Source organism: Sciurus carolinensis, unplaced genomic scaffold (genome assembly GCF_902686445.1).
Source record: "Sciurus carolinensis unplaced genomic scaffold, mSciCar1.2, whole genome shotgun sequence".
Classification (NCBI taxonomy): domain Eukaryota; kingdom Metazoa; phylum Chordata; class Mammalia; order Rodentia; family Sciuridae; genus Sciurus; species Sciurus carolinensis.
In genome coordinates, this window is record NW_025920320.1 from 11,444 (window position 1) to 73,058 (window position 61,615).

The following is a 61,615-nucleotide window of genomic DNA, read 5'->3' on the forward strand; positions in this document are numbered from 1 at the left end:
GGGGAAACATAGTCCATGGATGATCTTAGATGCTGCTATGTTTTGGAAAATTACTTTTCCTTTTAGAAATCACAAACCATTATTGGGAGGCCCAAACTCTTGAATGGTTCCAAATTGAGTTGAACTTCTAAGTGATTTTATTATCACTCCATCTGGTCATAAAATTTATGATAACTAAAGGTCTAGGTGCTGGGGATGCAGCTCAAGAGAAGAGCACTTGTCTATCATGCAGGAGGCCCTGAGTTCAAACTCCAGCACCACAAAAGAAAAAAAAAAAACTATGTCTTATTTACATAATCAAGTACAAAATGAATAATCACTTCTTCTAGCAAAAACGTGTTAGACCTGAAACAGTGGACACTATCAAAATAAAAATATTCTCTTCAGAGTGGATTGTGCAGCTAGACTATCATGAACAGTGGTGCCTCATCATAAAGCATGTTCATATTAAGCATACACCAAAACAAAAAAATCTTTACTGACTGTTGACAAGGGAAAATGAACATGGTCTAGCTTAGGAAAGGACACATTAGATGCATATAATACATCAAATCCTCTAGGACAAGCCAGGCACTTTGACACCAAGTGCTGTTACCCAAGGACTTGGCAGTCTAAGGAAGGGGGATGACATATTTGGGACTCACTTGGGCATTTAGGCAAGACCCTGTCCCAAAATAAAACATTTAAATTGCTGGGGATATATAAAGCTCAGTGCTTGCCTAGGACATGCTACAATGGTGACTTTGTTCAATTCTCATTGCTAAAACATGGGTGCAGGCCAAACATTTGATCATAGAACAGGGCAGAAGTCATTATGCCAACCTCCCAAAATGATCAAACTAATTTGCACTATGTTCAGCTCATAATATAAGATGTCAAACCCCTGCTTCTACTAATTCAAATTTCATGAACTTTTAAATATAATAAAAATTGTATGTACTTTGTTAGTAAATTCAACAAATATGAGAGGTATGCATGACTTTGATCTAAAAGTCATAGGGGCACTGGTATTATAATAAAACCTAGTCATGGCACTTTCTGTGACAATAGGCCCATTCCCTTGATGGAAAGGAATAAGAGAAAAACTTTCTGATGAATGTACTACTTTAGGAAGTCAAACAGATACACTTTCTAAGTATAAAAATTAGAAAAGAAAATGAATTTCAAAAGATTGTTTTTTTAAATATATCAGAATTACAAAAAGTAAATGCTGCCTTGTCCCTTAAATAATATAATGATTTGAGTCATGGGGAAATTTTATAGAGAGTGGTTTTAAATACCATGCCATATAAGAGCTGACATTAAATATATCATCATTCTGTTTCTATCTTCTAAAAAGGATTTGAAAATTTTTCTTAGAATAAAGTCATCTGAATTAGGAAGATTTATTGTGGCATGTGTGTTTGTATGTGTGTGTGTGTGTGTGTGTGTGTGTGTGTGTGTGTTGCTGAGATCCAAGCCAGGGTTTCTCACATGCTAAGTAAATGTTCTACCACACTAATACACACACAGTTGACCCACCCTAAGCTGCCTTCTGGTAATGTCCCATGATGCTCTGTCCTGACCCACCCCAATCCCCCAACCCACCCTGCCCTGATTGGAGGGTGGCCTGATCCAAGGGTGGCAACCTTACCAAGAGAGGGTGCATCACCTATGGCAGTCACTGCCACAGGATGGGTGAAGCACGTGGAGTCCCTGGCCTCCCCTCCATCTGTGCCCAGCCCCTGAGGTCTCCCTGTCCTGGATCCCTGACTTCCAGGGCCAGACTCCTGAGGTCGGTCTCAGATTGAGCTCCCGCTACCCAAAGACACACCAACCCTAGTCCCCGCCAAAGATGGAGGCCTTACCTGAAGGCGGCCTAACCCAAGGGAGTCAGCCTTCCCCAAGAGCAGTGTCCTGACCCAGGGCAGCGGGAGGCAGCCTTCCCCTAGGGCAGTGGCATTACTGAGGCAGCCTTACCTGAGGGTGGTTGTAGGTGGCATTACTCAGGGACAGCAGCCTTACCCAAGGGTGGTCTTCCCCAAGTACAGGGTGTCCGCCTGACCCAGAGGAAGGACTGTGAAATTCTCCAAGGGCACGGCAGTGGTCCAAATAACTCAGAGGCACATGGTGCAGGCAATGTCTCTGCCAGCTCTGAAGCAGCCAGACACTAGCACCGGACACAATGCCAAGGCCTCCAGGATGGAGTGGGTGGGTCCAGACATTCGCTGTGTGTCTGCCTATTCAACCCGGACAGCGTCTGAGAGCTGAGCATGTGCAAAAAACACCAGCGGCCTGGGAATGCCTCTGTGTGGCTCTGCCCGCTGTGCATTCACCCCGTCTGAGTCCCAAACCACATGAGATCTGCTTTGGGGACCGAAGACGCCCAGGGGGAGGAGATCCCATGAGAGCTAAGTGCTGCTTCCAGCCATCCTGTCCTTGTTTGGGCACTGGTGAGCAGGCAAAGTGACTCAGTTTGGTGAGAGTCTCTGTGGAGATCCTGGGGATGCAGACACCTCCCCATCCCCACCACGCCCCAGTGACGGGGACTCTTGGTGCCAGATGTATTAAGTTCCTGGGTCAGGGACAATGCCTTGTAGGGTGAATTTCAGGAGGCATTTTTAGAGGGTGCTTGCTAAAGGGTCTGAAGTGCTCAGGGCCTTCCCATGATGGGGTCACTTTAAAGTGTCCACTGAAGGGACAAGTGCAGCTCTGCCCACCAGGCTGGGTCCCCCTCCTCTGGTGTGGCAGTGAGGGGCCCTTGACTCTCGACCCTCGACCCTCTCTCTGGGGTGGGCACTACTAGGACCTGCCTGCCTACCCCCACACCATACAAGACCAGTGAGGGTTTATCTGGGAGCCTCCTTCACCCTGCACAGTGCCCAACAAGTGGGGGTTCATCTGTGAACCCCTCCTCCATGTCCCACTAGTACATGCTGGGTACTGTGGCCTGGTCAGATGAAACTGCTGGTGGGATTGGCAGGATTCCTGCGAGAGCCAGGGGTCATGGGAGAGCAAGAGCTCTGCATTTTGCAGATCTGATTTTAGGGGGAGTGGTGCTTCTAGAAAGCAAAGAGCCACACAGAGTGGAGGGGGTTTCACTCTGAATCATGCTGAGTCATGCCAACAGGAAGCAGATCCACCTGGTGAACTATATGGAGGATTAATTGGCCTTCATCGACTCTCTGCCTTTACACCTGAAGAGAAATGTCTCAGTGATGCAGGAGTTCAAAGTGAAAAGCCAAGAAATCCTGAAAGAACAGGATGAACATTCTGAGAAATTGAAATGAGAGACAGATGGTGCCCAAAAATTTTGAGTGCTGTGCTGCATCCAGACATCCCTGATTTGGAGCCAGGACCTGGACATTGAGAACATTCAAATCTTGAGTCAGACAGTGGAACTGGCAGAGAGTGAGACCAGACAAGTGGACAGTCATGTGGAACTCTTGGAGACACCTCAAGAGATCAAGGACACCACTGGTAACAGCTGCAAAGCTGGCCAAGAGAAGGCAAAGAACAAGACAGTTGACAGGCAGAAAAGCCAAATTACAAGGATACCCTGTGGCCACTCAACAATGTGAATCAATGATGAATGTATCTAATAATAATCATGACCATGATGATGTCACCTCAGGAACACCCAAGGAAAAGAACACAAAGACCTCAAAGAACAGGCTTCGTGACCAAAGCACAGAAGGAAGCAAACCCTGCAAACCTTCCCAGTGATGAAAATTAGCCCACATACTCTCTCTGCAATCAGGTGGTCTATGGAGAAATGATACCTTGTGGAAATAGCAAGTGCTCCCACCAGATGGTTCTACTTCTCCTACTTGGAACTCAGTCACAAGCCACAGGACAAGTGGTACTGTACCATCTGTAAGGGCAGAAATGAGAAAATGATGGGCAAAGCATTGCAGAAGTCCAAAAAAAAAAGAAATTCTATAAGAGGTAGTTTATGGACATTCTCTAGTAGAGCAGAATCAGCCCATGTGTGTATTGCATTGCTGCCTATGTTGAGGTGTATGAATTGTCAAATGTATATTTTCAAGAAATGCTATAAAAGGTGCAGTTCCCTTCTTTGGGAGGGCAGTGATTCTCTTGGCCTTTCGTTTTCACTGGTCGCATGTGTGAGATGACGTGTACTATGGATCAACATTTTAGGAACTACAAATTATAGGTTTGAATTAAACACTTTTTAGAAAAAGTGTCCACATACCTTCCTGAAGTTCTGCCCCCCATATTAATGGTAGGCAGTTCCTGAGCCTGAGCCTCTCACCTCGGGTTCCTGAATGTAAACTTTCAGCTCCCTGAGACCTTGGCCTGACTGGGGGATGAAACTTTGAACAGTCAATGAGTGCATCACACTTGACAAACTGAAGATGCTGTGCACTCTTAGAGTGCTTAAGCATCCTGCAACACAGTACCTAAAGGAAAGACTTGAGAATGAGAGAAAGAATGGCATGTTAATCAGACAGCTAGGAAAGAACTGCCAATACTGATCCTGATTGAAGACTTCCCTTACTGGTTTCCTAAGGTAAATTAGAAGTAGAACACTCTTGATAAAGAGGTTACTGGTTTTCATGGAAAATGATCATGTACACAGTGTTTAGAAAGGACACAGTAGCAAGGTAAAACTTCAAAACAAAATAAGTTAAGAACCAAATTGCAGGTAAGGCGGCCAACTGTTCAGCTCATCATCATTTCGAGTCTAAGGTATGAGTGCATGCCCAGGACTCTGAACTATGCAAATCTCTACTCATCAGACTCTGTAGTGTAGTTATGGGTCACAGATTCATGTAGTCCCATCTTTTGCTCTCTTGCCTTTGCCTGGAGCACTCCTGATCGACTTGCAGAACAGTTTTACAGGATTAGTTTTCTGCTCTTCCAAGTGGAAATTGTAGCACATGAAAATATCTTACCATAAGTAAACTAAGTACAAATACTAATCTAAGTTAGGAAGAGGGTGAAAGTCATTGAACATCTTTTTTGACTTGCCTTCCTTTCTTCACATATTTTCTTTTTCCTTTCTGCTATAGCACTTTTTCACAACTAGATTTCTAATAAATTACCATTAAACACAATTTGTTTTCTCTTTTTCCTTTTTATTGTGCTGGGGATTTAACCCAGGGTCTTTTACATGGGAGGCATGTACTCTACAACTGATCTATATCTCCAACCACTACTTTATTTTTAATAAGGCTACTAATATGTACTTTATTAGTAAAAAGTGCCAGTGTTATGAGGATAGTTGAACTGCAAATAATTAAGCTATTTATCTTCCTGGGTACACATATCTCAGGAGACCATCCACCTTCACCCTCAGACCATTTCTGATTATGTCTCCATTTAACACTTTCAGCATTAAATTCTTGTGTATGTGTATTGCTACTGTTTGTAACCCATAAAAGTGAATGCATTCCTAATGTTTCCACTCTTTCTCCTTACAGCCTGTTACAAGGTTTGCTACAATATAAATATTTTATACCCATTGTTTGCTACAATATTAATACCCATTGTTGAATGGTAATTTAAATTATTTTATCTTCTAGAATTAGAGATCTAGTTAGAGTTTAATGTCGATGGTCCATGGATAATGTATTCCTCGAGTTCTTCATCCATTGTTAGAGCAAGTCTGGTCCTAGCCATAGAGGAAACACTGGCTCTAATTCTTCATACTGGGTGAAGAATTTTATTATTAATCAGAAAATACTCCAGGTGTGCTATACATGTTTGGCACTCTTTTGACAGTACTGTGTAAGCAGAAACCTTGTTATATCATGAAAACTCTGTTAATTAACTGCATAAGCCATTCATCCAATGTTCAATGAATTTACCATCTTCAACATAAAAACTGTTGTCATCTTCCTTTGGGTTCATGCCTCCTGCAGGCATGACATTAACACTGCCATATTTTCTTCAGCCTCAAGTATTAGAGGTCTCCATGTGTTGCCACCATTGCCATAAAACACCTAGTACCTTCCTGACACCTTCTTTTTCATTTTATTTATTTATTTATTTATTTACTTATTTATTTATTTATTTATTTTTGTGGTGCTGGGGATTGAACCCAGGGCCTTGTGCTTGCAAGGCAATCACTCTACCAACTGAGCTTAATCACCAGCTTGTTATTTTTTTTTAATATTTAGTAATTTTACCACCTGTGCTATGTAATAGGTTTCTATCATGATTTGTAGAATCAAACTGAGTTTGTTTCATGTCTCTCATTTTTTCCACAGTGTCTAGCAAAAACCTGAAGTTAATATCCTACTAAATGTGCAACTGGTTTATTATGCAGTTTTCTTTGTACTGTTTCAGTTGCTACATCACTTCTAACCACTTCCCAGCCCCCAAAATAAAACAATATCAAAATGTGAAATAATTACTACTTCTTAAAGAATTATCTTCAATGTATTAATTTTTCTCTATTTGAAAACAAAAACAGCACATCAGCATTTCCTTATTAATTTAAAAAAATTAGTTTGTTGAAAAGATGATAATTGTATTAGGCTGTGAAGACCTGCATGATTCTCATAATATGTTAAAGGCAGATCCATTAGTTGAAACCACAAACTGTCAAGCATTTTATTTTCATATAAAATATATGATTCACAGATAAGAGACTGAGCAGAAAATAGGTGTGTTTTTGCAAAAATACTCCATTTCAAATATAGACAATGTCTCTAATGACTGAGGAAATTGCGCTCTTTTTTCAGGAATATACTGCAGTATTTCTTGCTCTGTGAACCTTTCTTAATGCTCTGGGTCCCAGCCTGCTGTTGTTGCATTGCTGCATATGTTTCCTGGTGACAGGTGTGTGTTTGTGTGTCTTGTGTGTTTGTGGATGTGACTGAGAAGATGACAGAAGCAGTCCTCTCCCCACAGGAAGACTGCCCTGAACTTTGTTCATTATGGCAGCTGTACTGGGTCTTGACTGTTAGTAGGTGTTCTTTGTTTTTTTTTTTTTTCTTCTGAAACTGCTCAACCAAAATACCAAGTGATAGCAGACTTCTGTAGTTTCCAAGTATTTTGTAACTGTATTATCTGAAACTCGCTAACACTTTCAGAAAAGGTGACAATGTTTATGTAATATTATTTTACAAAAAGTCTTTAGAAATAGCAACCTGGACTCTAAGTGAATATCACCCTTGCAAGACACATAACAAGTGCAAATATACACACTTTGCTGCAGTGTACCACTTCCTGCACAAACAGTATTAACTGCAAAATACTGAAGAGCAAAAAAGTTTAATCCAAATGTTGTTTTTAGCTGCTTAAATTCAGTAACTATTGGAATCTAAGGGATTGTATTACAATTGAAAATAAATTATGTCAATATACTTTCCTAAAATCATTTAATCTTAAGTGAATATTTCAGAAATTTCTGCCATGTTTAATGTTAAAAATAAAAATTGGTCTTGGGAGATAGCTCAGTTGGTACAGTGCTTGCCTCACAAGCACAAGGCCCTGGGTTCAATCCCCAGCACTGCAGAAAATAAATTAAACAAATAAATAAATAAATAAAATGTGTTCGTACAGTTTATATTTAATTGGATAAATATAACTCAAATAACTTTAAGCCAGAGTATATTTGCATATGTGATAAATATACATAATGCAGTCCCTCCTTATTACTTCATCTGACAATACATTATCAAAGACATTTACATGCTTGTTTTCAGTCTTGTTTCTCAGTATGTGAGAATTTACTTTAAAATACCTTGCCTGATAAAGGATGTTAGCCACTGCTGATGCCTACATCTGCTTTTTCCTCTTCAGCTGGCTAAGTCATTTTAATAAAAAAAGTGTACAGATAATCCCTTTGCTCACTGGAGAAGTCACAAGTTCCTGATTGTATGTTAAAGTGGTATTAAATTAGACAAATTATATTTAAAGTGTACAGAATTCATTCTTTTAAAAATTTATTTTTTAAATAGTCTAAGAACTGGAAGGACATGAAGAAGAGAAAGAAAATTTAAAGCCATCAATACCACTTATTCTTCATTTAGTCAAATTCACATAGGCTAAATTAACCAGTTCTTTTTCTTCTTCTTCTTTTCTTTGTTTTTGATAGTGCTGGAGATAGGACCCAGGGCTTCACCCTTGCTACATGAGCACCCTACCCCTGGACTACATCCCCAGGGTATTTTTAATTTTGAAACAGGGTCCACTAATTTACCTAGCTGATCTCAAACTTGTTATGGCCAATCCTTTGTATTCTTTCATGTCACCTGCTTGTATTATCTTGTTATTGCTGCTCTGACTGCTGTGTTCACATTTAATTTTTGTCAACATTTCTGTCCAAATAGTTGAGAGAAGTTTATCAGTAGCACAAAACCTAGCACAGTCACCTGCTGGTGGTGGTCACTCAGTTAAAAAGTAGTGGGTTGAAATTTCCACAATATGTAAACATTCAGGCAAAGAAGGAAAAAGTGTAGTTGATTGAGTCATTAAACAAATGTGTATTACATTGTAGGATGTACTGGGCATGAGGAGAAACAGCAGGTAGAGAGTCTGAAAAGACCCATGTCTTGGAAACCATGTTTTAATAAGCTATATGCAAGATGTAATTAAGAAGTACTAGTAAAAAAATTTGAATTCATTTGCTTAGCCCCTTATGCTTTACAGAGAGGTTATTAACTGCACCTTGAAAGTTATATAAGATTTAATGTTGATAGACTGTCTTAAAATAAATAACAAAAATATCAACAAATTAAGCTTTTTATAGAACAATAACCATTTCTAATGTAATGCCTATAATAAAGAAAATGACTCTGACTAAAATTATGATTACTCTTCTATGGTTTTAAACCTATAAAGATATTATTTATTATAAACTAAATTTATCAAAACCATAGTAAGTAGGTTGGGATGTGACTCAGGGTTAGAGTGCTTACCTAGCATGTGCAGGCCCTGGTTTCAATTCCTAGAACAACTGAATATGTGTATATATATATATATATATATATATATATATATATATATGCTTTTTATTTATATACATTTTAATTTTTGTTTTCTTTATTACTAGGGTATGAACATAGGGCACTTTTCCACCAAGCTATATCCCCATCCCTATTTGTTTTTTACTGAGTCAGAGTCTCACTAACTTGCCCCCACTGACCTTGAACATGTAATCCTCATGCCTCAGTTTTCCTATTTGCTAGGATTACAGGCATATACCACCATACCCAGCTTAAATTAATAGTTTTAAAGGAGACTCAATTTCAGTATATATTTCCTGTCACTAGATAACACTAAGTGTTTTCCATTAATCTCTGAGAGAGTTCCTGTCTTCATAGGTTAGTATTCAAGAAATGCATGAAAGAAAGTCACTCATGATATATTATTAATGGTACAGATAATATGCTATTGCTTCACAGAAGTGCTTCATGTCAAAGTTCAACTCTGAATCAATATTGGACATTTTTATAGAACTTTTGAATTTCATACATGATAAAAATGGTCAATTTAGAGACACAAATAGTAATGAGTGATGGTGACAGGAAATTTGTGGTTTGTTTTTAAAGAACAGAGTTCAATCTTAGCCAAAACTAATAATATAAAGAGGATACTAGAAACAAAACCTAGAAAAGTAGTCTGGGGTGGTGATTAGAGTGAATGCAGTAGGCAGCAAGAAGACAGAACTCTGTGTTCCTTTTTTAATTAAACTCACATTTGAATTCTGAATTAAAGATGATGAAATCCTTGGTCAACAAATCCATCTTTCCTGGTCAAGTTTTTATCCACAGTAATAAGGCCAGACACTGAAGTGAAAACTCTCACTATAGATTCCCTCTGTTCTGAAGGGGTTGATAAGCACAGTGACCATGAAGAATGAGATCAACTGATCTTCAAATAATATATATTTTTAAATTCCAGTAAATTGAATAGTTTGCTAAAATAATACTAAAAATAGAAGTTATTACAACAAATACATTATTAAGCTAGGATAGAGACTTTTAAATAAAAAATCCTAAAGAAAACCTTAGGTTAAGTAATGCCAATCTCTTAGCAAAAATATAGTGAATAAATTAGTGTATTTTAAATTCTGTATCCTTTCAAGTGGATATTTACAGAGGTTGTCCAGCACCAAACTTTCTGGATACATGGGCAGTATATTCACTTTGAAGGTCATGGCTCTATGACAAAGCAGGCCAGGAAGCACAAGTGACTGGACTCCAGGGCTCCACCACCTCTGCTTCCAGAACTAACCACAGGTCCATGCATAATGAGCAGCAGGTGTGGTGGACATGCTCTGTTCCTTTTAGTCACCTCAGTAAACACCCTGTAGGAGTCCACACCTCTGTAGTGTCACACATGCCTTCTCTGTCTGCATCATCATGTGACCCACCCTTTCCTTTCCTTGTTCTGCCATGTGTTTACTAGACCCAGAACTTGCTGAGGACTATGTTAAAAAGACCAGATGATAATGGAGTGCATGACAAAACTTTTCTTATATAAACTCAGTTTTATTTCCCTCCAGGAATATTTGTATTTATACTGCACATAAAAACTCAAGCTAAAATTCTTTCAAAGAAATTAAAAATAATTTACTATCACCTATAAGCAAGTTGGACCTCCAGGGTAAGTTATAGCTGAATTTAAAGGCAGAGGTTTCATTTCCCCAGCTTCCCTCCATTACTAATTAAAAGACTGACAGGTGAGATATACCTCTGAAGTTTTAATTTAGGTTTCTATTTTATACCTTTCACCTTTCCCTTCATCCATTTTAGCAGGTGTGTTAGTCAGTTTTCCACTGCTGTGACAAAATAACAGGTAAATCAACTTGAAGAAGATAAGATTTATTTTGCCTTCTGGTTTCAGAAGCATTGTCATGCTTGGCCCCATTTCACTGGGCCCATGACAAGACAGAACATGGCAGTGAGCCCAGAGCAGAGTAAAACTGCTCACTTTATGGTGGCCAAAAAGCAGAGAAGCCAGGTGCCCAATATAGCTTTAAAGGGTATACCCTGAATGTTAAATTTCTTCAAGTTTGGCCCCACCTCTAAAGATTCCACCCCCTCCAATAGACTATGAAGTTGTAAATTCACCAGGGGATTAATTCATTATAAGGTCAGACCCCTAGTGATTCAGTAACCTCCTGAAGACCCCAGCTCTGTACCCTGATGCATTCAGGACCAAGTCTTCAAAAGAAAAACTTTGGGGACTACCCAGATCTGACCACAGTAGCAGGTAATTTATCACCTGGGAAAAGTTTCCAAGTTTTTGACATGGAAGAAAGTGAACCTTTTATGATAGTGGCCCCCTATTCCCTCCTCAGCTAGAAATGTAAGAGAAGATAATGGATGCATTGAGTTCCAAAACCTCTTTCTGACAAAGGGCTGGAAGATGTGCCCTCTGTCTCCAAGTATGAGAGAAGAACTCAGGAAGATGTGCTGTCTCCAAGCAAGTGAGAAGACTTCAGGAAGATGTGCTGTCCCCAAGCATGTGAGAAGTTCTCAGGGTGGAGAGATGCTTAGTTCCCTATGGAAGTAGGACCTTCAGATCTTGGGTTTCTGACTTTCACCACATTTCTTCATACCCTAATATAAAATGGAATCCACAGAATCTCCAGAAGTGGATTCTCATCACCTGGGATAGTGGGGACTTCACAACATCTGACTCCTGACCAAAAAGCCTCTTTCATGATTTGATCATATGTGAGAGCCCAAATCACCCACCATCCCACTCTTGGCTGTTAAACCCAGGGCCTCATGCCTACCAGTCAAGTTCTGTGACATTGAATTACTTCTCTTTTTTTATTTTATTTTGAGACAAGTTCTTGCTGAGTTGCTAAGACTGTCCTCAAACTTGTGATCCTCCTGCCTCAGCCTCCTATATAACTGGGATTTCAGGCATGTGCCCCCATTCCTGTTCTCTTGCATTTTCTTATGCCATCACATAAGTAAACTTGCCTAGACAAGGCATGCCTGCTTCTGCCCACAACTCATGACCCAGAACTTTTCCAGTGGCTCAGTCTCTCTGCAAGAGGACAGGTAATTGTTTATTTTCCAAGAATAAAAGCATGAAATCTCTGGTGGATATTCAAACAAGAAGTCAAGGAGGTTATTTATTTTGGGGATCATCAAACTGAAACACAGATGCACAAGAATGTTCCTTCACTCTCACTACCTTCATGTTTAGTCACAATCTTGGTAAAAACTCTTTGAGGACACCACTAAAAACTGTGCTTAGGGTCAGGAGTTTTAAGTTTTGTCACTGAAGAGAATCAAAATACAATAAAAAATTCAAAATATGATTCAAGATCCTTTCAGTCTAGTAACATTAACAGTAAAAAATTTAAAACCATCTATGCATTGTTTTTACATAGACATCTGTCTAGCTGAGGACAGAGGCACTCACTTGCAATTCCAAAGACTTGGGAGGTTAAGGCTGAGGAATGTAAGTTTGAAGCCAGCCTCAGTAGTTTAGTGAGGCCATAAGCAACTTAGTAAGATCCTCTCTCAAAATTTTGAAAAAAGACATGTGGGAGGACTGGGAGTGTAGTTCAGTGATAAAGTGCCTCTGAGTTTAATCCCCAGTACCAATAAGAAAATTGTATGTGTTTGTCTTACAGTTGTATATCTTAAATACCAGTCAGGAATTAAGAGTCTGAGTGTTTCATACATGCACATTAATGGATTACTGGCATATTTTGAAAATTATTTGTCATGGCTGTAGAGAGAAAGATCATGTTTCAGTATAAAACTAAAACTTGCAGGCTAGCAGATTCTACTTTGTCTTGTTTCTGAGCTATTTTTCAACTCTGTAACCTGCCTGGTTCTGCTGCCTACCTGAAAATCAGAATGGATTCTGCTCTTTCTCCCATTTTATGAGTTCTTACCAAAATTTCAGTTCTTCTCAATTCCTACTGTATTGACTAATAAGCTTCTAATATTTACATTTTTCCACCATGTTCCTGACTTAAAACTTTCAGCAATTGGGCATAGTGGCACATGCCTATCATTCCAGTTACTCAGGTTGCTGAGGCAGGGAAATTGCAAGTTTGAGGTCCTCCTGGACAGTTTAGCAAGACCTTGTCTCAAGTTGTTTCTGTTTTCTTTTTATTTGTGTGTGTGTGAGAAAGAAAGTATAAAGTGTTGGGGATGAAGCACAGTGGCAGAGTGTTTGCCTACAAGGAATGAAGCTCAATCCCCAAAGCCATAAAAACAAGGAATTTATAGCTGGTTCTCCATATCTTACTGGTCTCTAAGTTGTTCTATAGCTGGCCTTTCCCCTGAATCTGAAGAATCCCTGAGATTTGAGGCTTGCTTCTAACCTTATCAGAATCATCTGGATCAATGACAGACTGCATGCTCTGTAGTGTTTCCCACATGCTGTGCCCAATTCTCTGTTATTGCCACTGTGGTGAGGACCACAATTCTGGCCAATATGGCATGTTTTAGGTTTCCTCAGAGCTGGACAATGGTTGGTGAGGTGATCAGTTTATTTCACTTTTCCCAGTCTGGCCATCTTCAGAGTCTGATTGTACCACAGTGCATCCTTTTTAGTTTGCATTAAAGGCAGGGCCCTAGAGTTGATGACCTCCAGAGATTTGCTGTTCTTCTCTGCAGCACCATCTTCCTCCCTTAGTTATGGAAGGGCCCCCAACCTAACTGCAGCAGCTAACATGGCCAGAGAGCTAGGGGAATAAAATCTTTATTGCCTTTTAGAATCCATCTTAGTTGCTCATTTATTTCTTTCCTTTTTCCCTATATATTTTATTGGTGTATTACAATTATACATAATACAGAGGGTTTTTTTGTTTGTTTTTTCAGTACTGGGCATTAAACCAGGGATGATTTTCACTCCACTTTTTATATTTTAATTTTATATTTTATTTTTTATTTTGAGACAGGGTCTCACTAAGTTGCTTAGGACCTCACTAAAATGCTTAGTCTGATCTTGAACTTGTGATCCACCTTCCTCAGCCTCCTGAGTTACTGGGATTATAGGTATGCACCACTAAAACTGGATTCTTTCCTTTTTATTTTCCTTTCCTTTCCTTCTCTTTCCTTTTCTTTCCTTTCCTTTCCTTTCTCCTTTTCTGTGGAACTGTATATTGAATCCAGGAACACTCTACCACTGAGTGATAGATCTTTTATTATTATTAATATTAATTAATTAATTTATTTAAATTGTTTAGGCTGGACTCAAACTCATGATCCTCCTTTCTTAGCCTCCTGAGTAGCTGGGACTCCAGGCAAATACCACTTTTGCTGCACCAGTCCAGTTCTTTCTAACTCCTGGTCTCTTTGCTAGCATGCCTGGTACCCTGTCTCCTGGCACAAAGGCCAGTTTATATTTCAGGGCACCTTGGGGCTCCCCCACAGGAAATCACTTCCTCCTGCACACTGCAGATTCCATGCTGCTGAATCTCACCTCTTCAGACATCTTCTTCAACTTCTTCAATCAAGGCTGCTGCTTCCCCAGTGTGGTCCTGGGACATGATCCCAGTCCTTCCTTGTTGCAGTTTGAATCTGGAATATCCCCCAAAGTCTTCTGTGCTGAAAGTATGACTCCCATTGCAGTGATGTTCATAAGTAGACTTTTGGGGACTCAGATTTCATCAGTAGATTATTCCATTGATGGAGTCATAGCTGAATGAAATACAGGGAAGTGGAGGGAAACAGGGCATTGAGCTGGCGACAGTGACACACACCTGTGATCCCAGTGATTTTACAAGCTAAAGCAGAACTATCACAGCACCTTCAGCCTTAGCACCTGAGACCCTGTCTCTATTAAATAATTATTTAATTAATAATATGGGGGTATAAGTCAGTGGTAAAACACCCCTGAATTCATTCCTAGAACTAAATACAGAAAAAGAAAAGAAAAGAACTATAGGAGAGGGGATTGTTTAAGAGAGTGTGTTTTGTGGGTGTGCCCATGGGGACTATGCCTTGTCCCTGACTTTTTGGTTTCCCAGCTGCTGTGAGCTGAGCAGCTTTGCTATGCTCTCCCATGTTCTTCCTTTCTCTCCTCCTATAGGTCCAGAAGTACTGGAGCCAGATAACCATGAACAGAGTCTCTCATCCTATCCTCACCTCTGACATTCAAATAATACCCTCCTATGGCCTCTCACACTCACATGATATCCTCACTTTGCCTCTGACATTCATAATATACACCCCTGTGTTCACTGAAACTCACATAACGTTCTCACTATGACTTCTGCCACAATCACAATATTTTCACTGTGACCTTTCAAACTTACATAGTATCATCAATGGTGCTTCTGATACTCAAATAATACTCTCACTGTGGCCTACACTCACCCAAATCACTCACTGTGGCCTTTGAAACTCACAAGACACCTTTACTATGTCCTTCGATTATCACATACTATCCTCACTTGGGGTTTGTCACTTTCAAAATATATTCCTCTGGCCTCTGGCTCTCACATTGTATCCTCACTTTGCCTCTGACACTGACATAATACCTTCATTGTGGGCTCTTATGCTCATTAATGCCCACACTTGCCTCTGAATCTCACAAAACACTCTTACTGTGATATCTGCCACTCCTATAATATCCTCATTGTGATAATAGGCATTCACATAATACCTCTTGTGGTCACTGGCCCTCACATAGTATCCTAAATTGGCCTCTGGCCATGATATAATATCCTCAATATGACCTCTGACACTTAGTAACCCACTGTGACCTCTAACACTCATGTCTTCAGTGTGGTTTTTGACATTCATAATTTCCTCACTCTTCCCTCTGTCCTTCAGAGAATATCCTAATTCTGGCCTTTGATCTTCACAAAATATCCTAATTCTAGGCTCTGGCAATCACATAATTCCCTCACTGTAGCCTCTAACACTGATATATTACCTTCATTGTGGACTCGGACTCTCACACTCATAATACCCACACTGTTGCCTCTGAAACTCACAAAATACACTTAATGTGACCTGTAAAATTCATGTAATACCCTTGGTATGACCACAGACACTCACATAATACTCTCTTGTGGCCACTGACTCTCATAATAATAACCTCATGGCTACCACTGACCTGCATATGATATCCTTATTTGGCAACGTACACTCAAATAAAACCTTCACTGTGGTCTAAGACACTCACATAATATCTTTAATGATGCTTCTAATACATGATAACAAAACTGTGACCCCTAATATTCACAAACTACACTCACTGTGGCCTCTGACACATATAGTATACTGAATTTGACTTCTGATTTATTACACCCTCATTGTGACCTGTCTCATTCACATGCCATCAATATGGCCTCTGATTCTCATTTTAATTCCCCACTATTTCCTCTGAAACTCACATAATAACTTCACTGTACCTTGTGAGCATCATTTAATATCCTCACATAGGCTTTGAAACTGACATAATATTCACCTATGGCCTCTTACACAGTACCCTTCCATGACCTCTGACACTGATATAATACGCTCACTGTGTACCCTGACAATGATACAATACCTACACTGTGAGCCCTAACACATAATATTTTAACTTGGCATCTGAAACTAACAATATTCCCATTGTGACCTCATAAACTCATATAGTATCCTCTCTGTGGCCTCTAACACTGATATTATATACTCAATGTGACCATGAAAATTCATAATAACCTGACTGTTTTAGTCAGTTACTTTGGTGCCATGACTAAAAGGATCTAACCAGCACAGTTGTAGAGGATGAAAGGTTTATTTTGGGGGCCCACAGTTTCAGAGGTCTCTGTCCATGGATGGTGAGCTCCATTCTTCAGGGAGCAAGGGGAGGCAGAACACCATGGCAGGAGACTGTGGCACAGGGAAGTAGCTCACTTGATGATCAGGAAACACAGAGAAGGGTCTCTACTTGCCAGATACAAATACATACCCCAAAGCCAAGCCCCAATTTCCACCTCCTGCAGTCACACCTTCCCACTCCAGTTTCCTCTCAGTTAATCCCTATCAGGGAATTAAATCACTAATTGGTTTAAGACTCTCACAACCCAATCATTTCTCCACAGAATATTCTTCTACTGTGTCACATGTGAGCTTTTAGGGGACACCTCACATCCTAACCATTACATTCCACCACTGGCCCCCAAAACTTCACAATGCAAAATACATTTTGTCCATTTCCAAGAGTCCCCATAGTATTAACAGTTCTGAGATTGCACAAAGTTCAAGTCCAAATTCTTCCCTAAGGCTCAAGGCTATCTTGTATTTTTAACTCCTGCAAAATTGAAAGAAATCTACAAGTATCCAACATATAATGGTGTGGAGTAAATATTTCCATTTACAAAATTAGGTGCATAGAAAGAAGGGATAGAACCAAAACAAAGACTGAAATCCAGCTAGGCAAACAAGTCCTAAAGCTCCACATCTCTCATCTGGGGCACAAGACATCATGATGCTCTCTTAAAAGGGCTTGTATAGTTCCCCCATCCCATGGCCTTTTAGGTACAGCCCAAGTAGACTTGTGCCTTGAGTCTGCTGGATTTCTGCAGATTTCCTAGGATGATGTTCCAAGTTACTGGCATTCTTAATCCTGGGGATTGCCACTGTGGCTTTGAATTCCTCATCATATCTCTAAACTTTGATTTCTCGGGGGATGCCTTCAGGGACTCTGATGCTGCTGCACTTTTGAAAGACTCCCAGACCTTCCTTTGAAATCTTGGTGGAAGCCTCCATGAGCCCCTAATTACAGCATCAGACATTCCTGCAGAACCAGCAACTCATGGTTAATGCCAAGGTCTGCCACCATCTTGAGCAATAACAGGGACCCTTATTGCAGCAATCTCTGAGTGTCTGGGTAGCTGAGCACATTGAAAAACTTCCTAGGCCCCCTTGTGTAAGTAGGGTGCCCCACTGGTTTCTTAAAAGAATTTTCAACTTTACTTCCTTGACACTGAGATGGGTGTTGTGTTGCCAACTCCTGAGATGCCCTCAAGTCATCTTTCTTATTGTTTCTAGGCAAAGTCTTTAGTACTTCTTTAGGGGAAGTAATGTCTTTAATAACTGCAACTTCCTTAGCCCTATCTTTACTCTAGTATTTCAAGTCCCAATTTTTTAAATATTTCTGCTCTGCTTTCTGATCCTGAATATCACAAAAACTTGACTAAAAATTGCCAGCAATATCCATGCCATAATTTAGAAATAATTTGGGCTGCAATGTCTGAACAATTCTTAGAGTTGTACAAGTCATAGAAAATATTGGGGCCATAGAAGCTAGAAAGGCCATAAAGAATACACACATAATAGATGCTACAGAGATAATAGAGGTTACAAGATGACAGAGGCACAGGGAACACATGATATTCTCTTCATAGAGGTTATGCACGCCATGGAGTTTATACAGGTCAGGTCCGTTAGACTGTTAAGAACATAAGGGATACACAGTTTATTCTGTTTACACAGTTCATAGAGTCAACTGAGGTCATCAAAGGATTTTCAAGGTTCTACAGGTCAAAGTGACTATTCAGACAATTTAAGCCTTGCAAGTCCTAGATGCTATGTGGTTCATACAGGTTGAGATTTTCAAATATGTTACGCAGTTCATAGAGATCCCTCAGGTTATAGTTAATATGCAGGCAATAGAGGCTTCTCAGGTCATGGGGGCTATTCAAGTTGTAGAGAATATAAGGTTATAGATGTCTCTTAGGAAATAGAGGTAAATAGGACCATACAGGCAACACATCAAATAGTAGCTTCTAAGTTCATTTAGGCCATTAAGGTCACAGATGATACTCTAGTCTTATAGGCTCCTGAGGTTATAAAATATATTCAGATATAAAAGTTATTAGTAATACAGTACACTCAGAACATAAAATCTTCATAGAACAGAAGATCATCAGATCAAGAGAGTGTGCAGGTAATAGAGATAATTCAGACAAAAGAGGATATGCAAGGAATAGAGGTTATGTTGGTCTAGAAGTTACACAACTCATAGGGCTACTAAGGTTATTTAAGTTGCTCAGATCATAGCAACTACTTAGCTCATAGTGTTGCCTTTGAAGTTATCAAGGCTACTCAGGCTATAACTACTGCACAGGTTATATAGGTTACTCAGGCCAAAGCATTTAAAGAGATTACAGAGTCTATACAGGTCACAAACGCTATGCATATCACAGATGTTATACCAGTTATAGATACTACTCAGTATCAAGAAGCAACATATTCATAAAGTATTCTCATGCCACAGAAGCAGACATGTCAAAAACCCCAATTATGAGTCATCCTCTGACCCAGGGCCAAAGGAGGGGAAATCCTTTTCACCTGTAGAGGCATATGTCTACTTCACAAAGGTGTTAGATTCAAACAGAAACTTTGCCCACAAATCCTTTCATGCCAATAGAGGAAATGCATGGATAGATATGATTACTACTGCAGATGCTTATATAAGCCTCCCTGGGAAAGTTTATAGTGAAAGGGGAAATGCAGGATTTGTTTCCACTATCATCACACATGTTTACCTATTACTAAAACTAGACCAAAGTTAAACCTTTTTTTAAATGAGCAGCCAATCACAGGGTTATTGGAAACCAGTGCTGATGTTGAAGCCAGAATTGGGGACAGGCAATTAGTGTAGAAATAGGGGAGTGGGTCAGATTGTGGAAATGGGGCCCATGAAAGACATTTGCCTCTGGAAGTTGGAGACTGCCTGGGAGAATGGAATGTCAAGGACCTGCAGAGCACATTGATTACCAAATGTTCCTTCCCTTTTCAGGGAGTACAGGCAAGGATATGCTAATTAATGCACCCTGGGCCCTTACCTGCCTGAATCACCTTGGCCCTCACCCTTCCCATCACTTCTCACTTTATGCAAAACTGGGCCTAATTACATAGAAAGGAAGGAAAGAGATAAGGGGGAAAGAATGAGAGAATAAAACCTATAAAAAGGACAAGATGTGCTCAATTTGATGGATTCCACTTTTGGGTCACCTTCTTCCAACCAGGAGAACTCTGCTTTTACTTTTCTTTAATAAAGCTTCTTACTTTCTACTCTATGCTTGCCTTGACATGCTTCTCTGATGTTATACTTTAACACCTGAGGAAGCAGGACTCATCACCAGTAAACAGCGCTATCAATGTTGAAAATTTATCTCTCTCAATATGGCCTCATGTATGGCCCTTATGAAGGGCCACCCTGAGGCATAGGAGGCAATAATATACAGGTGTCTAAATGTTCTATATGGTTACAATGCTTTGCCCCTTCCAACCCACAGCAAGTTATTACTCATATTCAACTGTACATACACAATTGCAAATGTCTGTCAAATTGCCTTTTCTGTAGGGACCTCTGTGGTTCTGACTACCTTGACATTAAAATGGAAGGTTATCACACCTCTCTTGGTAGAAAAAATGACCATTGTCTAAGGAAAAGGTGGAAAACCTGGAGGTCCTAATTCAAGAACAGTTATAATTAGGACATATTGAACCCTCTACCAATCCATGGAATTACACCCATTTTTGCCATAAAGAAGAAATCAGGGAAAGGAAGATTATTATAAAATTTAATATAAATTAATAAATGTATACAATCTATGGGTCCACATCAATGTTGATTGCCTAATTCTAATCTAATCCCTCAGGACATAAAAGATATTTTTTATACTACTCCTGTCTTTTCTGATGATTGAGGTAAATTTGCATTCACAGTTCCTGTATTCAATTATCATAAGCCTGTTGATAGATATCAATGGACATTTCTTCCTCAAGGTATGTTAAATAGCCCAACATTACATCAACATTTTGTGAATAAGGCTCTTCAGCCTTTCTGACAATTATTCCCACTTATTCTTGCTTTTCATTATATGGATATTTTCATTGCTGGGCCAATACTTAACAGAAGATTATTTAACTAAATTGCAACACATTGTATTACAATCTGGCCTCCATATGGCCACAGAAAAAAATCCAATGACAACTCCCTATTAACTATTTGGGACACAAAATACTCCAATGTTACTCATATTCCAAAATTGACTTTTTCTTCCACATTTTCCTTAGTTCATTTGCATCAATTTTTAGGGCATTTAAATTGGACCCAACCATATATTCCTTTAACTACTGATATGCTGTCATCCTTTTTTCAGATGTTAAAAAAGCAACATAATCCCACCAGTTTTTTCCAATTAACTCCTGCACTGCCTACAGCTGTTTGGTGTGTTAATGAGAAATTATCTACAGTCCTTATAGATAGACTCCCAACACTCAATGTTCCTTTATCTCTAATAATCTTAACGGGAAAGCCTTATGCTTTCACTGCAGTTGTTACCATTTATAATCAAGGCTTGAGTATAATAGAGTGGTTATACTCTCCTCAATTTTCAGGAAGAAATGTTCTCTCTTATGCTGATATGTATGCTCAATTGATCTCAGATAGTCACAAATGCATTTTATCACTTACATCTGTCTCTTATTTGATCTTAGAGGAACAGATGTTCATGTACTTTATTTTATGGAAAGATTTTACATTTATAATATATACAATTTTCTTTATCAAGCTATCTTAACAGATTTTTTTAGCTCCTATTGCTTTCCATGCACTTTCAGATGAACATCTTTTGTTATTGTGTCAAGTCTCTCGTGCTCCTTCTATAATCTTCTCTATTCTGATTTCCAATCAGATTACTGTCTATACTGATGGAGGAAAACAATGGGGTATAATATTTATATTCATTGATAAAAAAGGACAGATTGATTTTTACACATTGCCTCAAGCTTCTACTCAGGGGGCAAATTGACTGCAATTACTTTAGCTCTTTGTATGTTTTCCATTGCCTTAAACATCATTACAAATTCTCAGTATATAGCCAAACTGATGCCTCACATTTCCTCTGCAATTTTGTCACTTTATTTGGACTCTTAATTTGTTATGCCTGTTTATCACTCTTCAATTTCTTTTACAGGATCATACAGCTCCAATATTTCTTGCTCACATATGTAGCCAAACTAAGATTCCTGGACCAATCACTGAAGGAAATGCTCATGCAGATGGTGCTATGAAATCCTTTTATTCTCTTTTCATATGCTGTGGAATCACACAATTTTTTCATCAAAATGGTCATTCTTTAATGAAAACCTTTTCTATTTTCTCTCAACAGACCTGTTTCATCATTTCATACCCTTTTGTTCTACTTGGGAAACCATAAACCCTCGAGATTTAGATTCTAATGGACTTTGGCAGATGGATGTAACTCATTTTCCTCCCTTATACCCCTACTCTTTCTTACATGTTACCATAGATACATCCTCCAATGCACATTGTTCAGAGAATGTCTCAGCCTATATCTATCTTGTGATCCTCTTCATTGCCACCAAGGTAAATCTCATCATTTAAAATCTAACAATTCCCATGCTTATACTTCTAGCACCTCTGCTCAATTTTGTAATCAATAAAATATAATTTTAACCTGTGGAATTGCCCACAATCCTACTGAACAGACCTTAGTTGAACATGCACAACACACACTTAAAATGTGCCTTTTAAAAAAACTAATAAAGGGGACCTAACCTCACTCATGTTAATAATACTCTCAATATTGCCTTATTCACAGTGAATTCTGTTAATGTAGGATATGAGATAATACACATAACTGCTCCTCTGCCTTGGACAGACACTTCACCTCTAAGGAACCACTACCAAATATTTACATAAATTACAGAATTCCACAAAACTCTACATGGCAAAACCCTTTACCTTTGATTACATGGGGAAGAAATGTGCTGCTACTCCATTTCTACATTTTCTGTCTGGATTCCAGGTGTATGAGACACATCAATCATCATGTGTTGGCATCAAGTACTTCACAATCTGATCACCAAATTCCATTTGATTCTGGATGGAGTGGACTCTGATACAAAGAAGGAAACTCCAAAAAGGACAAGAGACCCTAGGGGTCCTGATGTTCTAATTATCTAGTGACCTGGGGAGATATAAAGATTTTAATGACATCTGCCCAACAATTGCTAGGCCAGATGGATTTAGAATGTGTCCTGAAAATTTTGGTTACAACTCTCTTTGTAAAACTTACCCAAATTTCCACAACTATGCTGGTCATTATTGTGTTATTTCTGTTGTATTCCTGTTTGTTGGTGGTGCCCTGTTCAGAAAACTATTCCATCTTTGATTTCTTGCAGTAATTATAACATTTGGGTTCACTTAGCAGAAATTGTTAGTTCTTCTGAAATTTGTATCCAGCAAGATGTAGATATGGGAAGCACACTGGGATCTGTTCTTTTCTTGTGGTACTTAAACATCTAACTGTATTCCAAGTAATATGTTTCATGGAACTCATTTTTGTTTATGCAGATTAACAGCATTTCTCCCCTCTCTTCAGGATTTAATAGGTCACCATCCAGCTCAACAATTACATAAAAGGGCTATAAACTTAGATAAAAATTGTGATGATTTGATTAATCTATTGTCTAAAGCAGAATTTGAGGCTCTAAAATTCTCTTTAGTTGCTATTCCTGCCCTAGCAGTAGGAGCTTATAAACAGACAATGTGGTTTACCTGTACTATGGTAAAAAATATAAATTACACATCAAGGGCAATTACTATGCTAATGAGGAACAAAAAAAACACCATCAAGCTATTCTTGATAATAGAACTTGTATTGATTATTTGCTGTTGTTACATCATAAGGGATGCCATGAATTTAATAACCTGTTGTTTCAATCTAACTGATAATAATTCCATTCAAAAGGAATTGGATCATCTCAAAGACATTGTAAAGAAGGTGCAACAAGATGATGGAGTTTGGATTTATTAGATTGGATAACCTCATGGCTACCAAATTTTACATGGTTCAAACAGCTTTTCATTGGAGGATGTTTATGGACACTTACCTTATTATGTTGCGCTTATTTTTCCAATATCTGTCTTACTTTCTCCCTCCACCTTCCTTAAACAAAAGACAAGTCCATATCTATTCAAAAGGTCACACAAGACAAAAGCTTGGAATTGTAGAGATTCAGGCAATGAAAAATTATAGAGGAGCATAAGTCCTTTGAGTGAGTACACACCTCAGATGATGAAGACCTTCTGTTTGTCTGACATAGAAACATTCTGCAACTCCTCTGTCTTTGAGCTGTTATCTTCTTATGAAAACCTTTGATACTAGTGGACTCTGAGAAGCAAGCAAGTTATATGATGTGCACATGCATAAACTAACTACAATAATGTAACCTGATATATCTCTGGAGTAGATAATAAAATTGAACTGGCTATCCCATGGAAAGCCACTCCTTATTGTATGCCATTCTGCATGCTTGCCTCTTTGTTTGTTCATCCCTTAACCTTTACAATCTCAGTTGTGTAGGGAGGGTCCCCTGAAGTAAAGTGAAGGAGAGCACACTAAATTTTGTTGGAAAGGATCATACAGGGAATCTCTCAGGGGTTTGGGGAAGGCACTCAAAGAAGTATCACAAGGAATCTCTGAGTTTTATAGCTATGGCCTTTGAATGAATGCACAGGGATTTTTGGTAAATGGTGTTTGCTACCTGAGATGCATACATAGACTTTTTTTGAGACTTGTTGAAAGGGCATTTTGAGCTTTGTATGGAGGACTCTTGATTGGGGTGTATAGGGAAGGTAAACATAAGTGAGTATTAAGAACTCACTGAAGTGTATAGGGAAATAATTCTAAAGTGAGTAAGGAGAAATCTCTGAGATTAATGGGGAGAACAATCTGAGATTTTTATGGATGGCTCTATGAGGTGTGTAACAGAGCCCTCTGAATTGTAAAAGTAGGGCAATCTGAGAAATGTAGAGAGGCACTTTGTGGTGTTATTCTCTGAGTTGTATATGGATTTCTTAATGATGTGTGTAGGAAGGGTTTCTCAGGTGTGTATGGATGGCCCTCTGCATTGTGTAGGAAGGGTGCTTGATGTAAGTTGGGAGGGCTTTCTGAGATGTGTAGTTAGGTGTCTGTGTGGAGTGTGTGAAGGATAGAAACCTCTGAGGTTTGTTGTTCAGGCTCTCTGAGGTCTATAGAGAGATCTCCATTAGGTGTGCGGAAGGTATATATGAGGTGTTATAAAGTACCTTTCCCTATGTAGTAGTGAAATCTCAGTTGGGTAGTGAGGGCCCTCTGAAGTAAATAAAGATATCCATCTGATATGAGTAGGGAAAACACACTAAAGTGTCTTTTAGGACAGTAAAGGGAATCTCTGAGGTGTATAGGTAAATCCCTCAAAGGTGAATAGGGACAGCTTTTTAAAGAGTAGTGAGGTCTATCTGAGATATGTGGGTAGGGTTTGCTGAGGTGTGCAGCACACATCTTCTGAGGTTTGAAATAATATCTCTGGCATTTTTAGGGAGTACACTGTGTGAATAAGGAGGGCTTTCTGAGTTGTTTAGGTGTTGTTCAATGAACTGTGGAGGAAGTGTTCTTTTTTATTGTAACAAATGGAATACATGTTGTTTCTCTGTCTGTACATGGCATAAAGGCATACCATTTGTGTAATCATAAATTTACATAGGGTAATGTTGTTTGATTCATTCTGCCATTTTTTCCCGGAAGTGTTCTTAAGGTGTGTAAGGATGGAATTTTGAGATCTATATGAAGGGTTCTTGGTATGAGTAGAGAGGAAATTTTCAAATGTGTAGGGAAGTGTGTTTGAAGTGTATAGCAAAGGTTATCTGAGGTGTGAAGGTGGGTTCTCTTCATTTTATAAGAAGGTCTCTGTGATGTATGATGGTAGGACCCTCTGAAGGGTATAGGAGGGTTTTATGAGTTTGGTATAAGGACTTATTGACATGAGTGGGAGTGATCAATTAAGTACACCTCATTGTGGTGTGTATAGGAGGCCAGTCAAAATAACCTTATGACGAGTGTAGTGAGGATTTTCTGATGTTAGTAGAAGGGCTCTCTGAGGTGTTTAGAGAGTGCTTAAAAAGGAGTATAATGAGTACTCACTTAGGTCTGTAGGTATGTCTCTCTGAGGTGTGCAGGTACTTCTCTTGAGGTGGGTAGTGAGGGCTTTCTTCAATGTACCAGGAGAGCACTCTGAGATGTGTAGGGAGGGTTCTGTGATTTTTGTATGGCACAAATTCCAAGCTGTTAGTGTATAATTAGTGGGGGGGGCTTTCAAAGAAGTACAGTTTGTACTCTCTGAGTTATGTATAACTTCTCTCTGAGGTGTGTAGGGACTGCTGTTGAGGTGAGTATGGTGGTACTCTTTGATTTATATGAAGGGTATACTGAGGTATGCAGAGCAGGCTCTTTGACTTTAATAGCATGCTGCCTCTTAGCTGTGTTGTGTGAGTTCTATGAGGCATGTAGGATAGTTCTATGATATGGGTTAGATAGCTATAAGACATGAGTTTGAGGGTCTTAGATGAGTCTGGATGGATCACTCAGGTGTATAAATAGTGTGTGCTGAGTTGAGAAGAAAGGGCTCAGTGAGTTGTTTGCAGGGCCTTTTGAAGTGAGTAGTGAGAGCTCTCTTAGACAAGTAAGGAGGACAAATAGATGCAGAAGGGAGGGCCCCATGAGGTGTGGAGGGGGATCTATATAGTCTGAAGTTAGAACTTGCTATAAAGAGTAGGATGGACTCTCTGAGATTTGTTGTGTGGGTACTCTGAGGTATGTAGTGAGGGCTCATTGAAATGAAGAGGGATGGCACTCTGGTGAGTTTATGGAGGACTTTCAGAGGTGTGGAGTGAAGTCTCTGTTATTTGTGCAGAGGGATCTATGCAGGGAATAGGAGGACTATATGACTCAGTAGAAATGCTATCTCAGTTGTATAAGGAGGGCCCTCTGAAGTGAATAGTGAAATCTCTCTGATATGAGTAGGGAGAACATTCTAAAGTTTGATGGGAGGGATCCTTGAGGATAGTAGAGAGAATCTCTGAGGTGTTTTTGCAGGACACTCAGAAGAGTATCATGGGAACTCTGATATTCATAGTTATGACCCTCAGTTGAATAGGGAGGAATTTGGTGAGTAGTGAGGGCTACTTGAGATGTCTATGTAATCTCAAGATTTCAAAAAATCTTAAGATTTTTTGAAAGGATATTCTGATATTTGTATGGAAGTCTCTCTGAAATTTTTATGGAGAATTTTCAATTGCAACATATAGGGAGGGGGCTCCGAGGTAAATGTCAAGAATTTGCTGAGGTGTGTATTGATGGAACTCTAAGGTGAAGAAGGATAAATCTCTGAGATGAATAAGGAAAACAAACTGAACTATGGAAGGAGGGCTCTAGGATGTGTGTAACAGGGGCCTCTGAATTTTGAAAGTAGAGTATACTGAGGTGTGTACAGGTGCAGTTTTTGGTGTGTAGCATCAGTTCTTTGAGTTGTATGGAGTTGGTAAATATGTGTAGGAAGGGTTTCTAAGGTGCATGTGGGTGCCCTCTGAATTGTGTAGAAAGTATACTTTATGTGAGTAGGTAGAGCTTTCAGCTGTGTGGAGAGGTGACTGTGAAGTTTATAGGAAGGGATCTCTTAGATGTGAAGAAAGGGTTCTCTGTGATTTGTCATACACCTGCTCTGAAGTGTGTAAGGTGGTCTTTATTAGGTGTTCAGGAGGAATCTATGAGGGGTGTAGGAGAGCTTTTGCCTGCATACAAGTGCTATCTCTGTTGTTTAGTTAGGGCCTTCTGATGTGAATAGGTGGATCAATTTGATATGACAAGTTAGAACATATTCATGTGTAATGGAAGGATGTGTAATTGAGGATAGTAGAGGCAGTCTCTGAAGTGTTTAGGGTAGTCATTCAATAGAGTAACCCAAGGACTCTCTGAGGTGTGTCACTCCAACCCTCAGAGGTGAGTAGGGAGGGCATTTTGGTGAGTAGTGTGTTCTGTCTTAGTTGTGGAGGAATTTGATTTGCTGAGGTTTGTAGCATGGACATTGTGAGGTTTGAATTAACATGTCACTGGCATTTGTAGGGCGTACTCTCTGAGGTGTAGAGGGAGGGACTTCTGAGTTGTTTACATGTTGCTCAATGAAGTATGGAAGAAGTGCCCCAAAGTTTTTAAGACTGGAATTTTAAATTGTGTAGGTAGGACTACTGATGTGAGTAGGTAGGAATTACTTAAATGTGGATGGAAGTGAGTTTGAGGTGTGTAGGAACAGTTCTCTGAGATATAAAGGCAGATTCTTTTTGTTGTATAGGGAGTGCTCCCTTAAGGTGTAGGAGGGCTTTTTGAGGTTTGTAGAAAGACTGTTGAGTGTAAGCGTTAAGTGAGTAAAAGGGCTATTTGCTATGTAAAGAAAAGACCTCTGAGGTGAGTCAAAAGTGTTCTCTGAGGTTTGTAGTGTAGGCTCTCTGAGGCAGTTTAGAGTCAGCTTGCAAAGAAGTATAATTAGTATAAAGGGGCTTTGCACACTTGCTGTCCAGCATCTATAAAGTGTGGCTAATCCTGCCTGAGATTGGCTATGGTGGGGAGGGTTTCTCTCAAGACCTCTCTGAGGCCCCAGTCACAACACTATTCCTTGGGTACCAAAAATCCCACCACTGCTTGCTCTGTTCCTTTTGTAGGATAAGCCAGACCTCAGTCCCCTGCTATTACTAGCACAAAGGGTGGAACCTGGGGTTTGCCTATTCATTCTCTAAAGCACCTCCCAACTGACCACTCTTGAGGCATAAGCCCTCATTTTGACCCAAAGGCCACTGAATTCAATCTTGGAAGTCACTCCTCTTTTTTTTTCTGGCTGGGTATTATCATACTAACAGAAGGCCAGAAATGTGTCATCAGTAACATTCTCTGCCCCTCATCTGCCTAAATGCATACTGGCTTGAATAACTCCCTAACAATAATAGAAGGTCAGGAGTTCTGGGTCCTTTTACAGATTTCTAAATTATAGGCAAAATGCCTGACAATGGTAGGTGCTTCACATACATTTGAGCCATGAATAAACCTAACCACTTATAGCCTAGCTACCTCAGGTGCAGGACCTACTATGTCCACCTAAGAGGTCTCTGTTCTGTTTACATTCAGGTCAGGAGCCCTCCTAAATTCAGGCCACAAACTCCTTCCCAAATGTGAAAATTCTTTCCTGAGGTTTCAGAGCAGCATGGCCTAAGGCAGAGAATTGCCTTACAGGGAGGAGACAGCCTACAGGGAAGACCAGAGCAGTTGACAACTTGCTCTATGAGACAAGGTCTGAAGCAAACACTCCTAGGGTTCATCTTACTTAGTTTTCTAAACACCCAGACTGCATTATCTTCTGAAAATCCTCCTTTCCAGAGATGACTGAGGTTCAGAGTGATACCCAGCTGTCCAAAACCAAACCAGGAGATGGTCATGTTCCAAGTATTGGTGGTAGTACAAACAATTTACATAGCACCTCCAGCATCTTTTGGCACTGACCTAATTTTGACATGAATACAAAAATCCGTGGACATATGTGGTTTCCCTTTCTGCAGGCCAGGTGCAGGTAATCTACAAGCTCCTGCAGGATGAGTGCTGGGAAGATTTCAAAGACACAGGACACAGCCAATGATTAATCTATGGAATCTTCTTCCTAGGTTGGGGAATCCAAAAGGGATATTTTAACAGAGAAACAGTAGTAAGAGTGTCAAGGGAAAACAGAACAAAAGATTTTTCTTTCATATTCTCAGGGGATATCACACACGCGCGCACACACACACACACACACACACACAAATATATACATACACCACACATGCACAAGCACACACACAAACACACCACAAACACACACACACAAACCCCTGTTTAGTGTGGGGTTATCAAAATGGGAATCTAAGTGGTTGGCTAGACTCCACTCACATGCAATGGCCTCTCTTATCTCACCTCTGATCTCTTTGGGAAAAATCACCATAGTTGTTGGAACCCAGCATTGATCTAGTGCTTCCACACTCAGGAAAGGCCCCTACTCATAGTGTTCCTAATATCTGAGCATCCACAGATCAGTAGGCAATGAGAACTCATGGCTCTCCACTTGCTGTCTCAACAAAAATGAGCAGAATAGGACTGTATCTATACTGTGAGTGCCTAACTACTGGGTTCCAGGTTTGTGAGTTCAATTGCCAAGGAAATTAGGTCACTTCTTTGAGGAATCTTTACCTGAGGCCATTTCTCATGTAAGATATTTCCAAAGGTCCCATGCAATATAGTCTGCTCTCACCTTCCCATGACACATGCATAAGTGGAAAAAGTTACACCAACATAACACTGGATCAGGTCCCCAAACAGGTCTAGTGTAGCAAGCTCTCCTGGTTTGAGGAGACAGAGCTTGGTTCAGACCCACCCCCTCTTTATGCCCATGTGTGTGGTCCTGAAGAAGTCAGTTTGCATTGCAGGGCCTTCATAGCTTCCCCTCATCTCCAAGGATTATTCTAGCATCTGCTTTTAAAGTTGTCATCAGATGTATGAGCCCATACATAAACGTACTCCATGGGAAAACCTAACACTAGAGTCATGTGTTGCAATGCACAAACATACACTTGAAAAAACTGGAAGGTGAAGAACAGAGGATGACATGCAAATCTACTATGATATGTGTGTCCCACAGTGAAAGAAAGTAAGTGAGTTCGTATCTTGGCCATGTTTCCACTCTGCACCAATGGAAGCTTTTGATGGTTGATATACAGAGATAATCTCTCCATAATATAGACCTGAAAATAGTTTTTGTGCAATGTATAATTGTCTAAATTCTATTCCCATTGTATAATTTGGTTATACTAAAAGGGATCACAACCTCCACAGCATCCCAGTGCCAAAGACTTGTAGTTCCCTACCCTTTTAGTGAATCTACATCAGCATCTGGTTTGAAAGAAACAGAAATCAGCAAGGATCATGAGATTTCACTTTGAAGGTGGAGTGATGGAAAGTCTTGTTTCTATTTGGTTCCATATATTAGAGCATAAAGCACTGTTGGAATTCTACAGCTTTGTATAAAAATTTGGTGTGGCAGCTGGCAGATGCTGGGTGACACTTTGAAATGGCAAGGAGCTGGAATTTCTGTACTTCCATTTCTAAGTGAATCATGTAGGTGAAACTATTTTGGTTATAAAATTCACTGTTGCACATGTTATATCAAGAAGCAAGGATGGTGTTAGTTGGCCAAGACTTTGCCCAATAGCATTGTCATAACTATAGGAGAAGACTTCATTTTCTCCATGTGTTTAGGGAAAGACTACATTGCTTCTCTCAGAGTAGCATCAAGCCACATTCTTTTTTGTGTGTGTAGTTGAAGACAGAGTTTTCTCCTATTTTTCCAACTCAAAATTTGGAAAGAAGGTCCCAGCAGTAAAAACAAAGAAGCATCTCAGAAGAAAATATTGTTTAAATACCTAAGGCTACTAGAGCAGAGAGAAAGACAGACAATATACTTTAGAGGAATGAATAGGGAATACGAGACCACTCCTTGTGTTATGGTTCACAACTTAAGAACAGACCGATCATGACTGAGAAGTCCAAATGTGAAAGTATTTATTAAGCTGGGGGCCGAATGTCTCACACAATGCCCCAAAAAATGGCTATTGGGAGAACAGCCCCAACCACAGGGTTGTAGGGGTTCTTATACCAAAATCACATTAATCATTAGTGTCTGTTGCTATGATTCAAAATTACACATTAACATCATGAGATCATCCACAGAGGGGGAAGTGGGTCAAAATGACCCTTACCTAGGTACAAATTAAAGAATGGTTACTAACATTCACACAACCACTTTTCACATGGTACATTGCTAAGGAGCAATAGGGATAAAATGAGAGCAGTTTTTCTTTACATAGAAATTATCATTCTGTATTATTAAACATGTCACAATAAGTAACTGATGATGGGCACAGAGGCAGGATATTCCCATAGGAGAAGCTTATTTCCTACACAACATGGAGTCTCAGATCAAAACAGTCTGTTTAGTCATTTCCCTTATAGTCTGGCCTATAACATTCTTATGGAGCCAGATCTGTCAGTCCATCACATTCCCCACTGGTTTTTTGTACATAATCAAATCATTGATTAATTAGTTAATATTTTTTCAGGCTTATCTTTAGATGGTTGTTGGGGTCTCTGAGGGCTGTCCATTTTTCTGTTCTCTTAACTCAGATGTGATGAGTCCATGTTGTGTGTAAGGTTCATTCCATTTCAGCTGGGTGTTAGTTATTTCCAGAAAAATTTGATGTAGAATAGTCTTCTGACTGAATTGGGTGTTGGAAATCAGTGGTCTCTTGGGACTGGTTCTCTCATAAGTTGAACCTGTTAGACAGACTTAATAGCAGGTTAGAATGGGAGCAGTTTCTTGATAAGGGTGGAGAAAGGGCTCTGAAAGCATTAACATTTTTATCTCTCAGAGGTTATTTGCCTCCAAATTTCTGGACCCAAACTTGCCCTTATTTTTGTGATTTAACCCAATTTACCTATCTATATTGACTGTCTTTTTAAAATTCTTATTATTACCCCTCTAATTTTAGGGATATTTTACTGCTGTAAGGAAAAAGGGCAATGACTGTTCTTGCTCATTTGAGCTGAGAGGGGGTGATATGGGGTGGGGCAAAGGTAAAAAGTTCCTTTTTAGAAATTGGATTTTTCTAGGGGTAAAAGTCTTGTTTTATGAAAGTAACAAAAAACCATGAGTACAAAATGAATAACATCTGGAACATGTCAATGAATTTCATGAGGCTGATAGAAATTAATAATCTGTTACCAGGAGGTGGAAAAGCTGAGATGTAGTTTACATAAAAAGGCCTAACAAATCTAACAAGACTGGAGAGGATAAGGCCTTAATTGTAAATCTTAACACTTTGAGAGATATCAGGAATACAAACACATTTATTTGTTACTTACTGTCATCTGATTTTGTAAAATATCTTTATACTTGCATGATCTTTTTGTTTAGTAGAGATCCCTTTATTTTTGTTACTAAGGGCTAGAGAATCATACTAGCAAACATGATTAAGTCTACCTATATCAGAGGTTAGAAAGATCTGTAGGTCTTAAGCTGACTGAAAACTTATAACTCTGGTAGTTTCTTTTGATAACTATCAGGCATTTTTGTCTAAGATATTTATGTCACCTTTAGTTTTACTTATTTTTGGGAGGCTAACACAAGTGTACATCTCAAGTTACATTAAAATAACTATTGTTTAGTTTTTAAAATGTCCAGGAATGACTGTGTTTTAGTTTTAACTGTTTTTGCTAGGTGTTTAAGATCAAGCTGGTCAAATTGACCTTGTTCCTATCTGCTGTTAAGGGTCAGCTGAATTCCCACAGGGGTCACTCTTGGGAAACTTGAGAGCAGCTTCTTAACTCCTTTAGTGCCATTCGCTAGGTAGGGTCTCCTTGATGAGGTGGCTTCCTTTGGAAGTATTAGGGATGTCTCCCTTTTTCAAGGATTTTACTCTGCAGCAGGTACACTAATTGACTTCTTATCCTCTAGTGGCCTCATGAGTCTCCTCAATTGGAAGATTTTGTGGCCCAGAGTTGCAAAGCTCCTTAGAGATATTCTCTTGTTCCCTGGGTTTGGGCTGACTTTGAGAGCAAGAACCAAATATTGATTCTCTTGACCACTTTATTTAATCTCAATCTTTAAGTTTTGATATTAAACATCCAGAAAGTCAGTTTCACCAGTCATAGAGTAAGAGTACTGGGATTTAACTTTAATGTCTATGACTTTATAGTTATTTATCAACTTTTATTAAACTGGGGTCAATATTATATATCCTAATGGTGATGGCTTATTATCTCATATTAATTTAGATTGTCCTTGAAGCAGTACCTCTGTAAAACATTAATCAGTCAACAGTTATAGAGTATATAAGGAAAATACAAAATGCAATTAACAATGGTAAAAACATATTTAGCTATGTAATAACTATCTTATATTTTGGGGATCTATATATTATATCCCCTCTTTGAGATCACAGTAATTTTATAACAAAAAATCAATCTTTTGAATATATCTTTAAATGAACTAAAGTCTGAATTATTTTGGAGCCATTGTAACATGTAGTAAGGTAGGAAGTTGAGCCTTATCTCAGGTAAGGCAGAGCTCTTCATAAATCTTAGGTATAGCAGTCTAGTTATGAAGCTGATTTTTATTTTTTTAGAATATCATTTTATAAAGTTTACATATATTGTTTTTTAAGTCTATATGAATGTTAGTTAACACAATATGATATGACACCTGAAACATGAATCAAAGAAAGTTGAGAGAGCTTTTAACTTTCCTTTTGTGTAGTAAAGTGGCAAAATGTTTTCCTGTTTCATGATATTAACCTTAAAAAGATCCGACTCACATTATCTTTTAGAAATACATTTACATTTTTATCCCAGTGCAGAAGGTAACATAAGGTTCATGTCCAGTTACAGAACACTAAATGATATAAATAAATGCCCAATAAAATTCCCTATTTTGATAAGCTTTAAATTTACCATTATAATTTTAGGTTGGAGAACACCAGCTTGATAAAAAGTTCTTTTAAACCTTTTAAAGACTTGTATACCTGGAAGATATGAACACAATTAATATATAAATAAGAGTAATAGAATCATAATTACATTGTTGTTTTCATTTTAACCATGTTTAACTTTTAAGGAAAATTTAGACTTTGTAATGCAGTACAAAACTATAACAGTTGCTGTTTAACCAGAGTTGTACAAACCCCCAATTTTTTAGACTAGATGCTCTAGAGAATAAAACTTAACAGATACAATGCTAAGAGTAAATTAATGTTTTAAGAATTATTGGTCATTTTAGCATATAGACTGAAATTTGGTTTATATCAGTACATTAGTATTTGACCTTAGGAAATAACCTTGAATAGTTTATACTATTGTATACTTATATATACATATAAACCTTTTAAAATTTATCCGTAATTTACACTTTTTAAAAAAATTTCTTAACTGCACCCTCTTGTTGTTAACTTAGCTGTATTACAGCTTTATTTTATCACATAAAGCCATTTTTACCTAGAAATATTTTTAATAAATATATTTTTATATCTAAAATATTGTAATGATTTAATCTGTTGATCCCTTTTTTAAAATTTATATTCTGAAACAACCCTTATAAATTTCTGAATTTAGATAAATTACTCCATTTTAATCAGATGAAATACTTTGTTACTTATGTAACTATTTAAATATAGTTGAAACATTTGGACCCTTTATATAGAATAAAACCTGTTAAGATTTTTAATAACCATGTTTTCAGTGATAACACAAGTTTTAAATCATTTTTTATTTACCAATTTATGAAAACACCAAAAATGTTTTAAGTATGTTTCCCTGTGGAATTTAATGGGTTAAGAGTACTTGATGTTATATTTAACAGTTAGCATTTTAACTCTCCAAACCAATAAGATGTCTCTAACAAGCACATCCATGATCAATCCCATATATGTTGCATCAAATTTAATTTTTTTAAAGCCAAGATATCAGAGAATTGTATTGAGCCATATCAGTCATTTCTTTCCTGTTGACAAAAAACCTAGAAACAATGGATAGTAGACATTTTATAAAATTAATATTTTATTTATTTTTTTGACCACCTGGAAACAAAACTGTGTTAGTAACTTGAAAGTCATATTTTTGTTTACCGAATTTAAAAACCTTTTAAATCACGTAAATCCAAAGCATTTAGATTAATTTTTTAAAATTTTAATTTATGAGCTCATATGTCAATTTTGGTACCAAATATATGTAGACATGACAATACACCGGTGTACATATACTTAAAATAAACAGATGGACAAAGACCTTATAGCTTATTTTTTAAACCCACTAGATTGAGAGTTAACCCTTGTAAACTGGTCTTTGAATGAAACAGCATTAAGAAAATTTATAGTTGGATAAAATAGGTCTGATAAAAAATTAACCTATGTGCACAAGATTGAAATTATGAACTCAATAAATAGAGTTTTTAAAATTCTTTGTCTTCCATCCTGATGTGGTCCCTCCCATCAGAGATGAAAAGGAATTAAGAGAATATAGACAAAGGTTATGTCCTATCCCTCCATGAAGGAGTTTCCCCAAGAGACAGCAAGGGAGGTGCTTCCATTGGTCTCCTTGGGAGAACCCCCTCAGGTTGGGGTCTTGTTCTAAACCAGTTTTCCTGGTCTCTTGGATAGCAGCCATCAGAATTTTAGCCTGGTATTTTGGTGGACCAAGTCCAATAGTTGGAAACTCCTATTAGCAGCTGTTTATATTTTAATGTAAACTTTAGTGAACATAGATAAAAACCTTTTTAAACATTTTTTTTCCAAATTTGACTATAAAACATTTGATCAGATTGTTCAGGTTGCCCAAAGACAATTTAGCTGTCCACTGAGGGGGCCATCTGACCTCGAAAGTTGGTCATTCTCTCTCACAGAATTTAGAGAGAGAAAAGACATTGCTGCCGGTTCCATAGTTACTGGCTCTCTTCTGGAATTCCTGGAAATTAGCTAATATGCACTGGAGGGGAGTACATGACTGACATGAAGGAGACTGACCCATGCTTACACTTAAGGACAACAACAACAAAAAAATAAAACAGAAAAGGACAAACAAACACTAAACAGATAAAACACCAAATACAAGGACAAGTGGCCACTCCAGATTCCTGACCAGAGGGACTGAGCAACGTCTTGCCAGTCCCAGACTCAGGAAGTAATGCTGCATCCAGCCTTCCTCAGAGTCCCCAGATGAAGATCCAACAGAAACAGACTTACTGGTCCCCTAGGGATGCAGAAACAGGTGACTCTCTCAGAGAATTTAGTTCAGTCCTGGGATGAGTCTCCACAGACCATGCAGCCTGGGGCTGAGGAACATCTCTCAGAGGTCTTTTCCTAGGAACAACATTGTGTCCTCTCCCATCTGCAGGAGTGTCCAGGTCAGTGGTGAGTGGTGGTTACCCACAAGGCAGCGGGGATCTCACTGGGTCTTCCAAATGTTTTGGGGCACAACTTAAGAACAGACTAATCACCACTGAGAAGTCCAAATTTGAGAGTCTTTTTAAAACTGGCTGGCTGACTGTCTCACACAATGCCCCCAAAAATGGTTATTGGGAGAACAGCCCCAACCACAGGGTTGTAGGGGTTCTTATACCAAAATCACATTAATCATAAGTGTCTGTTGCTATGATTCAAAATTACACATTAACATCATGAGATCATCCACAGAAGGGGAAGTGGGTCAAAATGACCCTTACCTAGGTACAAACTAAAGAATGGTTACTAACATCCACACAATCATTGTTCACATGGTACATTGTTAAGGAGCAATGGGGTTCAAAAGAGAGCAATTTTTCTTTACATAGGAATTATCATTCTGTATTGTTAAACATGTCACACTAAGTAATAGATAATGGGCACAGAGGAAGGGTGTTCCCAGGGGAGAAGCTTATTTCCTACATAACATGGAGTCTCGGAGCAAAACAGAGTCTGTTTAGCCATTTCCCTTATAGTCTGGCCTATAACATTCTTATGGAGCCAGATCTATCAACCCATCACACTTGCACATGATACTCACTAACCAAATGCATCTTCCCTCAGCTGCCTGTACTCACTGTTGAATGAAACACAAAGTTATATCTTTACCTTCCCCTAAGAAACTTCAAGTATTAAATAACCATTACAGGAGATTCAGGATAATTTTTCTTGTGCAAATGGAGCTAAGTTGCTGCTTGTTACCTTCACACTAAAGGTGAGAGACAGATGATAGTCAACTGGCCTGTAAAGAGTTAAAAATCAACACACATATGCACAATTGCCCCTGTGGAAGGGTTTTCAGGATAGGGCATTTCTAGTTGTTTTTGTGTTCTTTGAAATTTACTGGGGATGAATCAATGGAATGAAGATCTGCAACTATGAATCATTCTGTGTTTGATACACACTGAGGCTCAAGTCAATTTGAAAAGAGAAAATTGTCCCTGTTTTTTAAATTGGTAAAAGTCAAAGGCATGGATATTTCTCCCCTTATTTCCAACTTCTACAGGCATTCATCTTGTGGGATTAGGTGATAACATTTCCTATACCACTAATTTTCTTCAGGTAGGTCAAAGCCATGAATGAGTCATAGCATGCCTGATGAGACCATTAAAAGGTCAAAGTTTCATCAGTTTTCATGTCACTATAAACAACCATTAAAGTAACAAGAGCAGCTGGTGATAATTTCTTTTATTGGCCACTCCTGGAAAAGGGCCTCAAAATTGCTCTGCTGGGATCTTAACTCTGTAAAACAGGACAAAGAAGAAATCACAGAGAATAGGTGATGAATTCTGAGTTCCAGCAGGGTTTAATTGAGCTGGAAACAGATTCACTGACTTAGCAAAGAAGTCCCATGAACAAGTATATCAATAAAGCCTACCCAAGTGTTAGTCCCCTACCTCAAACACATCTTTCTACCAAGATCATTAACATGGATCTGTAGTGAGTCAGCCCAGGGCTGGCCTTTCAAATTCTAAAGCACAGCACTTCCAGTTTAAATCACTGAAGCACCATGATCTGAGGTCTGTACTATTCTCTTTCTAAACATAGCAAACAACACAAAGGTGTAGTGTGCCAAACTCTCAATAGAAAAACAAGAATATATATATATATATATATATACATATTATTTTACAACTACAATTTTCTCACAGCTAGACCTACCTAGACAAAACTATACATTTTAAAATAATATATGCATGACCACAGTTTTCTTACTAAAATCCAAATTAGGCAAATGCAATATTTAAAGGAAGAGCATGGAATCCAGGACAGTCAATGAGAGCCTGAGATCAGGACACCCTGTAAACACAGGCCAGAGACATTTGCTTCTAGCCTCAGGTTAATGAAGGGCATCAAAATAGCACAGGCTCCATCTGCCTCTCCTCAGATCCTTGTATTGGCACCTTTGCACTGAGGGCATAGTGATCCTGACACAGAGACCCTGGGACTTAGGAGTCACTTGACTGGTTTCAGGTGCAAGCCTGCATCTCAGATCTGAAGGGTCAAATTGCCAGTGGCAGGGATCCCTGTGTATGGTTGAGGAATTGTTCCATGCCGTTGCTTTATTGGTGATGGGATTCTCCCAGAGAAATGGGACAGAAATCATGTTTTTAACATGACTTGATTAGTTGCCTCCTACACCATTTAAGTTACTGGGTATGTGTTGACCCTTTTGTTCATAATGGAACCAGTTGGGAATTTGCACCATGGATTCAAGGTGCTTCTCTGTCTTATCTCTCTGCTTGCTCCCAAATGAGGCTCGCTAGGAGCAGTCCTGGACTTGGGGAATGTCTCTAACACCTGCAGGGGTTTCTCCTTCTCCTTCACATGCCCTCTCCACAGCCGGCTCTGGCCCTATCCAGTCCAGGATTTCAGTGATGACAGAGAACTGAAGTCATGAAGGTTGTGGGAATTCTGTGGCATTGAAAATGGAGACACATTATGGCCATTTGCTTGTGTCACAGGTGCTGCCCACATACTTGTGGTACCAGTTGACCTTCATTTTCTTTGTGAAATACTTCATGAAGCATGATACAGGATATCCTCTGGGTGTACATTATGTTTAGTAGAGAGGTGTACCCTCCTGTAGATGACAGAAAAACACAGATCTCATAAATTAAAATGATAGGTAGTATAAATAGCCTCTATGAACTGATCATCATACAGGAATAGAGTAGTCTTTGTGACCAACCTAACATCAATGACCTGTGTATCTGCAAAGATCTGCATAGCCTATATGACCTCATAGCATCTGTGGCATAACAAGTCTTTATGGCTTATATAACCTTTATGGCCTGAGTAACCTGAATAAACTGATCAGTCCTAATACTTAGTAGCCAGTAGAACCTGTGAAGCTTTATGCCTGAACATATTATGTGAACTGCATAGCCATATGGTCTACATTATCTGCATGTCCTCTATAGACTAGAGAGCCCTAAGACTTTCAAAACTACATTTCAGTAGCCACTAAGACATACCTAGCCTCTATGACCAAGTAGACACTATAACCTATCTAGACTCCATGACCAGTGTAGACATTATGGATTAGGTATCCTAAATTAATTTAGGTCCCTTTGACCTTGCAAAACTATGTGATCTTTGTAGTCTCTATGACTGTTGTTATGGTTTAAATATGAGGGGTCACCCAAAATATCACATATGAGAAAATATAAGAATATTTAGTGATAAATTGATTTCATTATGAGAGTCTTAACCCAATCTGTGTATTAATCACCATAGGGATTAACTGAATAATAACTATACACTTGCAATTTGTGACTGGAGAAAGTGGATCATTAGGGTATATGTTTGGTTAAATAAGTTTAATCTCTGCTTCTTGATATGATACATGGATCCTCTTCTATCCACCACAATCTTCTGCCATAATGTTCAGCCTCAATTCAAGAACTGAGGAATGAAGCCTGATATATGTGAACTGAGACCTCAAAACCATGAGCCCACAAATAAACTTTCCCACCTCTTATTTTTTGTCAAATCTTTTAATCACAGCAGAAAAATAAACTGACTAAAACAACTGTGTAGCTTACAAGTCCTGAATATCCTATGCATATCCTTATGGCCTATCCATTTAGTAGTCTAAATGACTTTAGGAATTGATATAAAATTCATAGCCTTGATGACCAGAGTATCCTCTATGACCTGAGTAGCTTCTATTAGCAGTTTGGTATTTATGGCCTGAATAGTCTCTATAGCCTTTGTCCCCATTATGACCTGAGTAGACTTTGTGTCGAGAGCAGCCTAAACCTCCTATGTAACCTCCATTACCTGAGTAACCTCTGTGGCCTGAGAAGCCCCCATGGCCTGTGCAGCCTCTGTCATTTGCATCACTTCTATGGCTGATTACCATTTTGACCTAAGTTTAATCAATGACCTGCTTAGTCTCTAGGATCTGAGTAGCCCCTATTACCTCTGTAGTGCCTAATGATTGAATACCTTCCACTGCCCACACACCCCCTAAGACATAAGTGGAATAGGTGAACTGCTTTACCTTTATGACCTGTGAAACCACTGACTTAGAGCACTCTAAACCTGAGGATAGGCCTGAAGATCCTCTATCAGTTATGTAGGTTCTATGACCTGCATACCCTTTATGACCTGAGAAGCATCTAAACCTATGTAGCCACTGTAATCTTTGTTTTATTTCATGTATAGTCAAAATAACCTTAGTATCCTCTGTGATCTGCATAGCCTTAATGGCCTGAGTAGCCTATATTAACTTAATTTCTGCTCTGACCTCAGTAACCACTATTATCTTCCCTTTCTGCATGGCCTGAGTATCCTTGATATACTAAATAATCTCTCAATTTTTATTTTGTTTATCACCTGAGTAGCTGTTAAAATTGCAAGGCCTTTATTTTCTCAGAAGCCTAATTGATCTTCCAAACCTTTATGGCTTTAGTAACCTAAATGATCTTAATAGCCCCTATGATCTGCCTAGACTTTATGACCTGTATATCCTCCATCAACTTAGTAGTGTATATGACTATGACTTGAGTAACTTCTCTTGTTTGTGCACACCCTATGACCTGAGTAGCATCTATGATCTGTTTAGTCTTTATGTAATATTTTGCCTGAATCACCTGTATAGGCTCTAAGAGCTGAAAAACCTCTATGAACTTTTCAGTTTCTGTGACTGGCATGGTCTTTATGGCTCCAGAAACAATTGTATTCTGAATATCCTCCAGAATTCATGTAGCTTCTAAGATCTAATAGTCCCTATGACTTGCATAGCACTTGTGGCCTAAAATGCCTTTCTCTCTCTCTTTCTCTCCCTTTTTTTTTTTTTTTTTTTTGCTTACCTCTAGTAATTGAGTAGATGGTATGAACTGAGTGGTCTTTATGACCAGCATAACCTCTATGACTTTGAAGCTAGTAAACCTGCATAGGTCGTATAGTCTGGAGAGTCTCAAGGATCTGTACAGCCTCTATGACCTGATTAGCCTCTATGGCTATGAAACAACTGTGACCTCTGTCACCTTTATGATCTGAGTAGTCTAAATGACTTCTGTAATTTCTGATCTCAGTAGCCACTATGACCTATGTAGCCTTTGTGGTCAGAATACACACTATGTGTTGTGTAGCTTAAATGGTGTTAGTAGTCTCTGTGATCTGTGACTTCTGTGACTCAAGTAGCCTAAATAACCTTAGTAGTTTGTAAGGCTTGTGAAGTCTCTGTGGCACAGATAGACTCAATGACTTGAGTTATCACTCCAATGTGTTGATTCTCTATGATATTAGTAGCTCATATGACCTGCAAAGCCTTTATTCCCTGAGTACCTTCTCTGACCTGGATAGCATTTAATAACTTCATAGCCTAAATTACTTCAGTAGTCCCTCTAAAGTCAGTAGTCACTAATATTTTCACTGCCAGAATGGAATAGTTAGCCTCTCTGAACTGTGAAGCCTCTGTGGAATGTACCTCCTATATCATCCAAAGAGTCTGTATGACCAATTTAGCCTCTACAGTCAAAGGAGCCTGTATTTCCTGCCTAGCCTGTATGGCTTTATTAGCTTAAATGGCCTTGGTAATTTCAATGAGCATGTAGACTCTATGACCTGTGTAGGATCTAAATCCTGAGTGGGTTCTATGTCCTGTCTAGACTCTAAAACCTGAGTAGCCTCTGTGACATTTCTGGCCTCTATATTCAATATAGCCTCTATAAATCTCATAGACATTATCATCCCCACATGCTTTATGGTCCAGGTTACTAGATGACCTTAAAAGACACTATGCCCAGTAACTCCATGACTTGAGTAGCCTCCATTGACCTGTGTAGCATTTATGGCCTAAGTATCCCAAATAACCCCCTTTGACAATTGAAATATCCTTTATCAGCATAGCTTTTATTTCTTTTATTACATTTATGACCTCTGAAAATTTTATGGACTCAAAAGCCTAAATAAACCTTGTAGCTCTGAAGTTCTGCATAGGATGTATGGCATTAATTGCCTCTATGACCTGGAATACCTGTATTTTGTGCAAAACCTCTAATGCCATGATAAGCCTTTATGTCCTCTTTAGTTTTTATGATCTGCATAGCCTGAATAGCCTCAATCATCTGTGCAATCTCTAAAACCTATATAAACTTAATGGCCTGAGTAGTCTAAATGATTGCAGTATCTTATCTGACCTCTGTAGCTACTACAGTCTTTGTAATTACTATGGTCTTAGTAGTCTCTATGCCCTGTATAACCTCTTTGACTTTTGTATCAGATATTACCTGAGTAACCCGTATGTCCTAACTAGCCTTTATAACTGGAGTAACCTAAATTATGTCCCTCACCTGTGTGGGCTTATTACCCTGAATGACTTTAGTAGCCCCTATACCTGCATAGTTATTATGATCTGTTTAACTTTTATGATCTCAGTAGCTTCTATGCCTTGTGTACCCTCTGTTCTAGTAATTTTTTTGTTTTGTTTTGCTACTGTGACTAAGTGATCTGGCCATCACAATTGTAGAAGAAAAAATGTTATTTGAGGGCTCACAGTTTCAAAGGTCTTAACCCATAGAAGGGTAGCTCCATTCCTTGGGGCTCAAGGTGAGGCTGGACATCATGGCAGGAGAGGGTGGTGGAGAGGAATAGCTCCCATCATCAGGAAGCAGAGAGAAAGTGGGGGACTCCACTCTCCAGATACAAAATATATACTCCATAGCCATGCCCCCAATGAACCACTCCCTCCAGCCACACCCTACCTGCTTCCAGTGACCACTCAGTTAATCCCATCTGGGATTTGCTCACTGATTGGGTTAAGACTCCCACAACCCAATAATTTCTCCTCTGAACCTTCTTGCACTGTCTCACATGAGAGCTTTTGGGGGACACCTCACATCCAAATCATAACACCCTCTTTGACTTATGTAGTCTTTTTGATGAGTTTAGCCTCTGTGACCTACAAAGACTGTATTTCCAGAATAACCCTATTATATGCAAAGACTCTATGTTCAGCATAACCTGTATGACCTGCTAGCCTTTATCAACTAAAGAGGTATTATGGCATGAGTATTCTTTTTTATCTGCATTTTCCATATGACCTGTGCATTACCTGTATCCTGAATAGCTTCTATGGCCTGAGTGTCTTCTATGACCTGTGTAGTCTCCAAGAACTGAGAAGAGTTTATGACCTGGAGCCTGTGTTGCCTCTGTGTCCTTTGAAGACACTATGACTTGAGTAGCTTATATTGCCTTCACAGCATCTGTTTCATAAGTAGAAATTTTTCTGTCTACCCTGTATGACCTTGAGTGTATATACCCTATGACCTGCATGTCTTTTATAATCTGAGTAGCCTAAGTGATATTCCTAGCCTGTAGTGCTTTATTAGTGCTAAAATCACTTAACAGTCCCTATGATTTTCAACCTTGTATGACTTGCATTTCCTCTATGTCCTGAAAATCCTCCAATACTTGCATAGCCTGTATGATGAAAATAACCTCTATGATATTGTGCAATGTCTGTGATCTCTCTAGGCTATATGTCCTGTATATCATTGAAGACCTGAACAGACAGTAAGATGTGGGTAGGATCAAAAAGCTCAGTGACCTCTATGGTTTGTATAGCCTTTATTTTGCAGATACTTTTTCCTGCATAGACTCCATGACCTTCATAGACTTTATGGCTAACATGGATTACTCTTTGATGTGAGTATCCTCTATGATTTATGTTGTCTCCTTGACTTATGTAGCATTTATTTTCTTTTTAACCTCTATGACCCAGGCAACTTCAATGACATGCATAGCTTCTATTACTACTGAAGTCCCTATCACTGGTGTAACATCTAGGATTTCCAAAACCAATATGGTCAGTGTAGGCTCTATAATTAAAGTAGCATCTATAACTGCTTAGACCCTATGAACTGCATAGCCTCTGTGTCCCATAGAGTTCCATGACCTGTGATGTATTTATGTTTTGAATAGCCTAAATGACCTCTTTAGCTTCCATGATCTCAGGAACCACTTTGAACTCAGTAGATTCTATATCTAAGATGAAACTTGAGCTGACCGTGCCTCTATTACCTGTGTAATTTAAATCAACTTAAACTTGATCACATTTTTTTCTGTACATTCTGTGTAGCCTGCATAGTTTCTGTGTCCTGAGTAACCTGTATAAAGTGTATATTCTTATACACTGAGTAGCCTAACTCAACTAATTAAAACCTATTATCTGCATACCCTCAAGGGATGGAGTAGCCTTTATGTCCTGAGAGGCCTCTTTGACTGTGCAGATTCTAGACCTATCTATATCTGTGTCTGAATTACCCATATTACCAGCCTACACTCTATTAACTGAGTAGCTCAAGTATTCTGCATATCTTCAATGAACTAAGAAGACTTTTACACCTGTGTAGCCTGTATGAATTGTGTAGACTCTATGACCCAAATAGCTATTATGACTGGACTATCTTCCATGATCTCCATAGTGTCTATGACCTAAGTAGCCCTTATGACCTGTATAGATCCCATGGCTTCAGTAGCATTTATGCCTGTGTAGCCTCTGTGACCTCAGTAGACTGAGTAGGCTCTCTCACCAGGATAACTCTCTAGGACTTTTTAAATTCTCTATGGCTTATGTAGCTTTTATGTCCTGAGAACCCTCTGTGGCCTATGTAGCTTGTGTGACCTGAATAGCCTCTATGACCTAGAAGGCATCCTTGACCTGAATAGTCCCATGATCTGAGTAATCTCTTGTAACTGAGTTCCTGTAACTTCTATGACCTGCACAGCATATATGGCTTGCACAACTTCTATTTCTGAATTAGTCTGTCTGGGTGTTAGTAGCCTCTATTTTCTGTATAACACTTATGTACTAAATGTCTTCCATGATTTTCATATATTCTATGACTTAAGTGGTTTATCTGGCATGAGTGCCTCTTATGAATTATGTAGCATCTATGGGCTGAGAAGAATCTTATGCCTGTGTACCGTCTATGTGCTGAGTAGCCCCTGTTACCAGTATAGCCACTATTATGTCATGCCTCTAAAATGTGTATGGAATATGTAGCATCTATGACCATCTATAACTTCTAGAACCTGTATTTCTTCCATGACCCACACAGCCTTTATTCCCTGGGCAGCTATCATTACCTATATCACCTTTGGATGGAATAGCCTCTATGAGTGGCATAGCATCTTTGACTCCTGGCATTTCTATGGCACAAGTTTAGCAATGTCCTTATTGCCTACATATTCCCCAAGACCTCCAATTCCACAATGGACAAAGTAACCTCTTTAACCTGTGTAACATGCATAACTATGTGTCTTAAATGGCCTGCATAGACATTATGACCTGTACAATGTATAGGATATAGTATCTCTTTGCCCTGTTTAATCCCTTTGTTGTGTGTGTTTTCTATGGCCTTAGAGCTAGGGCCATAGCTTCTATGCCCTGAATAGCCTACATGGCCTTGACCTCTATTAACTACTTAGCCACAGTGACTGAGTAGCCTCTATGACCAGGGTAGACCTCATGATCTTTGTAACATACATCACATGCCTATCTGCAATGACCTGCATAGCCTCTATGATTTGCATAACCATTGTGACTTTCATAGAATCTATGTCTGATTAACCTGTAGTACATGAGTAGTCCATGTAGCCTGCTTTTAATCTATGGCTTTATTAGCCTCTATGGCCTGCCCAGCCTCCATGAATCTCATAGCCTTTATGGTCTAAAAAGTTCAATTACTTCAGTATCCACTATGGATTTTAAAGATTTTATTCCCTGAATATTCTCTGCGGACTGTGACCTTAGTACTCTCTATTACCTGCATAGACTTTATATCCTGTGTCACCTATTATGACCATGGAAGGTGCTATGTCCTCTGTACCCTAGATGGACTAAGTAGTGCAAATTACTTCTTAGCCTCTATGGCCTTAGTAGACTAAATAACCTTAGTGTATTTTATGACCTTAGTATCCTCTGTGATCCACAGAGGCTATATTCTTGAATAGCCCCTATGAACAGTATAGCCTTTATGACTTATGTAATATTTATTGTTTGAATAGCCTAAATGACCTGCAAGTCTCTATGACATTATTGGCCTATAAGACCTTAGCCTCTATTAACTGACTAGCCTCTATTAACTATAAAAACTCTGTCAAAAAATCCTGTATATCTTCTGCAGCTCTATGGGATTGGTAGATTATATGATCTCTGTATCATCTTTGGCTTATATATTCTTTTTGACTTTGAAGATTTTTATGAACAGTATATCCTCTATGGTCTGTACAGCTTCACTTCAATAGAATCACTTCTCTTGCCCATGTTCCTTCTGTGACCTGAGTAGACTCTATAAATAGTGCAACCTCTATGACCTGCATAGAATCTATGGAATGAATCAATTCTATTGCCTGCACAGCCTCTATGACCTGTGTATTTCTTATAATCTGTGTAGCCTATTTGGCATCAGTATTCTCTAGAAAAACAGTATCCACTATGACCTTTGAAGTCTATGGCCTGTATAACCACCATGAACTGCATAGACTCTATGAACTATGTAGCCTTTATGGCCTGAGTATTCTCCATTGCCTGCAGAGTCTCTATTAACTTAATCTTTATATCCTGATTAGCCTCAAGTACCTATGTAGTCTCTTTGGCTTAAATAACCTTATGTACTAAGCACTTTGTATGACTATAGTAGCCTTCATTATCTTCATAACTTCTGTGAGTTCTCATATCTCTGTGGCAAAAGTGGGTTTTATGCCCTTGAGTAGCCTAAATAGTTTGAGTACCATTTTGGACTCTATAACCCTTAAGATCAGAGTTGTTTTTGCAAACTGTGTAGCCACTCTAACCTGCCTCTCTTCTATCATCTAAGTAGCATCTATAACCAGTATAAGTTTTGTGACATAGTAGCTTTTAGCCAGCATTACCTGTGTAATTCCCTGTGTAATCATGATGGCCTGAGAAACCTAAATGTAGGATAATGGCCTTAGTAGCATGAACAACCTTTTTATTCATATGATTTTTGTAGCCCCTCTGATCTGAATAGCCTCTATGGTCTTGCAGTCTCTATGTTCAGGTATCCTCAATTACCTGAGTGGCTTTTATGGTTGGCACAACCTTTATGACCTAAGTAGCCTCTTTGACCAGTAAACCCTCTATGATCCCTGCAGTCTTTGTGACCTAAAAAGACTCTAGGTCTTGAGTAGCCTTTATGGCCTACATGCCCTCTATGGCTTCAGTAGCCTCTATGACCTGCATAACCTCTTTGACCTAAGTATCCTCCATGAGCTATGAAACCTCTATGACCTGATTAGCCCCTAAGACTTGTGTAATACATATGACCTAAATAATCTCTATTGTCTGCTTACACGCTATACCTGAGTAGCATCTTGGATCTGAGTAGTCTCTCTCAGTGTCACAACCTCTCTGACTTGTGAGGTTTCTATGACCTGCATTATTTTATGTCCTGGATATCCTTAATTACCAGTGTATTCTCTATGTTCTTAGTAACTCCTATGTCCTGTCTGTTACTTATGTATTCTCCATGACATTTGTATCATTTATAAAATACATAGCCTACATGTCCTGAATAATTCCTATAACTTGTGTAAAATTTATCACCTGAAAAACTTCTATTTTTCACTTAAACCTCTAAGCTGATCACACAGTTTGAACTGAGTTAATCTGCAGCCAATATAACCTCTATTACTTAGAAGTATCTAACATCTGTATAAACTCTATGGCCAATGTAGCATCTACAACCTGTGTAGTATCCAGGACATGTGTATGACTTATGACATGCATAGCCTGTATAGTGTACACAGTCATTAAAACCTATGTTGCCTTTATGGCCTGATTAGCCTAAATGACCTGTATAGTTTCTATGATCTCAGGAAGCACTATGAACCCACTATGTGCCACTATGATCTGCACAGCCTTTATTACCTTTGAAGCCTCTGTGTCTGGAGTGACACCTAAGATTTGTGTAATTTATATAGCCTAAATAACTTAAATGAACTCTATGGCCTGCAAAGTCTCTAAATTTTCAATAGTGTCTAACACCGAATTAACCTTTATGAAAGTTTTTATTCTCTATTACCTGAGTACCTTCTATAATGTGTGCATTATTTATGCCCTGAATAGTCTCTATTTCTTTGTAAATTCTACAGTTTCCATAGACTCTTTGGACTAAAAAAGTATAAATGAGCTTAGTAATTGATATGATTTGTGTATTCTTTGTGTCCTGAGTTGCCTCTGTGACATGAATATCCTTTTTGAAGTGAATATTATTCATGGCCAGCATCATCACTATGGCATGTGTAGCCTGTATGGCCTGAGAAACCTCTGTGAACTGTATCACCTCTCTGACCTGGGTATCCTCTACAGCATGCATGGCCTCTATTGTCTGCATGTCTTTATATCCTGAATAGCCTAGTAGACCTGAATATCTTCTATGGACTTAATGATCTAATTGATCTTAGTATGCCCTATAATATGTATAGGCACTATGAACAGCATAACCTCTATAATTTGTACAGGGCCTCTGGCCTGCATATACTCTCTGACTTGTACCACTTCTATGACCTGAGTACACCAAGTGATCATAAAGCTCATATGACCTGTGCTCTTTCTGTAGCCAGAATGGCTTCTATGATTTGCATAGCTTAATGACCTGTGTATCTTCTATGGTCTAAAAAATCTCTATGACCTCCATAACCTTATGAGCTGAGAAACATAAATGACATCAATAGTCACTATGAATTTTGTAGCCTCCATGAATCATGTAGCCTCCTTGACCTGCATAGGACTTATATGCATAATAACCTACCCAGCCTGAGTAGTGTCGAGGTCCTGTTAACGTGTGTGAATTGCATACCTCTTTGACTGAATAACACATATAACATGTGTAGTATTAATAGTCTGAATGGTCTCTATGGGTTGAGAAGCCATTATAAATTTTGTAAACTCTAGGACCTGAGCAGCCTCAAAAAATTGAGAAGGCTTTTATGGCCAGCATAATCTCTACAGTATGAGTAACCTCTATGACCCTATATCATTTATAACCCATGAAGCATCTATTACCTATGTAATCCTGACAACCTTCATGACCTCCACAGGCTTATGCCCTTTGTAAAATATGAAATTAGTAGCCTCTAAGGTCTTGGTAGGCTCTATGACTTGAACAGCCATTGTGACCTGTGTATCCTCTGTGATCTGTGTAACCCCTATTACCTAAGTAACCTGTATGACTTGCATACTTTCTGTGTTCTGAAGTCTGGACCTCCATAACTTGATGACCTGAAGAGCTTTTAATAACTGACTAATCTCTAAGTCCAATGTAGTTTCTATAACCTAAGTATCCTCTATGACCTGTATAACTTTTAGGACCTGCACAGTCCCTAAGAACTGTGTGAATTTTATGACCTGAAAAGCATAATAAAATTTCAGAAAGGAAAGATTATCTCTATGGTTTGTGCATGGCTTGGCTCCAGGATGTGAGTTGGATATTAAACAAGATCACAGCCATTTTCCCAGGCAGGGACTTCATGCATCCATCTTCTCAACTAACATTAAGTATTGAAATAACCCTTCCTGGACAGTATTACAAGGATATGAACTGGTCACACCTTGGTAGGTAGGAACAACATCAAGGGTATTCATCTGTAATAACACTAGGAGAAGCTAGCAAAACAGAAAAGTTATCACTAAAGGAGTAGGAGGGGGTGATCCAAGATGGTGGCCTAGAGGGTGACTGCACCCCCAGTCACTCCAGAACCCAGGAGTTAAGAAGGGGAGGCATTGAGAGACTCGGACTGAAATAGAGTCACGGGTAAGACTGCCCACTGGGTAAAGCTCGGCCCGGGTGGCAGGCCCAGATAGAGGTGACTTATCGGAGCCGGGCTGGGCAGCTAGAGTCTTCCACAGGCAGCCCTGCACACTTCGGCAGTGGGCCCCGCCCACACAGCCAGATTCTCCAGGTTCTCAGAGCAGGCCCCCTAGTGAGAGCCCTTCTGACCAAAACAAGCTCCAAGTCCCGGAGCCAGCGCAGCATACTCCCAGTGTACTCCGGCATGCAAGCAGCTTCAGGGACCAGGATAGGGCAGCCAGAGACTTCCCCAAGCAGCCTGGACTCCTGCGGTGGAAGGTGCCTTTCAAGGCTAGCTTCTCAGACCAGACCGACCAGTGAGAGGCTTTCTACGTAAAGCCAGCCACAAGTCCCCGAACCAACGGAGAGCTTCGATCCGCAAGCAGCCTCTAGGATCAGGGCAGGGCAGCCAGAGACCTCTTCAGGCAGCTCTGCCCACTCTGGCCGCAGGCTCTTTCCACAAGGCGATCCAAGATGGCGGCCTAGAGGGTGACTGCATCCCCAGTCGCTCCAGAACCCAGGAGTTAAGAAGGGGAGGCATTGAGAGACTTGGACTGAAATAGAGCCACGGACATCAGGCTACTGATGGCTGGGAGGTGATACACTGGAAATCTACCGGGACACTCTAAGCCAATAGCGGAAATCTGCAATATCTCAGGGTCCCACTGACAGCTGACCAATATGAGAAAACAAGGGAAGAAAATGTCCCAAACAAACCTAGATACTACACCAATAAAACCCAATGACAGCACAGCAGAAGAAATGTCAGAAAGGGAGTTCAGAATGTACGCAATTAAAACGATCAGGGAAGCTAAGGAGGAGATGAAAGAGCAAATGCAGGCATTGAAGGAGGAGATGAAAGAGCAAATGCAGGCATTAAATGATCGCACCAATCAACAGTTAAAAGACCAAATAAGGGAAGCAAGAGATCATTTCAATAAAGAGTTAGAGATACTGAAAAAAAAGCAAACTGAAATACTTGAATTGAAGGAAACAATAAACCAAGTTAAAAACTCCATAGAAAGCATAACCAATAGGATAGAACACCTGGAAAACAGAACCTCAGAATTGAAGACAAATTATTTAATCTTGAAAACAAAGTTGACCAAACAGAGAACATGATAAGAAATCATGAACAGAATCTACAAGAATTATGGGATATCATGAAAAGGCCAAATTTAAGAATTATTGGGATTGAGGAAGGCTTAGAGAAACAAACCAAAGGAATGAACAATCTATTCAATGAAATAATATCAGAAAATTTCCCAAATCTGAAGAATGAAATGGAAAACCAAGTACAAGAGGCTTATAGAACTCCAAACATAAAAAATTACAACAGACCCACACTAAGGAACATTATTATGAAAATACCTAACATACAAAATAAAGACAGAATTTTAAAGGCCACGAGAGAAAAGAATCAAATTACATTCAGAGGGAAACAAATAAGAATATCAGCAGTTTTTTCAAACCAGACCCTAAAAGCTAGAAGGGCCTGGAACAACATATACCAAGCCCTGAAAGAAAACGGATGCCAACCAAGAATCTTGTACCCAGCAAAACTTACCTTCAAATTTGACGATGAAATAAGATCCTTCCATGATAAACAAAAGCTAAAGGAATTTACAAAAAAAGAAAGCCAGCATTACAGAACACTCTCAGCAAAATATTCCATAAGGAAGAGATGAAAAACAATGATGCAAATCAGCAACAGGAGGCACTAGCCCAAAGGAATAGCCAAATGAAGGAGAAACCAAATCATGTCAAAAACAAATGTGAGTCAATTGACTGGGAATACAAATCATATCACAATAATAACCCTGAATGTTAATGGCCTGAACTCATCAATCAAAAGACATAGACTGGCAGATTGGATTAAAAAGAAAAATCCAACAATATGCTGCCTGCAAGAGACTCATCTCATAGAAAGAGACACCCATAGACTAAAGGTGAAAGGATGGGGAAAAACATACCATGCCCACGGACACAGCAAAAAAGCTGGAGTATCCATGCTCATTTCAGATAATGTGGACTTCAAACCAAAACTAGTCAGAAGGGATAAAGAAGGATACTACATGCTGCTTAAGGGAAGCATAAATCAGCAAGACATAACAATCATAAATATCTATGCCCTGAACATTGGCTCATCCACATATATCAAACAAATCCTTTTCAATTCCAGAAATCAAATAGACCACAACACAATAATACTAGGCGATTTTAACACACCTCTCTCACCACTTTATAGATTGTCCAAACAAAAATTGAATAAAGAAATTATAGATCTCAACAACACAATAAACAATTTAGACTTAACAGACATATATAGAATATACCATCCAACGAAGAATGAATACACTTTCTTCTCAGCAGCACATGGATCCTTCGCTAAGATAGACCATATTTTATGCCACAAAGCTACTGTTAGCAAATACAAGAAGATAGAGATACTACCTTGTACTCTACCAGATCATAATGGATTGAAATAAGAAATAAATGACAGAATAAAAAACAGAAACTTCTCCAATACCTGGAGATTAAATAATACACTATTATATGATGAATGGATAACAGAAGACATCAGGAGGGAAATAAAAAAATTCTTAGTAGTAAACGAGAACAAAGACACATCATATCAAAATCTCTGGGACACTATGAAAGCAGTACTTAGAAGAAGATTTATTTCATGGGGTGCATTCAAAAAAAGAAGGAGAAATCAACAAATAAACGACTTAACACTACAGCTCAAAGCGCTAGAAAAAGAGGGGCAGACCAATACCAAAAGTAGTAGAAGACAGGAAATAGTTAAAATCAGAGCTGAAATCAACGAAATCGAAACAAAAGAAACAATTGAAAAAATTAACAAAATAAATAGTTGGTTCTTTGAAAAAATAAATAAAATTGATAAACCCTTAGCCACACTAACAAAGAGAAAGAGGGAGAAAACTCAAATTACTAAAATTCGGAATGAACAAAGAAACATCACAACAGACACGAGTGAAATACAAAACATAATTAGAAGCTATTTTGAAAATCTATACTCCAACAAAACAGAAAACCTCGAAGACATCAACAAATTTCTAGAGACATATGAATTACCTAAACTGAACGAGGAGGACATACACAACTTAAATAAACCAATTTCAAGCAATGAAATAGAAGAGGTCATCAAAAGCCTACCAACAAAGAGAACTCCAGGACCAGATGGGTTCTCAGCCGAGTTCTACAAAACCTTTAAAGAAGAGCTCATTCCAATACTCCTCAAACTATTCCATGAAATAGAAGAGGAGGGAACCCTCCCAAACTCGTTCTTTGAAGCCAATATCACCCTGATACCTAAACCAGACAGAGACACATCGAGAAAAGAAAATTTCAGACCAATATCCTTAATGAACATCGACGCAAAAATTCTCAACAAAATTTTAGAAAATCGCATACAAATATATATTAAAAAGATAGTGCACCACGATCAAGTGGGTTTTATCCCAGGGATGCAAGGTTGGTTCAACATTCGTAAATCAATAAATGTCATTCACCATATCAACAGATTTAAAGTTAAGAATCACATGATTATTTCAATAGATGCAGAAAAAGCATTCGATAAAATACAGCATCATGCTCAAAACACTAGAAAAAATTGGGGTAGTGGTAACATTCCTTAACATTATAAAGGCCATCTACACTAAGCCCATGGCTAATATCATTCTAAATGGTGAAAAACTGAAAGTGTTCCCCCTAAAAACTGGAACAAGGCAGGGATGCCCTCTTTCACCACTTCTATTCAACATCGTCCTTGAGACTCTAGCCAGAGCAATTAGACAAACCAAAGAAATTAAAGGGATACAAATAGGAAGAGAAGAACTCAAACTATCCCTGTTCGCTGATGACATGATTATATATTTAGAGGAACCTGGAAATTCCACCAGAAAACTTTTAGAACTCATAAGTGAATTCAGTAAAGTAGCAGGTTACAAGATCAATGCTCATAAATCCAATGCATTTTTATACATAAGTGATGAATCTTCAGAAAGAGAAATTAGGAAAACTACCCCATTCACAATAGCCTCAAAAAAAATAAAATACTTGGGAATCAATCTCACAAAAGAGGTGAAAGACCTCTACAATGAGAACTACAGAACATAAAGAAAGAAATACAAGAAAACCTTAGAAGATGGAAAGATCTCCCATGTTCCTGGATAGGCAGAATTAATATTGTCAAAATGGCTATACTACCTAAAGTGCTATACAGATTCAATGCAATTCCAATTAAAATCCCAATGATGTACCTTGCAGAAATAGAGCAAGCAATTATGAAATTTATCTGGAAGAATAAAAAACCTAGAATAGCTAAAGCAATTCTCAGTAGCAAGAGCGAAGCAGGGGTATTGCAATACCAGATCTTCAACTCTACTACAAAGCAATAGTAACAAAAACGGCATGGTATTGGTACCAAAATAGACAGGTAGATCAATGGTACAGAATAGAGGACATGGACACAAACCCAAATAAATACAATTTTCTCTAACTAGACAAAGGTTCCAAATATATGCAATGGAGGAAAGATAGCCTCTTCAACAAATGGTGCTGGGAAAACTGGAAAACCATATGCAATAGAATGAAATTAATCCCCTATCTCTCACCCTACACAAAACTCAACTCAAAATGTATCAAGGACCTCGGAATCAGACCAGAGACCCTGCATCTTATAGAAGAAAAAGTAGGTCCAAATCTTCAACTTGTTGGCTTAGGATCAGACTTCCTTAACAGGACTCCCATAGCACAAGAAATAAAAGCAAGAATCAACAACTGGAATGGATTCAAACTAAAAAGTTTTCTCTCAGCAAAGGAAACTATCAGCAATGTGAAGAGAGAGCCTACAGAGTGGGAGAATATCTTTGCCAACCATACTTCAGATAGAGTGCTAATTTCCAGAATCTATAAAGAACTCAAAAAACTCTACATGAAGAATAGAAATAATCCAATCAACAAATGGGCTAAGGAAATGAACAGACACTTCACAGAAGAAGATGTACAAGTAATCAACAGATATATGAAGAAATGTTCAACATCCCTAGTAATAAGGGAAATGCAAATCAAAATTACCCTAAGATTTTATCTCTCCCCAATTAGAATGGTGATTATCAAGAATACAAGCAACAATAGGTGTTGGCAAGGATGTGGTGAAAAAGGAACACTCATACATTGCTGGTGGGGTTGCAAATTATTGCAGCCACTCTGGAAAGCAGTGTGGAGATTCCTCAGAAAGCTTGGAATGGAAACACCATTTGACCCAGCTATCCCACTCCTTGGCCTAAACCCAAAGGACTTAAAATCAGCATACTACAGAGATACAGCCACATCAATGTTCATTGCTGCTCAATTCACCATAGCCAGATTGTGGAACCAACCTAGATGCCCTTCAGTTGATGAATGGATAAAGAAACTGTGGCATATATATACAGTGGAATATTACTCCGCAATGAAGAATGATAAAATTATGGCATTTGTAGGCAAATGGATGAAATTGGAGAATATCATGCTAAGTGAGATAAGCCAATCTCAAAAAACTAAAGGACTAATGATCTTGCTGATAAGCAGATGAGGACATATAATGGGGGTGGGAGGGGTTAGCATTAAGTTTAGGGTTAGGTTTAGGGTTAGGGATAAGGAGTGTGATAAGAATGAAGGAAAGAAGGACTGTATAGGGGGAAAAGAGTGGTGGGAGGCGTGGGGAGAAGGAAATAAAATAATCAAACATCATTGCCCTATGTAAACGTATGATTACACAAATGGTATGCCTTGACTGTATGTACAAATAGAGAAACAACATGTATCCCATTTGTATATAATAATAAAAAAAAGAAGAAAAAAGAAGTAGGAGATCACCAGGTTTACAGTTGTCAGACATAAGCTGTAGGTGTAATTCCAGGAAGGAAGGCAGAAAAAAAATTCTGATGAATGAGAACTGCTTTTCTTAGGGAATTGACATGATCTTGTTCCAGAGAGAACTTATTATGTAAAGTATCCAGGTCTGTGTCCCAATTTCCCACAATTCTGAGAGCTATCCTCTATCACATTTAGAGCACTTCAAGTTCCCAATGTTAGACAAAAGACAGGATGGATTTGTCCCACCTGGAAACCAATGACTGCACTAATGGAATTGCCTCTCTGGAACACTTGTAGTAGGAAAGTTAAAGGTTTCAACAGATTTAGGGGACAACCAGAATGAAAAATTGCAAAATACAAGCAGGTTAGCATTCATCAACTTAGTTTTCAACAGGTACAACTTTAGGACATGGGACTTACTCTTACTTGATCAGGTTGAGGAAGATATGGTTTGGTTCAGTCTGGGATGTCATGTAATGAAAGATGGATAATTGAGGTATGCAGAAATAAAATGTTTTAGCACATAATAAAGAAGACTAATGAAATTAGATTGCCAGTGGTAGATATCCTGAGACCATTACTGTTCAAACTAGGGAGCATGGAATTGCCAGAAGGTGGAGAAAACTTTATCATTGGGAGCAAGTTCCTTGGCACCAGGTTGGAGTCAGTATTTTAGGTTCACAGACAGAGTATTTGTTGTGTATTTGAGTGACAAATTTGGATGTTTTTGAAGTCTCCTTAGTGACCTGTTTGGCCTCTATTACCCAAGTATCTTCTATGACCTGAGAAGCATCTATGACATGAAAGAAAGAAAATAAGTGTATACAAATAGATAAAGAAGAACGCAAATTATCACTATTTACCAATGATATGGTTCTATATTTGGAAGATATAAAAACATCCACCAAAAACCTTCTGGAACTAAGAAATAAATTCAGCCAAGTAGCAGGATATAAAATCAATACCAATAATTCAAATGCATTCCTATACATCAGTAATAAAGCCACTGTAAGAGAAATAACACTACACTGTTCATAATCATCTCAAAAAATAAAATACTTGGGAATCAATCTGACAAAAGAGGTGAAAATTCTCTATAATGAAAACTACAGAACACCAAAAATAAAGAAACTGAAGATCTTAGAAGATGGAAAGACCTCACATGCTCCTAGATAGGCAGAATTTATTTGATCTTTTCATGTTAATCCCATAATTTTTGAAAGTTCTCTTCATGGATTTTTACCATCTTCTCTGTGTGGTCAACTTTATTTTCAACATTAAATATTTTGTCTTCATTGTCCAAAGTTCTGTCTTCCAAATGGTCTAGACTGTGGGTGATATTTTCCATTGAATTTATAATTGACTAATTCATAATTGATGGATTCCTTCATTTTGAGAATTTCTGCTTGTGTATTTAACAATCTCTACCTCTTCATTGATCTTTAACTTCCTGAATTTCTCTTTGATTTAGCTCTGTATACCATCCTTTACTTTCCAGATCAAATTGAATATGGATATTCTAAACATCTTGGTTATTTATTGTATTGTGTTTTCAGAGGCTTCTCTTATTTGGGTATCTTGGTTTGTGGTGTTTTGTTCCATTATTTTTTTCATGTTGAGCCCAATTGCAGCCAAACCTATAGGCACCCTGGAACTGAACCTCCAAATCCTGGCTGGTGTCCCCAGACAGGCCATTGTGCCCCAAAATGCCAGTGGCAGCAAACCATTGGCACCCCAAACAAACGCAGGTTCTGGCTGGTATCCCAAAATGGTTGTGGCCATGTGCAACCAAACCTGGAGTGTCCCTAGCAGCAGATTTCTGAATACTGGTGGAAGTGGTAGTAGCAGTAATTGGTGGCAGCAGCCAGGGGGTCAGCAGCAGCTGCAGACTTTGGTGGTTTTAGCAATAGTTGGAAGAACTATGGCAGCAGTGGCAGCAGCAGTGGCTGTGGCTGCAGCTGCAGCAGTACCCAGAGAGGTGACCTCCAGGTGACTTCCTGGGAGTAGCAGTGGCTTTGGTGGCAGGAGTGGCAGTGGTAGCATGAGCAGCAGCAGCAGCAGCAGCAGTGTAGATGACAGCCAGACATCTGAGACAGTGATGAAGGGAGCAGTGACCTCGGGGCCATGTCGACTGTGACAGTGTCAATATCAGCAGCGACACCAAGAGAAAAGACCTCCAGGTGTCTGTGGCAGTGGCTTAAGGGGCAGCTGTTCCCCAAGAGAAAGCTTCAGGGAAATGGCAGCAGTGCCTGTGGCAGCAGTGCTCAGGAAAAAAGTGCCTGAGCATTATTGCCCTTCAGTCTTATTGGAGGAGTTTGGAGTTATAATTTATGCAATTGCCTAATTTTAAAATTGGAGCAGCCAAAGGGAATGGCTATAATTAAAATGCCTACAAATGTAGCAAATTAAGGCTATCTTCTGAAAGAGGATCATGAGACTTTTCATTTCTATGGCATGCATAAATTCTGTTACCCATATGACCTGTATGATGTACATCTAGTCTATGCAGTATCCTTTTTACCCTGCATAGCCTCTAGAAACTGAGTAGTTTAAAAGACCTTAGGATCTTGAACTTATGTAGCCTCTATGATCTTCACATCCACAGTATTCTGAGTAGCAGAAATGACCATATTATCCCTGATGAAATTTGTAGTATGTATGAATTGAGTAGCTTAAATAAACATATTAGCCCCTATGACTTGTGTAACCTTTGTGGACTGATTATACTGTACGACCTACATGATCTTTATGACTTGCACAGTATCCATGTCTTGAGTAGCCCAAATGTCCTGAATATCTGCTATGACTTCCATGCCCAGAATAAACTACTTACCCTCTGCTTCTTTCATAGTCTCTATTTCCTGTGCACCCTCTATGTCCTGATTTAACAAAGTGATCCAAGTAGCTTTCATTACATGTATATATTCTATGACCTTTAAAGCCTCCAAGACCTCTGCAATCTCTGTGTCCTGAGTTGTCTCTGTGACCTGTGAAGCCTCTATGATCATTGTAGTTCATATTTCCTCCATAACCTTTATCACTGAAGAACCTCTATGTCCCAGATAGCCTCTGTGACACAAGTGCAGTGTATTACCAACTCAGTCTTTATTACCTGCAAATCCTTTCTGGCCTTCATTGTGTAATGACCTTAGTAGCCTCCATGATCTTTATAAAGTGAGTAGGCACTATGACCATTTTATGTAGTCATTATGACCTGGGTAAACTATGATTGTGTATGTACCTTCTATAGCCAGTGGAGCTTGTTACTGAAACTTTGGTTCTTGTTCCCAGTGCCTAGTCAATAAAGATAATAAGAGTTTTGAAAGAAGGAAAAATAAGCTTTATTGCTTTACATGCACTGGAGAAACATAGAGAACTTCTGTCCCAAATGCTGTGATTCTGCCTATCAGGGAGAACAGAGAGTTTTTGAAGGAACTATTCATTCAAAGACTACAATCCAGATCTTTCCTGCAGGCTTTTGTGATTCACTTGTGAGTTTGGGGAAAGCCATTCTTTTGATCTTCTTGTGCCATCACTGAAATCTGAATTACTTGACTCCTCTGTTGGGTATGTGCTCAAATAGAGATAACTTGGTTTTGGATAAGGAAAAGGTAATCTTGTTCTTCCACTCAGGTTAAGAAGAGGAAGAGTGTGAAAAGGTAAAGAAAAATATGTCCATTTCAAAATAAGCCTCAGTGGCAGTTGGACCATTGTTACTTAATAATCTAAGCAGCCCAAATGACTTGAGCAGTCTGTGTGACTGGTGTGACTTGAGTAATCTCTATGACTTGAGTAGATTTAATGGCCCAAAATATACTCTTCTATATTTTCAATGAAAACTTTTTCTATATTTTTATATGTAATTCTTCAGTCCATTTTGAATTGATTGTTGCATATGTTATAGAGAGGTAACTATTTTTATATGGATTTGTATTTTTATATGGATTATCAATTCTGATGTGGTCTTGTTTGGTGCTCAGGTGAGTCAACAAGGTCCTCACTTGAACTCGTGGTTTACTGTGAAAGACAACCAATAATGTCCCACCTGTTCTTCTTGCCCCTTCCCACATGTAAGGCAATTAACACCTTTATTTCCAGGATAGTTGGGTGATAATGATAGGACATAGGTGTTTGAACCTTCTCTTATTGGGGTATTTCATTTATACTAACTTCATAAAGTTTTCATACCATTCTCTCTTTGGTAGCAAAGGAGAAAGATTTGACAGGATGTACTCTATTCTCTGAGGTTTCATTAGAACTCATTTGTAAAGCATTTAGATATACTGGGGAGTGGGGTGTGTGGTGGGAGTGTGGTGGAGGGCAGTTGTGACTGCCAGCCCAATTTCTTTATGTTTTTGGCTTATTTATTATTTCAAAAACGCTTTAAGTTCATTTTAATAATACTGAATATATATTGGTTAGTCTCTGCTATTCATGTTTATTTTTCTATGAAATGATCAATTTCATCTAAGATTTTAAATTTGTAAGTGTAATGTTATTTGTTGCATCCTAATTTTAAAAATCTCAACTGTATTTATGGTTTTCTATTCCTCTATTTCCTGTTAATGTTCATGTCTTCTCTGTCCCCATTTAAAAGTCAATGTAGCTATTGCCTGTTAATGGGTTTTGATTAAAATAACAGCTTTTAAAACATTCTATCTCCTTTATTTTGGTTTATAATTATAACTTTATATTTTCACTAATGATACTTTTATGTTTTTTTCTTTACTTGTTCGCGATGTTGTGATTGCACCTAGAACCGCAACATGCTAGATAAGTGCAAGGCCACTGAGATATATCCCCAACCTTAATACACTATATTTGTCAGTATATTTCATAAATTTGTGCTCTTATTTCTCTCTTTTCCTGCCTTTCTTCTGGGTTCACTTCTTTTTGATAGTGAGAATTTATCAGTAATAAACTATTTTTGTTGTTTATCTGAAAACATCTGTGACTCTGTTTTGTCTTTACTGCTGAGGAGTATAGTACAGGTGGGAATAGAATCCCAGAAAAGGTGTTTTTTCCTCCTTCTTGGGACAGCATCTCTT

The 61,615-nt window shown here is 38.7% G+C and overlaps 1 pseudogene; it reads left to right on the forward strand.

The window, feature by feature from the left end:
- Positions 1-3,089: 3,089 nt before the first annotated feature.
- Positions 3,090-58,560, forward strand: LOC124975590 (inhibitor of growth protein 1-like; annotated as a pseudogene).
- The last annotated feature ends 3,055 nt before the right edge of the window (positions 58,561-61,615 follow it).